The sequence below is a fragment of the Zophobas morio genome, unplaced genomic scaffold, assembly GCF_036711695.1.
Source record: "Zophobas morio isolate AGI-343-1 ecotype UQ-CSIRO unplaced genomic scaffold, CSIRO_AGI_Zmor_V1 ptg000398l, whole genome shotgun sequence".
NCBI lineage: Eukaryota > Metazoa > Arthropoda > Insecta > Coleoptera > Tenebrionidae > Zophobas > Zophobas morio.
Window position 1 is genome coordinate 37,718 of NW_026972502.1, and position 50,754 is coordinate 88,471.

Genomic DNA, 50,754 nt, shown 5'->3' on the forward strand with positions numbered 1-50,754 from the left:
AGTGTATTTCTGTTGTAGCAATATTTATTGCGCGCTTTGTTACGTGCAAAGTTACAGAAGCGGTCAAACTGCAGAATTTTGTTATTTTCAGCGCTTTAGTATTATCAAAAGTTTATATTCATTTAAGTGATAAGCGAGGCTAACGAATTTAAAAATAATTACTTTGTTGTTAGGAGGGTGGGAGCGGTTTAATTAGGGGAGCATTCGTAACTTTTTATTAAGATCTAACGTTTTTAATAAATCAAAACAGTAGCCGAAGAGTGCAATCCAATATTATTAGTAGCTTTCAAATTTAGTATGTATAAGTATGTAAAAAATCTATTTTCACCTTGAGAAAAAGAAAAAGATTTTTTAGTGGCTCAAACTCTTTCCCAAACCCTCATTTTTATGTCGCCATTAGGTAAAAATATCTTGGCGATAAATATTGGTTCCAGACTTAATTGGAAAGCTCATAATGAGTGCCGTGTTAAAGTAATTGAGAATTTAAATGACACCTTGTATACTTTTATATGCCAAAGAAGCCAATGGGAGCTGAAAAATAAACTTTATGATAAAAAACTAAAAGCAGGCCTATAATAAATTACGCAGTTGTAGCGTGACCCTCTCGTGCTGGGTTTTGCATATTAACAATTTACAGATTCTTTAAAAGAACCTTCTTAATATGTTTACTAGCGCACCTTGGTAGGTGTAAACTTGCAGGTATAATCTTATTAAAAGTAATCCTATAAAATTATTTCTATTCGGAGTAAAATTAATTTTTTTTGAATAGTGTTGTTCTGGAGTACCAACTTAACCCTATTTTATAATTGGTCCTACAGTAAACACTGTTAACCACTTCGGTATTAGCAGCTAATTCTTACCAAATTTACTGCATCGGTAGAGGTCACGTAGACTTTATGCCATAGAGAAGTTTTCACTTAACTTTTCTAGGGAGGTTAAGTAATTGCACTTATATTACGATGAGATATAGCGTTGAAAAAGTTTTATAAGTTAAACCTTTTTACGTTACGTTAAAATTTTTTAGAGTTTGCTCTTAAAGATTAACCCTTTATAGTAAACAGCAAGCCAGTTGACAACTTTTTCAATTCTAATTACCGTTGACTTGGCTACTTCTACCTTATAACCCATCTACGCCATAAATATACATTAAATCTTATTTTAAGCAGACATTGAACAGAAATTTATTATATACTTTTTGAATTAAAATAAAGAGTGTCAGATGACCCTCTTATTACATTTTCGGAGTTCTTTTCCTCTTGTGCAAATCGAATTTTAATAAACCGAAAAATTGCTAACCAAAAACAGTATCCAGCTACAAAACCTAATAATATAGCAAGGTAAACTGGTATGGATAACCTAATATTTTAAATATATCTGAGTTATTTATTGAAAAGAAGCTGAACGAAAGTAATTACCAAGTGTCGTTCACCAAAAATGGATAGACCCATATGTCCGATAGACTGTTGTAGATCCAAGAAACAAATGCTAAATAAAAAATAAATAAAACTAGTTTTCAGCATGGATGATTACAAATATAACGCTACTAAAATGTAATATTTTTAATTTTTAAAAGAAAATGGTCTCAGCTCGACTACCTGTAATTTATACTATGTACAAACTTTGTAGATTGTTTTGTAAATAAGTCTACTCTGAGTAACAATATTATTTAATTCTATTTAGTCAGCACATAATTTCTGCTTTAATGTCACAACATCTTGTATGTACCGTTTTTAAATGCATATTGCTAAAGAAGATTGGATCATGTTACTCTTTCAACTTAATGAACTGCATTGTAAAATATGTTAAGGTAATAAATAATTACTAAATAATCCCAGGTATAGGATAAGCCAGAGCATATGAGGAAAATGAAAGGCTAAGCGGTTTAAGTAAAATTCTGGTATAAGCAATAATATGTTGATAATGTGCTCAGCATAACTTGTGAAATTTAACAAAGCACTTTCCTGATTATTTTTTTTGGCATAGGGGTATAACTGTATATAAAAATACAATAACTTAAAAATTAATTATACGGTTTAGACAAAAAAGATATACAATTGCCCAAAGGACAATATCTAAAATAAGAGCAGCAGAAACAACTAATTGAAATGAAATCATCTGATATTTTTCTAATCTGGTAATGTCTGGGTATTTCTTTAGTTTTCCAGTCAATTTTTTATCCTTAAGACAATACCTATTTATCAAAATGATTTAGAAACGATATAACTAATATTTTTTTTTAAGAAACCTTAAAGTTACTATCATAGCGACGAAAAAATACAAAGTCAAGTAGAAAAAAGACCAGACTGTAAAATATGTCCACATCTTCCACGACATTTCCACTGCCTGATTAATGAGCACACCTAAGATTAACTTCTTTATCATTTTATGTTTCTCTAGTTACTAATATATACCTATTCCAAACATGAAGATAATCGTTCTGTAAGCCATTAATATTTTCCAACTTATTTTTCTGTGAAACTTATAATTAAAAGTATCCCAACCACTTACAGTTGTTAAGTGTTTAAAATAGGCGAACTTCCCAAATATTAGGAAAATAATAAGAGATAGCATCAATCCTAATTAAAATAATATTATAAGTAAGCTATCGTGAACATAATTTCCTCACCGCTCAGAAGAACGCCCAAAATAATGGTTGGAGCAGAAGCACCCATTTTTTCACACTTACTAATGGGATAGTAGTAGGGTTAAATTAAAAGTCATAATTATAAATAATAAATTGCTATGAAGGATAACTTTGGTAATTATTCCTTCAATTTTTTTTCAAATAGTTGATATAGAAAGGTGACCTGCTATATTTGTTCTGTTGAAAATTTTTTTTACTAAATTAGTAAATAGTTTACTGTTAAAATAAATTACGCAGTTTACATATTTGTAACTTTGTTTATTTTCTTATAAATTGCAATCTAACTAGTGTGTTTATCAAGGAGTTAATAATCTAGTAAGATTATTACGATGTACATGTATATAAACAATAATTTTACAATAAAGTCGTAATCTTTTGCTTTCCAGTTTTCCAGACCCTTATTCCTTGTCCTTATTAACACTGTTAGTAGGTTTATAGAGCCTGCATACTCTTAGTTGGTTAGGTCAAACTATTATTATTAACGTTTAGCTACTACAAGAAGTTTTAAAGGAGGTCTTTAAAGATCTAGTACTTAGTTAGTGATCTAGCATATACGCATCACTACCTTTTGACGCTATCAGAGTTTTAAGGCTAACGTGTTAAATTAATATTCTATAATACTTAAATGGAGTACTTTAGATATTAATAACTGATTTTTCTAGTAGTATCTACTTTATAAACTTTAACCCTACTTCGAAGTTAAAAAAGTTTGAAGACAAAAAAGTAGCAAAAATAATAAGAGTAGTGTTGATGTTTTAACCCAAAAAATAGATTATTATTTTTTTGTAAACTTGTAAATCAATAATTTCTATCATAAAAGACCAAGTAGTTAAAACTCTTAAGCGAACTTGAGAAGAACTTTTGCATTGAAATAATAAATTATGTTTTTATATCCATTTTAGCTATGCTGACCTGTACACGCGTATGCCAGCGCATATTATAAAGTAAATAAGATTTGTGCTTAAAAAAAAGGAAACGCATAATTATAGTTTTATTTTCAATTCAAGTATTATACACTTTGCCTTAACCAACTAGAGATATCTTTGTCTTAGGTATTTAAAGTTCTTATAAGTGAATAGCTAACGTGCTTACAGTATTCATATAGAGGCGATTAGTGTAGATAATATGTGTTAGGAAATTGTTCCTTCCTAAGTTAACCTCATATGTGTCTTTTTTTAATGCTTTCATATATATATAAAATATTTGAAGGTCATTCAAAGTTTATAACAAATATTAACCACCATGGTAGAACAAATTATAAAGAGTAAAATTATTTGGTTTCATTTAGGTTACACTTTTTCATCACCTATTTTTTAGCATAATTGTCTATTAACATATAAGGTAGGCCCAGGTTTGAGCGATAAGGGTTTTTAAACTTAATATTTTGTCTTTAACTTAAAGCCAATATAAAATGGAGCTTCCGTTAAATCGCTCTGAGTGCGTTATTCAGGTTATTTTAAGCCAAATTAGTTGTTTTTGATCATAAACTACAATAACATATAGACTGTAAGCGCTTACTGCGTGCTTAATAACTCCAAATTAACTGAACATTGGTTACTTAGCTTAGTTTATACCCAAGGAAAACCCAACGAAGTTGCTGTTTTTATTCATAAATACTCTAAACCTTTCCTACTCCAGTACATATTCCCGATTGATGCCAACTTTAACTTCGAAACAGGTGTTAACTGTCATATATATTAATACAACTATTTCTTTACGACTCTATTATTTATTACGAGTGTAAATTCTTTTTTTGTTTTGTTTTAATTACTCCATAAAAATTTTAAAGCAAATATTAACCCTTTAAGTTACAACCTACAATAATTTTATAATTAGCTTTAACTTCTACGAAAGCTTTGTTAACTTTACTTCTTTATTACCCACTATTGTTTTGTAAAGTTAGTTTACCCTTACATCTTACAAATTTTTAAACTCCTTCATTGCTCCTTTATATCATCTAAAAAAGTCATAAGATATTTTCTATTTTATTTAACTAATTTAGCTCCTATAATATTTAATTTTAAATTAAAACTTAGTAAACGTTGCCCAATTTTATTTTCTATAAATAATAATTCTATTTTTAAATAATATATATAAATTTTAAACTTAAATTTTGCTTTTAGTTAAGTTTGTGGTCTACCTAAAAAAAGGTGTTATCTTATAATTTTTTGGCGTATATATTATAAAAAAAATGTTTAGCTACTCTATTAAACTATTTAATTATATTTTTAATTTTTTTGTACCATATAGTAAGTCTAGGATAGACAGTAAACTTGTAATGGTCCACTGTTGGAACCTCTTCATTTGCGTAATATAAAGTTTACTTTTTTTATTCAGTTAAAAAAAAAATTATTAACGTACTCTAGCATGTTTTTATAAAAAATCTGCGGGTATTGAATTAGCTATGCTAGGCAATGTTATTAGAGAAAAGGGCTTTTTTATTAAAAGAATTGATTTTTAGAAAAGCTCTCTTTTTTTACGTTTTTTTATTTCAAATTTTAATTTTAATTGTTTTCATTTTTTCTCTATATTTAATCTTACTAACGCAAAGAGTTTTATAATTCAGAAGGCAATGTTCTTAAACTTACCTCCTCGAAAAGTGGATCAGTTCACTTAAAAATTGAAGTTTTTAATGATATTGGAAGTTTCATAGGCAGCCTTACTAAATATAAAAGGATTGCTGGTTTCATTTATATAAAAAAATAGTAAACGATTTTAGTTTTTTTACGTGTTAATTAAAATTTAGAGGACTTACTTTTGGAAAAAGGAAAATCCCATACATTTACCCTATCCTATACTTGTACTAAGGAGTTTGAAAGTTCTACTCTATATCCTTACCCTCAATCCTCACAGTTAAACTATGTTTTATATAACTAAATATTTATCTTAGTAAGTCATCTACAGTCAACTATAGTTTTTGGTTAAAAGAAATTATTTATTAATGCAGAGCGCTTGATAGACTGATGCGCCAGAGGCGAGACCAATACTCTAAAGTCGAAACTATGCGGTGGCAACTTTACCTATCTTTATATACTTAAATACACGCTTTCCTTATTTTTGGTGATTTATAAGTTTGGCGCCATTGCAGTTATAAAAATATATGTTTTACTAAAACGCACACCATTATTTCTTTTTTAAAATTTACACAGCCTAATATTTCGTTATTTAGTTTGCAATAACTTTTTTTTTCGTTTACAATACTTTTAAATATATTTTCTCAAAGTTATATTTTAAATTTTTTTTCTTTATAATATGTTATAACTTTATTTTTGTTATTTTTTATTTTAATTTGACATAGAAAAAATAATGTTTTTTGATTTACAAAGTATCATGTTTATCTATTAACACTTAATTTTTTTTCCAGAATTTACATAGGCACTTTTAATGCTCACAACCGCCCAAGTTCTGAGGCCGATTTGATTGGCTGGCTTGTAACTTCTCTCAGTGGATTGGATAGTCTGCCAGATATGTACGCTATTGGGTTGGTTATCAATAAATCTAATTTTTCCTTTAAAATTCGTTGAGACTCCTAACCCAATTGGTTATGACTTTATGAGGGATAAGTGTTTAAAAACTGTATATTTTTATATTTTTCATTTTTATTCGGTGTAACTAACTAAGTACAAATTGATTCCAACTTAAATATTGCTTTTTAAATTAAATACTCCATTTATTAGTTTTCTCTTTTTATTTTACTTTCTTTGCACGTAGCTTAGTTTATTTACCTCAAATGTATAACTTGACCTTTTTTTTCAAGTTTCTAGAAGTTTGTATATAAATTAATTCAAACCTTAAAATAATTAAATAAAAGTTTACAAGAAGTGGATCTGAGCGCTGCTGTGTTTCTCACGAATTATTCGGATAAAGTGGCCGCGTGGATCGTCGATATTCAAGAAGTTCTTCCTTCAGATTATCTTTTAGTACTTTTATTATTATAAATATATCTACAATATTAATATTATTTATTACTATAGCTAGAAAGTAAACAGATGGCCTCTATGCTCCTTTGTTTATTTTGCCGTGAGGAAGTTGCTAAACATATTACTCATGTAGATTCTTCTTTTTGTGGATGCGGTGTTATGAATATTGTGGTTACCTACTTATTTTAACTTCTATTCCATTTATAGAATTATAATAAACCTATTAAGGCATAACTTTGAAGCCAAAATAATATTTTTTATATAAGCACACAACTTTTAGACGAATAGCTTCAAGTTAATATTAAAATATAATATTTTGTTGGCCGTCGAATATTTAAATAAAACAGCGAATTTATGTTTATTGTTGTTTTGAATAAGGAAGGATTGACCCGTTCATAATTAATTGCTACGAAGGTTTAGTTAGTGAATAGTAGGAACAGTAACTCTAGAAGTATAACTTTTAACTAAGAAAAATAGAAGGCTAACTTTATTTTTTTTTTATATTTGTTATTAGGGGAACAAAGGGGCGGTCGGCATCAAAATGAAATATAAGGACACTCGCCTTTGTTTTGTTTCGTGCCATCTTGCTGCCGGTATATTACTTTTATCGTTATTATTCATTTTATTATAATTAATAAAAGAAATGAACCAACTTGAACGCCGCAATCTTGATTTCCACGAAATTGAAAGCAGATTGACATTTTCTACTTCTGATAAGTATCCACGCATATATTTAAAATTATAATATAATGTTATAATTATTTTAAAAAGGCCCTTACACTCTATTTTTCGTCCGGCACATGTACCGCAAAGCGGGTCTATATATGATCATGAGTAAATTTTTAACTAAGTTTGTTTTTATTATTCTTATATTTTTCTTAGCATACTTTTTTGGTTTGGAGACATGAATTATCGAATTCCATTGAACTGTGCTGAAGTATATTATATAGTTTATTACACTGGTAAGTATGAATACTGTTTTTTTAGGTTCAACATCTTTGTTCATCCGAAAAATACGAAATTCTACTGCAGTACGACCAGCTTAATATTGTAAGGTGCTTCAACTTTTTTTTATATTAAATATGCGAACATTTAGACGCCTGTTAGTATACAGTAGCGTTAGAAGAGCTTTAGGATACCTAATTAATAATGGCTGCTTAGGTTGAGTGATTGGCCGATCAATGTCTTTGTTAGATGTGCGCGAGTTTCAGTTTTCTTTTTTACATATTCAGGCAGCAGAGAAGGGCCTTTGAGAACTTTGAAGAGGGAGTTGTACACTTTCCGCCGACATTTAAGTATATCCCGGGCACCGATATTTTTTACGCGAAGTAAGCCCGAGAGTTATTTCTAGTGAGCACTAGTGACAACGATAAAGTTCTACCTTCACGTGTCCTGCCCTTTTTCCTTAAAGTGGATTAACTCACGTTGACAGCGACAACACGTTTCTGCTGCCAGGTCACGTGGGGTAGTACTACACTATTCCTCATTAAGCACGCGATATTTAGTGACCTCTCAAGCTTTATAATTTATCGTTCAGTAATATATCTTTACTGTAATTTTAGTGAAAAAAATCCACGTGTGCCCGCGTGGTGTGACAGAATTTTGTGGTATTCCGATCTCCATGATGTTGATCAGGCATTGTTATCATACGTTTCATATTTATTATTATTGTTTATATTCGCTCCTATTAGTTATTGTATAACTCTTATCCTCGAATGCTAATGAGCGACCATAAGCCTGTTTACGCTGTTTTTGACGTAAAGGTTATTCTTGTAATTTTTATCGATTGTTAGGATTTGTTTTTTATTATCCTTCAAGGCCTATCAAGAGGATTATGGACAATATAGAAGTATTTTTAAATCTCTTCTTGAAGAAAGCGATAAACTAGCCAACCTGATGAAGCCTGGTACGCTGTATCTATTCCCCTGTAGTGTGCTTAAGTTCATTTTAAATATCCCTAGAAGCAAAAGTTGACGCGAGCGTCTTCTTTGAAAAAGTTTATTTTTTAGGCTCTTTTACCAAAGATCTTTGGGTAGAAAACGTTGGCGTCGTATGTGTTTATTTTCTATATACCTCATTGTCTTGTAAATTTTATAGAGTTTATTAAAAAATTAATTGAAATTTTCATTCACATTTTTAACGATATTACTTATTATTTTAATATTTATGCTGATATATATTCTTTTTTTGACCTTTACTGCTTTATCTCGGTTGCCATTGGTTTACTAAATTACTAATGAAAGCAAAATATTATATTAGTTCCTTTTTATGACTCGCTTTCTTTATTTTTATATGCATAAAAAAAGTCTGAATTCAAGTTTGAATTTATTGAAACCGACAAACAGAAGTCTTCCTTATCAAAGTATTTACAAATAGACCCAAGAAAAGCCACTGTCGCGCCAGGCACATAATTTAATATTAATTATTATTACATTTACGTTACCATTACTTTATAGGAGAAAAATTTAAAGTTCTTGTGTGTTTGAAAGTTGGACCCAAAGTTTGTAACGTTATAAATATATTTAAATATTTATAATCAAAAAAAAGAAAGAAGATTGATATAATGAAAAAAATAAATTCATCTAACTCTAATAATTTTAGGCGGCTTTTCTCTTGAACAATATTATAAACTTTTCTGAGCTTTTTATTTTACATTTAATTGGTGGAAGGGATATTTTTATTGAAATTAACGGGAGTTTCATGGGTTGTGCTTATTTTTAATTTTTAAAATTCTACATTATTTATTATTTTTTTATATTTATTAAATATTGTCCCCAGTTACTCCGTACTCCCGAACTTTAGAAGGACTTTTAGCGAGAACTGCACCCGTAAGAAGTCCTTGCGGACACTTTGTATATTTTGTTAAAGACGGATGAAAAATATATTTTATAACAAAAATTTATTGGTGCAGGACGAAAATTATATACTTTTAAAGACACGTGGTCTTCTTTCATCGGGCAAAGCTTTAACCGTTCCTGCCGAGTTAAGGATTCTCGTGGACTATATTTATAAATATGGCTCCACAGAGGTATATCTTTGTTGTTATTTACTTATATATATGTTTACTATTACCACTAGCCTGGAGTCTTTTGCCAAGCAGGTTCTTCTTTAGAAGGTGGTATTATTGCTGAATGTTTAGGTATGCTTGCTTTATTTACTATTCTTTTACGGAGCATAGCAATGTTTATTATTGATCAGCTACTGGCGAATCGCTTGAGGGCCTCGAGTTTAACATCCACTCTGTCTGCTCAGCGTTGTGTCTCTTTTTGACTTCTCTTCCAGACAGTGTCATCCCCTCCCGCCTGTGCGAACATATTGTTTCCTCTACCAAACCCCATGATGTAATTTGTGCTACTTATACTATATATACATTACTTGATAAAAACTTAAAAAAGACATTAGAAAAACTTCCTGTGTCTCATAGAAATGTATATGTATTTATGATTCAACTGGCTAAAGAGTTACTCCAACGTTCTTCAGTTAATGGATTAAGTCGGGAAAAAATAAGTAAATATTTCTCTCTTTCTGCTGTGGGCGTTGCGTGGGTGTAGCCAAGTCACCAAGGATAAGCAAGGCCATAAATTCTGCGTAAAGAGGGTTAGGAATAATCTTAAATAAGACGGAACGTTAAGTAAATTAGCAATAATATGATTGGTAAGTATCTAAGCTGCCTTTTGTCTATTGGTCAGCATTTTCATAAAAAATTTAGAAAAGTCAAGGCAAACATATAGGTGTAATTTTTATTAATATAATTGTTATAACAGTTTCTTGCGTTAGTAATGGTATTGCACTTATAATGCAGGCCTTTTGTATGCAAAGATCCTGTATCCTCCCGTAAAGAAGAAAGCCAATTCTGCTCGTATATACGAGTCTTTATGGTATTCTTATTATGTTTACAATTAAAAAGTTCCTTTCTGATAGAGAAATATGAAAAAATTATGAAAAAAAGGTCCTGCTTTATTGCTATGTTCTTGTAACACTTAAAGGTACTTTCTAGTTACTGTAATCTTCAAGTTTTTTTATACAAACATATTTGAAGGAAAAAGAAAATTTAGTGCAAGGCAGGACTCTTCAACTCACAGTAGTTATAGAAATAATTGTTTTAAACTTTTATAATATAATAAACCATATTCAAGGACAAAATTAGTAGCACTGATTGCCTTTTTACACCACATTCCTATAAAAAGCGTAAACAAGCAGGTTAGTATGACGCAGGTTAGCATCACGCCATTACATATCTTACCGTATTGCAACTATTGAGCAACTCTCCGCGTGAACTGGTTTGATATAATTCCAGGAGCATCTACGTTGTAAAAGTTTCCAGAATTTTTTAAATATTTTAGTAAAGTTATCTGTTAATTTTTATAAATATTTTAAGTAGTTTGGATTAACTTTGTAACTGCCTAAGGATTCATAATCTTCAAAAGTTATAATATGCTGGTATTAGTTACTCTTTACGTAACGAGCGTCAACGGCAAAACCCGCCAGTTTACCAACTATTAAACTTAGGTTGATCCCATAACTCCTTTAGTGTTATCAATTCTTCACAAATAGAATAATAAATGGTAACTAAGCAATTTTTGTGCTTAATAACTTCACTATCAAAAACTCAACAGAAAAAAAATTATAAAAATCTAACAAAAAAGTTTGCAAGTAATACATATATTTTATATTTATTTTTCATTTGTTCCTTCACTCCCACTCTAATCTATAGCCACTGAGGCATCTCCAAAGCTCTTGTTTTATTATTACTTAGTCCTCAAAATACAATGCTTAAACTTATTTGGTTTTAATTTTAAAGTTTTATTTACTGTTGAATTCTTTAATATATTCATAGAAACTATTCTCAGGATCGTCACGTAGGCGATTTGTTCGGCTCTCGGTATTATTTATTTATAACTCTGACATGCTACAGCCGGGCCCTCTTTTGATAAGGCCTTAAATACTGCTTAGTCAAATTTCTTTTGCTGTGTAACATCGGGTGATAGGGTAGTCATGTTAATTAGGTGGACACTGGAACTTAAGACGCAATCAAGTTGATGTCGAGGTTTCCTGTATCTCTTGTATAAACACTCATCGTAATTCTTGAATAAATAGTGGATTAAAGTCGCCAAAACTTTTCATAATTCTCTTTGGCTGTACGTTGACAAATTGTGGTAGAGTTTCACTATTTAAATCGCGATGGAGGATAAAAGAATAACGCTTGGAAGAAACCATGGCGCATCAAAAATAATTCTCAGTATAGAGATTTATATAACCGGGAGTGGCTGAACAATGGTAGGAGACAATATGATTACGCCCCAGATGCGTAGGTTATCTTTGGTCTAATAGTGGTGAGATAAAGTTGAAGCTAGTTGCGTTTAAAGAGGCGACTTACAGTAGATAAGGGGGAATAGTAGTTTATCTCTAGTTTAGCCTTTCTCGTGACATGTACAATATGATGACGCCCAGATAGCTTATGTATGTGCGCCAGGGGGCTGGTGTACTGTTAATGATAATTGGCTAAAAAAAATTTAGTCTTAAAAAATATTGATTATGACTGCGCTCTTTAGAGATTTTATAGTAAGAAGCCACTGGGCGAACCAGAGCTCAATCTTTTCAATATATGCTTGCACACGTTTTATTGTAAGCGAACTGACTTTGATGTAGCAAAGATTGTGGCGTCATCAGCGAATTGGGGTAAAAGTGTTGAGATATTGGTCGGTCTTGGTATGTCTGCCATGTAAATCGAAAAGGGAATGGGTGAAAGTAAGGAACCTTGTGCTTACGTCTTCCCTGAGTTCCTTGAAACTTGAGCAGGCCTTTACAATTATAGTAAAAAATTTTTTACGGTGCAGAAATGATTCAATAAGGGAGAGAAGGTGGTATGGTATTCTTAGGCTGATCATTTTAGTTATGAGATCCGCATGCCAAACTCTGTCAAAAGTCTTCTCAATATCTAAGAGAACAGCACTTGTGGACACGTTGTGGTTAAATCCCTTTGCCACAGGCTCGGAGAACCTTAAAAGTTGAATGGCCCCTTCTAAACCCAAATTGATTTCAGAAATGATATGGTTTTGTTCTACATATTTCTGTAATCGCCTGAGTGTAACTACGTATGCTACTTTGCCAGCACAGGATAGCAGATTTACTGGACAATAGTTCGCTGGGTTTAAGGAAGGGTTTTTTAATTTTGGTTCGAAAAAAAATAATTACCATTTCCGGAAATAGTGAAAAACTAAAAGTGGCGTTTATTATAAGAGTGAGAGTTTTCATGGTCGACGCAGGTAAGTTTTTAACATGAGGTTTGTAATGCCATGAGGCCCTGTTGACTTATTAGTGGAGGTGTTAATAATTGATTGTACCTCTTCGATGTTTGTGTGATCCTTTAGCGGTGCTGTGCTTACTAGAAGGGGAAAAGAGTTGTGATGAGGGTAGTTGTCCTATATGAAGTTGTTGAGCGAGGGCAATGGGAAAGGAAGCAAAGACTTTCGCTTTCTCTTTGTCGCTGTAAACAGTCCCGGTTTTCGACTTTAATGGGAAGCAGAGCTGTTTATGGCAATTCTTTACCGATTTAATGAATTGCCAGAGGTACGAGGCTATTGTTATTTCCTAGATTAGAACGCTTTTCTCCCATTCTCGGCTGTGAAGCGCGAGGTGGTATTTTTGACCTTTTTGTAAAGGTTGTTTAGTGCTCGTTTATCTTCAGGGGGCCGAGTTAACCCTAACTTCCTCTTTTGCTGTTTTATGGATAAAAGAAATACTTAAACTACTATCGACAGAGGAGATTTTAAATATGGTTGTTTCATTGTGGTAGAGGCCTTTTGGTATGATTTAACGATCTTTGCTTTCAAAGTTTGCTATCTCTATTTATATCCATGATATGCTAATTAATGGAGGCACGTGGCTAACAATTTAGGTAATCTCGCCAAGAGTTAGTCAAGGATCAAAGGGATCTCCCTTTGTTACGGATAAGAATAAATAACATCAGGAGACAATGCCAATATACAACGCGTAAGCACTGAAGCACCAAAGTTAACGAGCTAAAATACTTCGAATGCTACGAAAGTCTGTCGATAGAGCAACAGGTGTTTAGCTAACGAACATAACGGCGCCAGTCCTACGTATGTTGATAGCGATAATCTGCGCCCTAAAACACAGGACTCTAACTCTTGCCAAAGGACCTAAGCAACCCACGCTTTTTTACCATTTTTAAGGGCGTATCTTCCGGTACGAACAGTTATGATCCTGTAGCTCTCCAAAGTAATGTCTCACTCTCAACCAGAACTTGTATCAGGAAGGTATCATAGTCACGATTCTTTGGCTTTTATAGTTATTTAGCCATTCATATCAAAAGTGTGCCCAAGTATCAAATCAGATACTAGCCATAACTTTTACAAGCCATAGTTTACTGGATTAACACCGCCGAGTAGTCAAGACCAGATACAAGAGTAGTTTGCTTCAAAACATTAATCCACCTCTGGATGGCACCCGCTTGTCAACTCTAGACCAGCCATCGTGAAGCCCCACGGAATAAGGTGGTGGAAGACGCGCATTTATATATAGGCACGATCCTTTCGTGCGCTTTACGTCCTAGGCCTGTGGGCATAAAGCAATCGTTACTTTCATGAAGAATGCACCTGGCTATCGCCAGATTCTCAAGATGTGAACCAGCACCACTGAGCTACATTGTACCCGCAGCACCTGCAACGGTTGACAAAAATGTTTCTATTTAGAATCGCCGTGCTCGCAGCAGTAGCCAAGGCTTCCTACGAGTCTCCGCACAAAGGCAACATAAAAAATTGAAAAGTGAAGCATGCAGGGGCGTGAGTAAGGACGAGAAAAGGTCGAAATTCCGTTGCTCTTATAAACCATTTTTAAAGAGCTTATTATTGTTAAATTAGTATCATTATTCAGATAAAGTAGGAGGCTACCAGAATTGTTACATAAAGTTGTAAAAGGTTCCTTATCACAATGTAACTTTACAGGTTGATCATGGTACCTTACGGAATTATATGTTATCGTGCCCTTAAGAGGCACATCCACGATAAACTAGAAGATACTAGCCATGCATGAGCTAGGACAGAGATGTAAATGATACCTCAAGGTCCTTTAAATAAATCAGTTACTTAGCACTAGGTTATTACAAGATGGTAGCAGAACATAGATTAGAATTAGGATTAGAAATTTTTTCTACTTAGGAAGTATCTTTGTTTCCTTTACACAAATAAGATGCCAAGATTGCTTCCTAGTTTAAAAGGTTGACAGATAGTTAAGACACCTGTACGTGTTGTTTAACATGTTAGAGAGCTAATATGAACGGGTCGAAAGAAGCATTGTACTGCGAAGCTTGTACACTACTAAAACACCCTAATTCAATAGCTAATTTCAAATTTACCCCGTATAGCTTTTGATTTCTGGGAGTTCATTCTTTATGCTCAGTAAAATAGATTACCTTACCGTTAAGTTAAGGCGCCTTCCCTTAAAGCTTATAAAGATTATGGTACCTTCCTGAGTGAAAGCTAAAAAGTAGATCAAGATTAGGGTACCTACGAGATCAAGCCCTGTATAGTCAATATCCAACTCGATTCTTTGGATTAGATCAAGCCTAAAACCTACCGAGAAGAGCTTAGTTAACCCTTCGTGTAAATATTTTCACTTCATTTCGAATGAGAACTAGTAAAGAATACTATTTTATTAGCACTGTTGCCCAGAACTATGATGGAGTGTATCCTAATTTAGTTAATACTAATATAACATACCAGTTTACATTAATTAGTATGTAAGCACCTGGAATCAATGCAAATAGTAAATTTGGTATCCCTCATTGGCTTAGGTGTGCATGAATCATTGCGTATTAGCCTAACTTAGTCTCCGACTAAAAAAAGTCAAAAGGGGCTGCTGGGTCAAAAGTACAACACTAAGATCGATTAGCAGCAATAACACTAATACCACAGCATCAATAGCAACGATTAGTCTCACAAAAGGACATACTAGGAGCAAGGAGCACCAAGACCTAATAAGGAGAAGAATTCTTAGAATGCTCTCTCCGTAAGGTTTTACCATTATTATAAGTAGTTCTTCCGAACCGCGCTTTAACACTTATCACTTTCCGTGTTCCTCTCATCCCTTTAGTTTTATTATTAAAGCGCTGCAACCATATTCAGAGTTCCAGGTTGGTGATCCTTCCAGTTTAAATTCTAGGAAGCAGTGAATTCCGGGAGGTTACTGAGCAGCACAAAGATTTTCATTCCGCCTGAAACAAGGAATCCCCCCATGGATGGTGGTCTAACGAGAGTTAGAGATTCCCTTAAGGAATAACTAACATGTTTCTACTTAACAAGGAAAGATCTGGAATAGGCACGAGATGGCATTATCGCCTCAACGAAGTTGAGTTCAAATGTCGCTGTCCAGATCTATTGACCGATCGTTAATGCTCGTAAAGAAGCACTAGAGTACTACAAAACCCTAAAGAGATTCTTCAAGAAGTAACAGAGTCCAGAGGTTAACGATGGTTAAAAATGAGAAACCAAAATTATTTCCTAGTGAAAGATTACTAGTTTAGGTTTTCTACAGGTTTGAACTCTGTTTTTTCACCTTGGAAGAGCATAAGATCCTTTTTTCATTGTACCTAGTGAACAAGGTTTTACTAGAGTTTTTAATAGTTAGTGCGTTACCTACACAATAGTACTCGAACTAGTTTCTCCAATGTCGACTAACCAACTACAGTAAAGACCCACTCTAGTAGAACAAAACTAATTAACCACCACTCTAGAAATGATAGCTAACTAGCTTGTCCTACTAAAGTAGAACGAAAAAGGAGATAACTTATGTTTCTCCATCATATTAATGACCTTTCTATATTAGCTGAGGACTTCACATTAACGTAGTCTTTCTAGATACCAAAGTGTAGCTAAAGTTAATAGTAATGAGTTATATAAGAGGACCCTGCGAGGCTCCTACTGTTAATAGATTTTTTATTTAATTTTAATTTTTTCTTTGGGATGAAGTACGCAATTCCCGCACGCATATTCATGATGCGGTTTTGAGGTAAGATTTGAGCAGGTTAAAAAAACAGTAGAAAGGGCTTGGCGCGCAATTAATTAAGCAAGCTCTTGTGCCCATCTCGGTCAAACGCCTCTCTAACATCAAGAAGGATGGTGATTGGAGTTGCCTTCTTAAAGGCAGGAGTCGTTCATTCTCAGGCGGAGGAGCTGTCGCGTAGTTAAATCCCTTGTCGAAATTAGAATTAGAATACTGGAAGGGTCTGTCTTGCGTCAACAAACTCTTTAAAGCGGTGCAGTATGGTAGCCTTAGCTACTTTGCCACCCGCTCATTAGAATTTGAGAGATACCTTTCGTCTTAGTAGAGTTTTAATAATCAAATTTGACACAAAACACTTTATGAGCGACTAAAGAAGCAGGGGACACACTCTGTGCAGAGAGATAACCAGCAAAAAGTCTGAGTCGGCTTCAAATACAGAGTCGCCATCTTCTAGAAAGGGTAGTGGTAAACGCCCAAAAGGCGATACCCGGCATGTCTTGTACAGTGGCCCTATGATGCGCGGTCCACGCCTTTCAATGCAAGTTTTGAGGGTTCTGCCCATTAGGTTCTCGACACGTTTGTGCTAAACCAGATGTTTGCAAACAAGGTTTCCACATACAACAGGTAGGTACAAGGTCTGAGGTTTTTTGTTGCTTGCTGGGGGGCTCATAAGCTGAGGCTACCGGCCCGGTCTTCTAACCTGCAAGCTTAAGGAAAATTCAACTGTCTCAGTGCTTTTTAAGGTTGGTAGAGAGATTAGTCTCGCTAATGACACACAGATTGATTCCCTCAGGCTGCATTAATCCCTGCAATTTATGTTTCCTGAGTAGAACATTGTTTGCATTCTAAAATAGTCTAATAAGGTGGGGGGAACCCGAGGTCTAAAAACCATTTAAACAGATTTCAGGCTTAAATTCTCAAGCTTTGTTGACAGGTTTGTAAAATATAACAAGCAGTTGCTGTTGTGTGGTTTGTTGCTTCTGGTATAGTTGTTGTTTTGTAAATTTTTGTGGAGTTGTAATTGCGGCAGGCGAGCGCCGTACAAGGCCCTTCGCGGACAAAGTTTGTAGACACCACTTGACGGTGTATGCTACACAGCAATTTTGCCAAATTGGCGGGCCTTTCTCGAGCTTTTTTGCACAGTTCAGTCCCAACTCCCTATTCAATTAATATAATTTATACCCATTAAGATAAATATTGGTACAAACTAGTTGCGTACTAATGGCGTGTTTACCGATATTCCTTTAACCACGTGCTGGGAGGGATCCTTTTTTTTGCCTACAGTTTTTGCCATGGCTTCATAAGATTTATGTAAAAAACTGGTGCAGTGTTCTCCGGGACTCATACACTATGTTAAACATCCAACGTCAAAGGCCTGATTAATGAGTTTTCACAATATACATAGTAGCATGGGGTGCATGTATCTAATACTTTATTTAGAATTACATTTTTGTACTTCCAATTACATGCTTTAGTTACTTTTTACGACATGTTAGATCTAAACTCTGTCATATTTTAAATTAAGATTGCAAGAGCGCGTTGCTAGGAAAAAGACGCTGAGCTGGGGCGAAGCTAAAAGGATGCACAACTATTTTGTCACCTTTAATTTCTTTAGTGAAAGTCGCTACAGTTAATCTAAGAGGACTACGCGTGGTGGGGTGAGTACCCACGGTAACAAAAATAATACATCAGCAAACATTTCACATGAACTGCCTCCAATTTTGGCAAATTATAACAATAATATATAATAATAGTTTTATAAATACTTATAGAACTCCATATTATAAAATTAATTCCTCTAAATAACTATACAATACGAGTCGAATTCAGTGATACTTACCAAAATTAATTATAAATGAATCAGTTATAGTGATTCGAGAGAAGTTTTTAGAAGCAACGAATAATTTTATCCAAACAAGAGTTATAATATGACACAGGAAGAGTAGTCCCTTCTTATAAGTTGCAGTTAATAAAAAGTATATATACGAGTGATTACAAAAATAGTATTATTTATACACAAAGGTATCTATGGTAACGGTTATTACGCTAACTTTGAACTGGTGAACAAAAGTTAGCTTGCCGGGTAATATTATATTAAATTGTATAAAATACTGTAGGCTTAATTGGTATAATTGTCCGATAAGATTATATGACGTCACTAAGGTATAAACCTCAGGCATCTAAACTATTACATTTCTAAAAATTTAAACTTAAAATAAAAGATCTTCTAAATTAAACCAAAGAATTACTATATTAAGATTAAGTCAAACAAATGGATACTATGGCTACTTGACTATATTATCATAATATCGACAAGATAGCCTCAGCAAATTGTAAATGATGTCAATCAAAAAGAAATATACATAATTTTTTCGTAGGCGTATTTTGTAACTAGGAAAAGATTTACAGTTTAAATTATGATCTAACTTAAGCATAGACTTCATAACAATTTGATGATATCGATATTCTATCCTGCCTATTACCGTCAAGCTTACTGATACTAAACACGTATAGAAATATACAATTATAAGTAATGTTTTTTTCTTTTTTACTGGTTATTTTATGACATATATGGTATGTGTGTAATACTTACAAAACGCTCAAACTATATAACTTTTGCAGCTATAATATTAACTCAAACCTAGCTTGCAATTTTTTAGTTAATACATAGTATTCATATTGCTGTAAATTTTAAACCCCCTTTAGCATTTTTGGCCGTTAAAAGACTATTTTAAAGCACGAAAAAATTATACCTAAAATTGTAGTCTTCGCAATTTAAAACTTAGGTGGTGTGGAAACAAAGGATAATATTTTACGTCACTTTAATCACCATCTCAGCCATTATTATATTAAAACTTGATCATAAAAATTTAATAAATTATAATGTCAAAACTATTGCAATTTTTAGTATAAAAACAGAAATGCACTTAAGCTAATATCGTAACTAGCATACTTAACTCATATTTTTTTTATATTGAATGTTTTTTATTGTTGTAAAAGTTTTTGCTGTGGCAGTACTTAGCGTTAACGCTTGGTTTGTTGACAGATGCGAAAACTTTGATATAACTTTTGACTTGTATACTTAATATATTTGTGTATACGTTTTTATACTTAAAAATTACATACACATCTTAAGTTTTTATAAGAGTTTTTAGCTTTAAATATTTTTAACAACTATTTTAATCGAATAAGTTTCGTTTCATAGTAATTATAAGTATTTATCTTACTTTTGTGATTGGTAATTTAAATTTTAATTACTTAAAGTGTTTAATTTAATATTTTTTTTTGATGCCCATTTCAGAAGCGTTAATACAATATATTAGGGCCCTTGAACATTGTTCCTTAACCTCCTTTCCGCCAGAAAGAGCAGAGATTTCTCCTGCACTAACCTCGCTGTAAGTTTCGGTGCATTATAGTAAGCGTAAAAATGTAGTGAACGTCCCATAACAGGAGAGCTGTTGTAATAAAAAACAATATCTATGAAGCTTTCTAATTTTATTATAAAGATGGCATCAACAGACAAACAATGTCTCATAACTTTTAAGTCAAGTGATTTTGTTTTAATTATGTTATTTCTTTAATTAGACTTCTTTAAGCTAATTGTGCTCATCATATTAAATATCTTGACAGTATATTATATTTAACTTATGTTTTTAATTTAAACATTGTGTAAGACATATAGCTTTAATTATTGTTTTTTATTGTTATAAAAAGAAAACTTGACTTTAATCAGCTTGAAGCCATTGGAGAATTTTCCTTCTCTACTCTCGCAGCGTTAACGCAACTGTAAGTGTTTCGCGCTTATTTTAGTACACCAGCATCTCTATACATTTTATCTGCTTATAAAAAAACATATTATAAGACATAAGGTTGTTTTTAGCTTTATTTGCGCAAAAAAGACCACTTTTGACGTAGCTCTTTAAAAATTTATATCTAAAAAAATTTGATTAACTTTCAATACACACTTAACACAACTTTTTAATAGGCGTATAACTCACAATAAACTTACTTCAGTTAACGAAAACTCTTTAAATAAACTAGTACATCTAGACAGCTTGTAAGTTATATAATTGTAAGCCGGGTCCTTGCGTGTATAATTTCTAACCTTCAATACAGAAGCTTAAGTTATAATTCCCTAACATCCCTTGGCGCAAACTTATTTCAAGGGCTTACTAATTTAGAAATATTGTACGCTAACCACGTTTAATGCACCTTTAATATTTTAAACTATATCGGCATACCATATTTATATTTTTTTTGTTTGTAAGACGAGTAGCTGGTAACCGCCTTACTTCCATTGACAGCAGAGCGTTTAGGAGTCTCTCTAAATTGGAAGTTTTGTAATTTCTTAATATAGTTTAATAAAAAAGTTGTTATATTCATTCTTTGTGGTTAATTTTAACCAAAGAGATTTAAGTGAAAACAAGCTATCTTTTCTAGAAGACAGCTTGTTTAAGAGTCTTGTGAACCTTGAGCATTTGTAAGTATACCAATGTTCTTTAGAAGTATATTGTGGTTTTATGTGCACTCTACCTTAAGAATATTGGGCGAAAATCTGCTAACTTCAATTAGCCCTTACTTGTTTCGAGGCCTTTCTAAGCTTCAGTACTTGTAAGTTTATTAAGGCTGTAGGATTAATTTTCATAACTTAAGCTTCTTTTTGCAACTGTTATATACTTTACTGGTTATATCTGTTTGTATCCAATTTAACTGTACTTAAGACAGCTTTTGAACTTTTAAAGAAGTTATTATTGTAAACTTATTAAATCTCTTAATTATAAGCGGTTATACGCTAAATATAATGTAATGTTATGTGCTCAAGTGTTTCTTTCTCTGCTTTGTGGGTTATAGCCACATAATACCTCTATTTTGCACGCCTCACAGGGTGTTATCCAAAAACCGATTTACCGGCATTGGCTGCAACTCCTTTAAGGATCTTTTAGCTGTGGAATATTTGTATACATAAATAAAACTTTAACATTTCATTGTTACCCAACTTTTTTGGCTTTAAATAACTTGGCAATTAGACTTCTTGATAATAATGATATTACTTACATTGAATCTGGTGCATTTAGAAAACTAACAGCATTGGTCGACTTGTAAGATATTATTTAAGTTATTTTATTATCATTACTAAAAAATTTAATTTATTAAGTTTCTTTGTGTCCACAAAACTTTCTCACGTAGCGTTTGATTAACTAATAACTTTAGAGACCTATATAACAACTCTATAACTGAAATTGGACCTGGTGCCTTCAGTGCCTCCTTCAACTATAAAAATTTGTAATTCCCCTTCCGTACTAGCACTTTTAAAATGTCTAACTTTACAACACTCTAGAGCCCTCAGCTTTAACCAGACCTTCCTCTGCTGGTCACGTGTTTTTTATAGAAATAGGCTTCATTTTAACCATGAAATGTGCACGCACAATGGGAAGCTTACATATTATCTTACTTTCACCAAAGGAAAGTGTCGCACTCCTTAGAAGTAGACTAGTCGTAGTAAACATGTAACTACTGCTTGGACACAACTTTATTAACGATTAAATTCTCATAACCGTTTAGTTTATCGACATTTTAACTTAAGATAATTTTCCCTACTTTTGGACTATAATTTGTGAACTTTACTTCTATTCTTTTTAGAATAATACCAGTTACCATAATGTAAGCAGTTCTTATACTTGAAACATAATTATTTAAATTACAACAAACTTGGAGGAAAGTTTATGTACACATAGTAGTCGCTTATATATTCTTTTAAAACGTTAAAACTAACCAATAATTTATATACATTACTGATGCAGTCCCTATTAATTACTCTTACGCAAATATACAACATACTAAACGCGTTCTTTAGCTGATGTTGGCAGTTTGTATACACCTATAACAGGTTGACTGCACCCAACTTGAGGCGCTCTCATTTTAATAGGGTACTAAAGAGGGAACCGTAGTTCAGTGACCAAAGTGCCGGCCTGAGGTTGAGGAGGAGTGATGAGTTTGTGTGCCTTATAACGTATTAATAGCACCCAACTAGGGGCGTTCTTTTGGGGTTGCGTTTACTCTGATCCCCTCCCCATTTTTATTTTTACGCAAACACCCCATTATCGGCAAATATTTCAAATATTGTTTGACTTTCTTTAAGGTTAAGGGAGGACTGCAATATTAGATGTGTGGTGCTTCTATTGAGCATTAAAGCAAACCTTTTGGTTAAATCTTAAATTTTTGATAAAATTGTAATGTGTTCTAACTTGAATTTGACACAACTAATCCTAATTAAAGAATTATTATCTTTGCGGAAGCTCATTAAATTTTAAAAGAATAAACCTTATTACGTGATAGATGCACACAGGTACATAAAAAAAATTTGCAAACATTTTATTTCTACAGTTCTTTCCGTTCGTTTTTTCGTCAATTTTAGTATAAACTTCCCCAAATAGTAAGCACATGGCAATGTGAGTAACAAAGAAAGAATAGCAGTTTTAATTCTAGTTATCGACGTAGGAGTGATGAATTGGGCTATATACAAAAGCTGAAACCCAATTATGTTTGAGGCAATATAACAATTGCGTACGAAACGGGGTTAAAAACTGCCGCCCTAGCTAAGAGCTTAGAAGAATGCGAACTCAGAGCCGCGGCACCCATTCCCACTTTGATGGTTACGTATTTAACCTCGTCCCTACAAATTCTGATGTCAACACACGTGCAGTTGTGGTATATCTTTAGTTTATTAGCTATATCGTGTGAAATAGCTTTTTAACTAACTTTCTTCAACTTTTTAACTTTTATTTAATAGCTTAGAACCAAATATGTGAACTCCACTTTGCAGAAATTTAGGTGTAAGATTTCCTTAGAAATTGTTTAAAATATAAAAGCATGAAATAATTTATTGGTAACCACTTCCCCTGCACTCAATAAAGATGAGTTTTTAATATAATATTAAACCGATTAAGGTTAATGTAAGTACAGTAATAGAGAACAATCAATTTACAAATAAAGAAAAAGGCTAAAGTCTTTTATTTTAGCATGTTTCGTCTTATAAATTATTAAGCGCTTGAGAGGTTAAGTTCAAATGCCCACCAGTTTGAAGGGCTTGAAACAACTAAGAAATTTCATGCCCGCTCTCGCCGCCGTTTTCCTAGTGTGGTGAAAAATCACTAAGAAAAGTCATTACCGGAAGAAGCTGGCAAAGATATAAGGTCTAGTAGAGATCAATCAGTATTGCTGCAATCCAGGCCTTTCAAATTACGCCATGCAGCCCTGCCTTCTTTTATTTAATAATTAATATTAAAGAAATTGTGCTCAAAGCACATCGCAAGAGCTGTCAAAACGTACGCCTATCCGATGCTTTTTGAAAAGTTCCTTACTAAATTTTAAAGTTAATAAAGGTATGTTATTGCGCACAAAGTACTGTGCACTAATTAGAAGTCGCAACAATTTTTTTGCTGTTGGTTCATCATCAAATACTTTAGCAAATAAGGCGTACGCCCCTACGGGTAGTATACCCATTCCCGCAGCAGCGCAGTTTGTTCGCTGGTAAAACTAATGCGTCGTAGGGTTGATAATAATCCTCTAAGTATTTTGCCTGAGGATGCAGAGAGAGCTAAAACAGTGCAGTGAAGTTGTCGGGAGTGAGCGCTTTGCTTTTGATTGGGATAATTACCACACTTCTATGTCGACATCAACAAGCGATTGTTTCCAGCTTCCGCTGCAGATACTGATCTTCTGTCTCGTCGACATCATCATTAAAATAGTCCAGTTGTTATGTTTGTGCACTAACACTGACTAATTTAGTGACTAAGGTATTGTTATTATTTAGTACAAAAACTACTTTATTAATTTTACTAGCCTAACGACGCTACGAAGCGGGAGAAGGCACAACACCACTCAATCACGTGATAAAGAAAAAAGCTTCGCCTCTAACCAGCTTATATACATAAATTTATAATTTAGTCCTCTGTAAATCTTACAGGGCATACAACTTTAAGAAGTGTTATATACAAACAATAGTGATACAGTATACAACGTATTTCAAATAAATTTAATATAGAGTGAGTTAAACCCTGGAAAGACTTTTAAAGTTTATTTGATAGTTTTTGAACAGTCTGAAGAGCACGAGATCTGTCCTACACCGAACACTAAGGATAGCAGAGCGATATTACAGAGGGAGGTAAGTGGAAGAGACGGATCAGATGCAGTGACTTTAAACGTGTATACCTTGAATGAGGAGCTACAAGGAAAAAGTAATTTTAGGTGTTAAATTACATAATTAAGAGACAGAACTGGCCCTGTTAAAGTTTAAACCTACAATAAACACACGTTTGAAAAATTATAAAATCAACTGGAGATTTTTAAAAGCGACTTTATAAGAAGGGATTACAAACAAAATTTAGCTAAGTACCAACTTGTTCAGTGTTACTTAATACCAAAGATAATTTACTTTTCTTCAAATGCTAGAATAGTAAAATTATTGGAATTGGCTACACTAAAGAAGAAAGTTGCTAATAGATATTAGAAAAATGATCATCTCTTCAGTGCTGACGTCTTGTTTTTAATCTTTGGGAACAAGCTTTATTATGAAGTCGTTGTTAATTGCCTGGATTTTTTTAACCTATAATGGACCATATAAATAAATTTACAGACTTTGGGTCAGCAGGGAAAAAGACACTGCGGAAAAAGTTAAAAAATTTAAAAATAGTAATATGCAGTGGGATATCTAGGATATTGTAACTTTTGCACTGCAGTTTGCTGTATAACTTAAGATCGTATTAATGTTAATAGTAAAAGCCAAAATGTTTTGAGGTTGCAAGTCAAATAAATTCAGTTGATTTAAAGAATATAAAATCCTTTTTTTTAAATCCTCTGAAGGATACCAAAAAGAGCTGCTAGATATTACATGGAAGTGACTAGGTAAATTAAAATAGTTCAATAACATATGTAGATAAATTAGTTAAACTAATAGAAGTAGCAAACTCATAATGAAAACTAGAGCAGCAGAATTATAACCCCGCAGAACTTAGAGGAAATAAGAGAAGAATAACTGTCCAGGACTAAGTAAAAATTATCATTAGCAGAGTAGAGTTGGGGAGATAGGAATGGAAATTCCTCGCAAGCTAGTCAGCTCGTAATGCATTAATTAGTGCGTTTATAACGCTATAATATATATTTATTTAATGAGTAAAGCTTGAGAAACTGACGCTCTGAGTAAAATTTAGCGAAGCAATAAAAGCTTTGTTAAAAAGAACATTCAGCGCTTTTAGAATAGGAATCCAAGAATTAAAAAAAAGTTGGTTACGTGATGCAGTAATATACGGTTTTATTTAGCTTAAAAAAAAACCAATTTTTATCCGCTTAAGGTATAATTTTTATTATTTTATATTTTTACGACATTATATAGAGGTGAAAACCAAAGCACCCCATAAGATATTGACTGTTTAACACTTTCAAGTAAAACTGGTTTATTAAAGAAAAAAATTACATGGAGAAGGTATCCAATTAACTAAAGCTTGTGCAATACTTATTTAACGCTTAACATTTATAGGAAAAATATAAGTTTTATTATTTGTCAGAAAAAGCACGTTTCTGGCTTAAGCAATTTGGTTTTTTAAGTGATGAGAAAATTTAGAAAGTACAAAACGAGCCCCTTTATAACTGCGCAGGGACTCAAGATAGGGGCTCAGCGTCCCAACGATCAAGTTCTTTAACCCCGCATCTGCACAGTCAATCATTGTCTGTTATCAATAAGCAAAATTTTTTTGCAAAGGAAAAGTAGTTGTGGTTTGTAAACCTGAACCACGTAATTTCCGTACTCGTGTTTCATCATGTTGAAAAGCGATTCGTTAAAGTCACCTCTACTACTTTCATGGTGAAAAAGCTATTAAATTTTAGCAACACAGATGCGCACCCCTGGGACATGCCTAGCACCTCAAAAATCACAGTTCTCCTTTGCTGTACATTGCCGTGCAATAAGCAACTTTCCACTACGTTGCTTGCAAACTTATGTTGGCTTAACTCAGAGAACTTGCCTTCTAACTTGCAAATGATCGCGTCGCGATACGTTTCATCCCTCGTGCAGGCTAGCAGGTGCTGAAGAACGTAGTTGCCATAGGAATCCTACCGGAAAAGCATATGCTCTAATCTGACTAGGGGAGTTATAAAAAGATACAAACTTGCACAAGAGCCACTGTCTCTGAGACGAGCTCGTCGGCAACAGAACGCCATAGCTCCACTGGGAAGCAGTCTAGAGCATGCTGGACGAACCGACAGCCAAACAGTTGCTTGGCCAATGCCGAAAACTTCCCCTTTAAATTTTCAAATATGCTCACTTGGCATGCTACTGGTCATCAAGGCATTCGTGAAGGCAAAGCGCCATGATATATCGAAGAACCAACCGTGGCCACTTTCCAGAATTCTTCGAATTACGCGAGAACCGTAACGGTTTTGGGCAATGCGAAAAAGATTACCTGGTATTTACTGTGTTAATAAACACCTGAGAGTCTTCCTATTATTTATATAACCATGAAGTTCTGCTAGAATAGATAGTTGTTGCTCGGTGGAGGAATAGTCGACAGCCGTCTGTACTATCCTCCATCCTAACAGCTTGGGTTTATCACGTGCCTTCTTTATATATGGATACTTTAACCGTAAACATTCACAGCCATCGTCTCCATATTTCCAGAGAAAGTCTTCAAAAAGCTCTGAAAGGCTAAAGGGCCGCACACCTGCAAAGCCCTTTTATATAGGCCACTTTTAGTTACTGTTCACTAATATTTCAGTAGAATAGTACTTTTGAATCGCATAATTTCCGCACACGTGCATAGCCAATCGGGTAGAGTCAGACAATAGTTCTAAACGTGCAATCGCAAACTTTTCTCTAATGAAGTTAGGGGAATGTAAAACCGTTTATGATCATATTTCTATTATTATCTTCACCAGCTGCTAAAAGAGTTTGAACAACTCTTTAATTTAATTATAAAAACATATGATATGTCATTATTTAAATAATAAAAAGACCTTGATCCAACGTAATTTTTAGAATACTCCACCACTTCACCGGCGCAGGGGCCTATAAGGCCAGAAGCAGGAAGGTTTAGGTTAAAGTTCCACTTCAAAGTGTTTTCACTTGCACAGAATTCTGAGTATAAAAATTTGTAAAACATTGGAAGTGGTGCTTTCGATAAATTTAGACCTACCAGTAGTGTCACTCTTCTCCTTGGGCATCTAAAAATAATTTAACTATTAGCATAGAATAAAAGTGTATTGCTTAAAAGAACAAGTGTGTAAGGGCTAGCAAACCCAACGGGGTTTATAATAAAATTAGTTATTAACATTGACGTAACATGTCCCTTTTTTTTATTAACTTAAAACTTTATACGTATCCAGTAAAAGTGAGCTATATTTAAAAGACTTATAATATATTTAAAAATTATCATTACCTGACAAGCATTAAGCATATTTAATTTCAATTTTTATTAATTTATAAATGTAATTAACCTATTCATATTAATAGATTTAGGATATTAATTTTATATAACTATAAATTATATACTTTTATTTATTAACTTCTATGATAAATATTAATACTTTAAAAAAAGAAAATCTCTCGCGCAGGAATGACTTTTAAAAATACTGATGTGAAAATTGCTGTTTCTATTTATCTTGGTCAACATTATCAGTTCCTTGTTTTTTTTGAAGTAGGCACGGGACCTTAAGAGCCTCCCACACTAATCTAACTTAAACTTAACATTATCATAGAAATTCCAATATCAGTTGATAAACTTTAGATAGGGCATTGCTATTTGTAGGGTTGTGGTTCTTAAAATTTTGAAGTAACTTTATAATTTGATTTCTATAACCAAATAAGTATTACTTAATATTTTAATTGTTTTATAATATTATTCGATGAAAACATGCGCAAAATTAATTTCCGTACTAACTTTATATATTCGATTTTAAGCATAGTAAAAAGTAAAAATTTGTTTATCTCATGTGTACATTACAATTCAACAGGAAGAAAGCGGGAAATGTATAAATTAAACTTTTGATAGTTAAGGCTTTGAGTGCAAGTTTCTGAACCAAGTCACTGGCAACTTTTAAGGGTTTAAAGAGACTACATTCATTCGATTAATTAAGTTACACTTATTTACTAAAAATTAAAGCAAAGCTTATATAAATAAATTCACTATTTATTTGCACAACAAGGTTGTTTATGATTTAGTATGTAAAAATTGTCAGATAAATATTTAAACAATCTAAGTTCTTAATGATGCTTTACTAGAGTGAACCCTGTGCACAAGTAAAACTAATAGTTTTAATTACAAGAAGAGTAGAAGAATTTTGAAGAAGAAACTTAGAGCTGAGCGGTAAACAGAATAAAAAACCTAGCAATACAATATTTTTCCCTTCTCTTTAAACAAATTAGGGTGTTAAATCTTAAATTTATAACTTTTATAAGTATAAATTTTAATAAAAGCAACCAAACTGCTACCATTGTTGTGGTATAACGCATACTGTTTATCATTATAAAAGTATGTTGGCTCTTTACGTAGAATTGAAGCAACTTCACGTCATTCTAAATTAATCCATGCCTTGCAAACACTAAAATTATACAACTTGCAAGGGCTTATAACTAAGATCAAATATAAAAGACACTTGATAAATGTGTCCAGATAAAATGAAGTTAGTAATAATTTTTTAGTAAATATAAGGTAGCTCAATTTATATAGTTTTTAAAATTAAAAATATACTTAAAAAGAACACTGAAGGGGAAATAAGTTATTTAAGTTATATATAACAGAAATGTAGTAATTATATAATTGTTAACAGCCATTTTTGTTTTTTGTTTTAAAACGCTACTTCTTCGTCAATAGCATATTTTCCCTGGACTAGGCATACCCAGAAGATTTATAGAAGCTAAGTTTTAAATATGATGTAATCGACATGACTGCTAAAAAAATGTGAAGTCAAATATACAGCTATAACCTCATTGATCTAACCGTTAGATCCCTATGATGAATTGTATTCTTAATTTTAAAAACAATAAAACTGAATAAGAATTTTGGAATAAGAAAAAGAAAGCTCGGTAGTAAAAGGTCGCGAGGTTTACGCGTGTACTAGAAAGTAGCACTCTTTTAAAAGGTGTAGTTACTACTTAGATCTGCTTAATTTAACTCATGTTTTTTTTAATATTACAATTATAATAAATCACAAGTTCCCACCAATAGATTGAAGTCAACTGTCCAACCAAAGTTAAGCTAACCCCAACCCCCCTCTCCTTAACCTATCGATGGGCAACATAGTTGTGCATGACTCCAATAGACCTCAGTTAACTGTAACAGGCAATACCTAAAACCATACCGGGATCGAGAGTTGCGTGGGTGGGGATCGAACCACGAACTTGAGTATGTCCGCCAAAGCTCCCAACCGCTGAGCTACGACGCCAACTCTCGACCATGGTATGATTGTTTTACATATTTAACCTGTTAAACTAGCTTTCTTTCTGTTACAGGTACATTAAAGTTGAATTCACGCTTTTTCTTAGTTTTTCTTTTTGCCATTTGGGAACTTAAATTAATAAAATGTGTTAAGTAGATCCTATCTTTATTGTTTTATATTTTCAATCGTTTTCCATTTAAGTGATTTTTTTAAAAACTTTTAAATTGAGTTAAATAACTAATTAAAGAGCTAATTTGTTTTAAAGTGAAACTAATTGTACTTTACGATGTAATGCATTTAGTTAATAACATATACGCCTGCATATATCCCCTTGCCTAGAACTGTTTATGATTGCAGTTTCTAATCATTATATTTATAGCTATAGGTGCTCTTACCTTGTGCGCCTATCTTTGGCATTGTACAACGTGCTTTCTTTAATTTTTTAAAGTACAGCTTTATTTAGTAGATATTATCAATAGTCGCACGTTTAGAGAAATATTTAAACAATGAACTTTAATAGAATGAAACAAAGAAACAAATAGGGTTTAACTTTATTTTAGGTTTGTATCGCTTTTATACATAAATTTATGAGGTTTTCAGGGATATTCCCAATTAAATATTATTTTGGAATTTTGGTGGCTTTTAGTCTATTAAACTCAGAAGTTTTTATATAATTCTGAAATCTACCAATAATCTGGCGTAAGTGATCAAACATGCTTACTCTTAGCTCAAGAAAGTCAAGTTTAGTAGCTAAAGAATAAGCCCCAACTCTAAGTCAACTAAACAAGAACGCACCAGGGATCGGGAAGAGGAAAAAAATGTGCTGCTTATTAAAACAAATAAACTTTATATACGTACTAAAGTAAACAATACTAGACCAATAGTAATGAAAAGCGTGAAATAGTTTAGATCTCTTAGTTTATTGGTCATAGAATTAATCAATAACGTTCACGCTGAGGGCTCCCTCCTCTGCGTCTGGAAGTGTAAAAGCGATTTATTAAATTTTTGTTAGCGAGAATGACAAACTGTTTGCCACTAAATCTTTTCTCAGTACATAATATATTGTTTTGTTCTAGCTGTAAGAATAACAATTCAAATTCTGGTTTTACCTTTTTATAAATATACCAGCAACGAAAAGATCTACAACAAAAGTTTGGCATATAATGTAAAGGAAAAATGAGGCACAGGGCATGACAAGACATATTTTATTAATCAGATAAACCAACTGTATTTATTTTCTTAACTAAAGTAATTTTTTTGTTTACTTTTCGTTTATTGCTTCAAATCTTTAAAGATTATTCCACTTATTGTTGTTTGTAGATGCGTTATTTATTGTAATAAGTATAACTTAGTAGCGGAGGATTTATTGTTTTATTGGAAATGAGACTTTAATTTTTTTTGTATCAATTTTGTAGCGGTTCTAATTAGAATTTTTTGCTTTCTTCAATTAGGATTATTTGACTTAAATATTGGTCTTCTCTGGTTTTGTTTTTAAGTGTGAAGATGTATAAAAGAAAAAAAGAAATCATAGTGACATTTGATATCTTTGCTTTTATCCCCTCAATTTTTTTTTTTAGCTAGAGTTTGATATACGCACCTAAACTGAAGCTTTTATCATTAAATTTACTAATTTGTTTAATTTCACTTTTTGCAATTAATGGAGAAACTTTAATATATGTACATTTCATATTCGTAGCAAACTCACCAATATAAAAACTAAATTTAATTTTTATATCATAAAACAAGTTAAAAAAGACGTATACTACCTTAAATCATTATTTAATTATTTTTACTTCGCTAAATAATGTTAGCTCTAAGCTATTGTGTAATATCTCGCTGACCAAAAATTATTATATGTAATATATTGGTTGTTATTATCATTTTGAGAATTTTTTAAACTGTTACTTATAATATAAAACTTATATTTATAGGCAACTAGTTTTGACAATAGGAGGAAGACGTTTAGAGAAATTAGCAAAGGAATTAACTTTAATTAAACTGCTTTTATTTCCATTTTAGAGTGGAAGAGAAAAAAATAGAGACAACAGAAATATTGAAGCAACAAAAAGTGAGTAAGGGTTAAATATGTTTTTAACAATTAACAAACGTTATTTACCATGTTTGACTAGTACTAGTCACACTAATAAAACTTTATAAGTATTGTAGTTGGCTACTGGTTGTTACTAACGATTGACCCCTCTGTTTTTCAGTTGCATTCGTAAATGCCAGTACTTTTTCGTTAACCAAAAATTATACTCTGAGAGGTCAGGTATATGACTGTTGATTTCCAGAAACTTTATTAATTATAAATATATTTATTTATTAATTTACATTATATTATCTTTACACAACTGATTACAACTACTAATGTTTCATAGCCTAAATAAAAGAGCAGGGTCATGTTGTACTAGGTACACCATCTAAAATTTATTGCGCTAGAATAATTATTTTATTATGAAAATAGTATCGTGTATTAGAATTAGAGTTATTTTTTAGGAGTAAGTGTCATGCCTACTTCACAAATAACTCACAAAGCGATATACTGGGTATTTGTAATAACTTTAGAACCTTCTGTCTTCCTAATAGCTTTGTAACCCAAAGCCTGCCATTTACTTTAGAATTAAGATCTTTTTGTGCCTTTAAGATTACGTATAATACCTATAATATAAGGTTAAGTATCATCTCTATAATAATAAATACTATTTCTCGATTAAAATTACTTCCGTAGCTCTAATGCGGACATCCCTCTTTACCGTGTAAGTTTCATCTAACATTGATGTCAATAAATGAAGTCCGCTATTTTGAACAAATTCTTTAAGGCGACAAGGCGAGCAATCAACAAGAAGAGCGGTCAACAATCGTAAACCTTATGGTAAGTGTATAGCATTTATAATATTATTTTCATTAAAAAAAAAGTTACTAGCGACTTGCAAACTTCTTGAGTTGTTGTTAACAGGATCAAGAACTGTTAGTACAAATTTAAAACTGATCAAATCACGACAGTTACTATTTGTTAGGCATATTCCCTCGAGCAGGTTCAAAGCCTGAAAGGAAGTAAAAGCGTTGCTACTCTATTCGTATAACATAGAATAGACAATGGTATACTACTAGGGAGTACTAAACAATATTAAATCTTTTATTATTAATTTCACTACAATAATAGTAATAGTATAAAAGTTAACATTTGTAGAATAGTAACTGAGTTGTTATGAGCTCTCTACTTAGTTAAAATTAATTGTTTTCACAGGTTAATGAAAATTTACTTATTAGTTACTATACAATTTTTAAGTTAAACTCTAATAAATTTAAAGGTTTGTTTAACTGTTAATTTTTCCTTATCGTTAGGGTACTCCAAGGGATTTAGTAAATTATTTTCCGCGTTTTCAAAAGTATTTTCTTTAATTAATAGAGCAATACTATTACCATACTTTTCCTGTAAAATTTTATGATATATTCAAAAAAAGAGTTTATTATGTTAAAGAAAAAAACCATTAATAATTTTTAAATATATCAACTTTAAATTAGATTTTAGTAGAAGCTGTTTTAGGGTTAATTTAAGTAATAAGAAGCTCATTGCATTTAATTTCGAGAAAGTTACTTCTTTTTGTCTTAGCTCAATTTTATAGTTTAGGTAGATTTGCCCTATGTGTTTTTCATCATACTTTTATAGTAGTAGTAAGCGTCTTTTATAATAGTGCTATAAAAAACTTATAAATATTATACTTTACTTTATAGCTTCCCCTGTCACCATAATTTAAATCTAAGATACGAAGGCTTTCTCAATAAACGCCTAATCTACCTGAATAGACAGATGATACTCGTTTACGCACAAAAATAAATTTTATGTTGCTTGTAATTATGATTCGGAATTAAGAGTACTACAAGTTTTATACAGGCAGCTGGCGCGGGTTTTTTCCTCTCACCGTGCGAGAAAGAAAAGTATACAAAGTCTTTTTTTTTTAACCATACTAATCTGTCAATAGTTTTATTATAAAATTGTTAGTATATAAAAATTTTAACCTTTAAATCTAGTAAACTAAGATCTGGTTTAATAAATATAGTCTTCCATAATTTAAGCAGCTCTTGCAAGCCAGTTAACCTTAATTCATTATATGTAAGGTTAACGCTTTTTAAATTAACATTTTGATATTATACCTCATATAGGAAAATCTTCCACTTAATTTTTTTATGCTAATATTAATATTATACTCTATTTTACTTGTTACTAAAGAATAAATTTCTATCATCACAGATTATGAATTAGTTTTTAAAAAACCAATAGCTGCATTATATGTTGAATTACTTTTATAAAAATTTATCGTTAATTATTGCCATAAAAATAGTAGACCAATACTATTCAAAATAAATTCTTTATGAGTCCTCATATTTTAAGCTTTGTACCTACTTTCGAAACCACTTTTATAATGTACTTAATTTTAATATCCAATTGAGCAGTAGATAAGAACTGCAATATATTAATTTAAATAGATGAATCATTTCATTTTAATATTATAATGGTTGAGATATTACCGTAGTCTGCGATGAAACCAGTATGTAACGCATTGAGCTGTACTCAGTAGTAAATTCTTAAGCTTCACCTGGGTTAGAAAATTTGCAAGCGCAGGGTATAAAAAGTATAAAGGATAACAAAAGCTTAATGCTGATAAGTGTTAATGCTTTTAATAACTAAATCAAGACGACAATTCTCAGTTTCCGAAAGGTGGGTTTACATATTTAACCTGTTGCCGGGCCTTGCCTTGATCTAGGCGCCCGGTACTTTTACTCTCTTTACGAATTAAATGGATCATTTATGTAAAGAGTGAAGAGCTCAATAGAGGTTAAGTGTAACAGTTTAAAATATGTAAAACCATCATACCGGGATCGAGAGTTGTCGTCTTAGCTCAGTGGTTAAGAGCATTGAAGCGCAAACTCAAGGTCGTGTGTTCGATTCCCAATACGACTACTCACGATTCCGGTATGATGGTTTTATGTATCTAACTTTTTATTAGTACGCGAGAATTAGACACAGAAAAAGAGAGAGGCGTCGGCGGGAATTGAACCCACGACCTTGAGTTTGCGCTTCAATGCTCTTAACCACTGAGCTAAGATGACAACTCTCGATCCCAGTATGATGGTTTTACTTATTTAACTAGTTAGAGTGTCCCTTTTTGGTTGCATTGGAATAGTTAGCGAAGGGTTCCTTGTGTTCTACCCTTGCAGTAATATAAGCTACACACTATAGTTTTTACTAAAAATCGCCCTTCTCGGCACAAAGGAGACCATTGGCTTCCTCAATGATGTGGAGTCTCCAGCCTATTATTGTAGCCAGGATTTTTTAACCAAGGTGAGTTACCGATTCAAGTGATCACCTCTTAAAAAAGTGATACACGAACACCCCTCCATTATTTACGGTTTTCTCTGTCCCTTTGCCTAGCCTCCCCTATCTGCCGATGCTCGCTGGAACTTCAGCCTTTCCCCGCCACATTGTAGTTTACGTCTTCTAAGCTGCCTCTATAAATTCCCCTCACGCAGGCGGTTTATTGCAACTTTTAAACCTCCTTTTTCTTTCGGTTTGTTCTACATGTTGTTAGACCCTTGAAAATTGAAACATCCATTTGTAGTAACTTTTTGTTTAGTGATCTGAAGCACTCCCTCATCACCCTCAAAGGAATCGTTGTTGCTTCTCTTAGATTTTCACACTCCTACTTGATCCATTGCTAATAATTATTGTTAAAGTAAACTCTTCTGCCTTAATATCACGTTCTAGTCGCCCGTAATAGTATTCGCCTTAAAAGTTAAGCTTTCTTCCTCAACCAAGGCTTATTGGAGTGAACACTCAACTAGGTCCCGCTTACTCTAGGTAAGCCATCTCGTTATTTTTATTTGCTTGGACAAGTCTCAGCTCCCTCAGCAGGTTTCATTAAAATAACGGTCTGTCCCTCCATGTCCTAGGGCCCCAGCTGCCTAGAAAAAGTCTTCATTTCGGCCAGTGCAACTCATGATCTATATATCGCCCCACTGTCACTCCAAAAGACGTCTCGAAAGAAGTTTTATCTAAATGGCTCTAAGTATCTAACGCCCGACCCCCAAACGCACTTATTTGAATGGGGCCTCCTAGTTAAGCTCTCGCCAGACTCCTACCAGCGCCTGCACCAGGTAAGTACGCTGCGTTTGTAATGCACCTGAACTTCTATTCTACCGTCTTACTGCTTATGCATTTTGCCATGAGGTTATCAAAATTGCAATAATCTAAAACTACAAAGGCTACGCACTGTTTTAGAACGAAAATCATATAGTAGTCCCCAGAGTGCGTCAGAGGCAATATCGCAGTGTCTCCTGTAAGCTAACAGTGTGTGGTTTCTCTCCCTATAGAAAAAAGACTAAGGTTTCCATTTTCCCACTCAACCCATTAATATTTAAATGGAAGGCCTTTACCGCGCTTACTTCCGCCTCCAATCTTTTCACTATTTTCTGAATTGAACTTTCAGTAATTCCTTGGGTACCTTAAAAAAAAGTCCAATGTACTAGGGCGTAAATACCTTTTTTTAGAAACAGCATTAAGGTTTCGCGCTGAATCGGTGCTTGGCTAGTCCATGCTAAACACCATGTACCTACACTTTTCTTTGACTCCCGCCCCATCCAGGCCCCTTAAAGTGGAGTTAATGCCTCTAATCTTTCAAGGCGCACCCAAAACTCGGGCGGTAGCGAGACCCACGAAAATATTAAAAATCAGGCTGCCAGCAAGTATAGAGGTCCCGCGCCCTTCTAAGGCTTCAACCCATACTTCTTTTCAGGGCGTAAAGCTAACAAAATATTAAGCCTTTTTTGGGACATTGTAAGCATACCTCATTATAAAAAGCAAAACAGTGGACCTCCTCTCGACAAAGGGGCCTTCATAAAGTTCGCCTAGGAGTACTTTTACAACAGCTTAGGATGCTAACCGTCTACGACTAAGCAAGCAATGGAGGAGAATCACCGCTTACCTTTAAAATCATCTCCCTCCTACTCTGTGAATGTATTTAAATATTTTAAAGTTGGGTTCCTTTTGCTTAAACCGCTCTATTAAAAATTAACTCGAATAAACTCCGGTGTCCAAAAAAAGTTGTTTAAACTTTTCTCCAACTATATTTTGAAACTATCCAAGGCGGGTGCCTTGACCTCTATACCATCTTAATCTTCTTTTAATCCCGCATGAAATAACCTGGAGGAATGCTGGGCAGGTGAGACGCTTTTTTTGTTGTAAAACCTTTGACTACAATTGGGCACCATAAGGAGATAAGCATGGCTTACCAGACAAAAATATAAATTAATAAAGCGTTTTCTAGTTTTCACTCTCTTGCTCTGTCTCTGAATCCTCATTTTGTGCCACTCCCGGTTATGCTTTTTTGGATTCCTAAGCAGATAAGCTACTAAACCTAGTGTAGGTGTAATAAAAGGTTATAATTTATTTGACTGCTATTACTTTTACATAAATTATGTTTGCATCCAACTATGGAAATATAATTCCGAAAACTTTAGAAGCTTTGCTTACCACAATAGGCAGTGCTAAATTTAATATTTGAAATACTCTTTTATAGGGGAACAGTATAGCATAAATGCTCACCTCAATTGAAGGCGTTCTTCATCAATGCTACACCCCCTTTAATAGCTTGCTAACAGTTTTTCTTTGAAAGGCTTTCCGGAAATACTTTATAATTTTTGCCAGCTTTTGTGGTTTTCTTGCTTATAGCTCTATACGCAAATTCACAAGAAGTCTTACGTGTTTTGCTTAAGTCCATGCAGTTGTATAAAGCCATACTGGTCCCATAGTTTCATTAGGCCCATTTCGTAGGTATATACAAGTTTAACAGTAAAATAACATGCAATAACTTTTAGAAGAATATATATACAGACTCTGTTACCAGCCTTAAATTTTGCTGATACATGCATAGATATCTTCTGGTCTCTTAAAAAACGTTCATACTTAGGTTGGTGGATGTTTTAAAACCGTAGAATCTGCTGCTTCGGCTTTAAAAACCGCGCCAGAGCCAAAACAGAAATGGCATTAACTAAACTAAGGTATGAGTTTATAAGGCAGCAGCAGTGCTATAGACTATTATTTGCTACTTAAACTCCTGTTTCTACGAAGGGTCTGGTTTTGGGGGTTAAAAATTTGCGAGGACGTTATAATCCAAGCACACAACTAAACTACTGAACCGCATTACCTTTATTCTTAGCCAGTTGCTCGATTTTAAAAATCAATTAGGTAATTAATTTAACATCCACTGTACAGCCGTCTCATTTTCATAATCTCTTCTTAGTAACAAAATGGCAGTTCTTTGCCTTAAATTCTTAGCTCTGTATTTCTCTTAGTTTATTAATCTTGCTATTCCTTGAGATTTAACTTATGTCTACCATTTGCTCCATTGTTCTCTTTATAACGGTTTCTCTGTTCTATTTATTCTAGCTATTCTAAGTTTTTATCAGAGTAACTAGATCCTTTCTAGTTTTATTTGTTTTCGCCTACCGACTTAAGTTACTGGCACTCTTCTTTTGTTGAATACAGCACAATCAGTATGGATACGGGCCCCTACGAGGCATTAGTAATAAGGGCAACGTATCGTTATTGCGCTCAACGTAGTTTACAGTCATTGTAAACGTCGTTTTATAATTACAAAAAAGACTCCGCGTTTTTTGCCCAGTATATAAACTCAGAAATCTTTTTTAAAAGTTAGACGCCTATTTAATTAATTCCATCCTCGAAAAGTTTTCTAGTAAAAACAGAAAAATAACCTTTTTTTGTGGTTTGCCAAGATTGAAAAGGCGAAAAATAACATTCTAATAAACCTAGTTACCGAAAAGTTTTGTTAATTAAACTACTGACGGAAACTAATATCTTAGTATCATTCTTTAATATAATAAAATTTATCAAAGACTAATACACACAATAGTACTTACTGCCACCTATGTCTTCGTAAAGAATGCGGACTCTTACTATTTCATAGCTAAAAATAAAAAAATTTGCGCCTAAATTTTTTGCAATAAGGCACATGCTAGCAATAACTCTGGCATTAATTTTAAAACATCTATATCTTTATTTATATTATTTTTAACTAAAACTACCAAAAAGCTAAATTAAAGGTAAAAAATACTTTATTTTTAATATTCTAAATACAGACTAAATTTTAAAAGAAAACCCTTCCAACCAAAAATCAAAAATCAATTTTAGAGGTATTTAATTTAGTTACTGACACATATTTAAAAAAGTAACAACAGGTTTAAAGGTAATGCATTCTACTTGACTATGGACACCATGCAAGCCCCTCCTTCACTAGATAATACACCACTTACAGCCTCGCTTGCTTTCACAAATGTAATCGCTGTTCTCGCTTTCTGCAAAATAATCAAAAGTACTATCTCTGCTATAACTTTTACTTCAAGATCCCCTGAAATTATCAATTGCAAATACGGAAAATACCTCTCCTTCGTCAGCTAGTTCGCTATACCTTTTCAAGTCAGCAATTAAATAAAAGGTTTGACACATAGACTGATAACCTTAGCCTTCAACTATCGGTTAAGGGCCTTAACTATAACTTCTATAATATTTGCTCTTGGAGGGAGAGGGGCATGGAGTCAACAAGATTAATTTTTTTCAGCACAAGTCAAGCTCACTTTCGTTCATAAGATGCGAATAGAAAGCAGGCAAGACTTGGCTTTCATATTATGTCATTACTAAGTAGTAAAAAAGTAATTTCTGGCAAATATTAACACCCAGTAATATTTTTTCCTTTATTCTTAGGGTTTCTCTTAAACCGTACTTCCGTAGGATCAAAGCCTTGTTGTAAAGAACCGTACAAGCACCACGGTGGTGTGGGTGCGCAGTACTCCAAAGCGTTAAAGGTGGCTCCTTAGTAATAAAAATATAACTAATATTTCACATGCATCTATTATAAAAAGGACCGGTGGCCTTCCATTGCTTCCAAAGAGTAGAGAACTTTTCATAGTCAATCCACGTGTGCCATTTGCCGTCAACTTTGAAAGTGGATCTGGCAATAAGTAGACAGTTGGAGTGCTCGTGCTCGCAAGCAATCTCATAGCCTTTTATAGGTAAGCATAGGCATAAGAACATATAAATGATATATGCATAACCTTTAAGGAGGTTGACTAGATTTCTGACAAACGCGCATACTTCCTCATGCCACGGAACGTTTTTCATTGTTAACTTGCTGTCCTTTGCGACTCCACTATAGGTAACCCCTAATCGTAGAATATATCAGAATAACAAAAGTGGCATATTGACCATGAACCAATGAAAATCACCTTTACTTCAATAAAGTCAGGGAGACCTCTACCGATAAGCTCAGCGTAGTTTTCGATCTCCTCATTATTCCACTCGTTTACTAAAGTTAGTCTATACACCGTTCTTTGTCCCTATAAAGGCATAATTTATTATAAAATAAACTTCATCTAAAGAAAGTAGATAATTAAAAAAATACTTTTTTGCTTAAAGCTTCCAAACTTTCCAAGAAGCGCGGCCAGAAGTCTCTAAATAAAGGCCGGTCTATTTCTTTGAGTGTTTTTTCGGTAGCTGCATCCACAGACACATATAACTGTGTAACGGGAGCAAGACTAGCAATCGCCTGCGATACAACAAAAAGGAATTAACGTTTCACTTAAGAATTAAATATATCAAGTACCTCTGGAAACTGTGCGTTAGTTACAAGAAAGGTAGACATATCTCTTTCATGAAGCAAATTAACAAACTTGTTGATCTCCGGGTACATAATGGGCTCCCCCACCAGAGAAAGAGCCACGTGTCTTGGGTTCATTCCCTCAATAAAGCGTGCTTCTAGAACGCCGGGGATCCCTGCATTAAAGTTGAGCAGTTAAATCATTACAAGAAATCAGCCCGGCAATAATTGCGCGCCTTTGGCTGCGTTTATCATCTTTCTATGTTTCTTTATAGCCTCGGTGACAATGAACTCGGGATCCTCCATTTTCCAGTTCCACGCGGTCCCCACGGGGTTAGAGTGATGTCTTCCAATGCTATGAGATAGTTACACCAGAAGGTATTCTTATGAAAAACCTCCAGCAGAAGATGCACTTGTTAGCACAAGCCAAGTTGGGGGTCATCTCCATGCAGAGATGCGATGCAATGCCGTAAAAAGTGTGCTTATAACACCCACCGCGGCCCTTTGTACTATCAGAAACTAGAGGAAATTTAAAACTCACAATGTGTGATTAACTCGTAACATAGCCTTGGTCCAACGGCAGAGCTTGACGCCAGAATGCGAGCCAATGAGCTCATAGCCTTGTCTGCCCAGGAGTCATAATAATATTACTAATTTTTGGATGCCCATCAAATATAACACGCTAGAACTGCACAATAAATTATCTATAGAAGTCAAAATACTTAGTCAAAGCTTTTCGCAGCAACGGGGTGAGCATTTCCTTCAAACCATCGCTGTCTTTGCGCTCAGTCAAATCATCATATGCTTATTTATGAATTTGATATTCATTACCAAGAAAACTAAATTCAACAAAAATTAAAGAGATATAAAGTCTATTTTTGGCAAAATTTACGCAGGCCACACTGGACTTACATATTTTGACGTTCTCTTTATCTTCTTCAAGAGATAAAACAACCTTCTTACTTTTCTTATTAGATATTCTTTCATATTTTTTTTCCTTTTTTAAAGTTTCCAGTTCATTCGCAATTACTGCAAAAATATAGCTAATCAGGCAAATATATAACATACCGCTTGAACCACGAAAAAATAAGAATTTAAATGAACAGATATATCCGCTGAAAAGATATAAAAGCGAATTTTTTGTACCGCGCTCAGTTCTATAATACTGTAAAATGCTTACCTCAAACATATAATAACTTTGATATTTAAACAATACAAACCCCGATGCATGAGCGCTTTTTGCAAATAAAATAAAACCTTCGAGGTCCTCGACATCAATATTGTCCAAACTATCACATTCGTCCTCACTACTTTCCAAGACAGCGCCTCTCGTATAGGAATTGTGGTGTTTACTAGTAAAAAACTCCTTAATAGAAAGTTCAAGGCGTTCACTGAACGCTTGAAAGTCCTTTTCAATATCTTAAAGGAAAAAAGCTTTAAAAATTACATAAAAACCAAAATTGACAGAATATTTATAATTCAAAAAGCTGAATACTCCCGTGAGCGCTTTTAGCCATGTTGTGATCTCCTAAGAAGAGGGGAAGTTGAGGTAAAGCTGATAAAGACTCGAGTATCTTAAAAAGTTCAATAGCGGCCTTATAAAAAAAATAAAAAAGAGAAAGAAGATACGTTCAGCTATAATATAACCTTATTATAATATTCTTCGCCATATTCAGAGTTTCCTAATCCAAACATCGCAAAATTAAAATTGCTTAAAATGGAACGTGGAACCCGAAAATCATAGCGCAAATCTTTAATCCATTTAAAAAATGCAGCCTCCTCAAAAGACCCTCCAATATTATTATACAAATAATATTGAACTATTGAAGATAATATAAAAACCTTCACTATATGTGGGAATTATTAAAATGGTTAAATCTGTAAACAAATTTTTTTTGTAATATTTCTTCGGGTTCAAAATCTGGGAGATATATCATCTTCACAGAAAATAATTGACTACCACTAAAAAATAATAAAAGTTTAAACACCAATGTAAGTTAACGGAAAGGCTTACAGTCTTTTATAAAGATCTTCAGCAAACTTTTTAGCGGTTCCAAACACGCTCGAATACAATATAGTAACTTGTAAATTACTTCTGTGTGACCCTAAGTACAAATAAGTATCGATAGCTGGACAAGGCATAATTCAAAATTAGTATAGAAATTCACCCCTAGTAAAAGTCTTATAAAGTTCTACTTTACCCTCTTAAATATTTTTTAATATATAATGTAAAAACCATTTTGTCCAGGAATCTAACTAAAATCAATGTTTTTTTAAAAAAACCTTTTTTTAAAGATAACCATTCCTTTAGCTTCTTAAATAAATTAGAGCAAACTGTAACCGTATATTAATAAATTAAAAAAAAATTAATAGTAATATATAGTTACCTTTAGAGTAAAATGTTAATGAGAACGATGATGATAATATAGTAAGCAAGATAGATGAATACAATAAAAGAAGTAACATAACGAATGTAAAAGGCTACGCTTATAAGTAAATGAACACCGCAACTTGCTCCAGCACTTCCAAACGGTCACGTGCTGCTCCCCCTCATCCCAATCATTATTATTGGCTTTTCTAGAAAATAACTTTGAACGCAAACTTCGTTAGCTGGTCTGTCCAATCAGTTTATCTTTTTGGAGATTCAAGAGTCTCGCTTAAAGGCCTGGAGACGAAAGAGCGTTGAAGGTACTGTAGGTTTCAGTATTTTATAGTGGAATATTGTTTTTACTTGAGAAAGCGCGACGAATTTAATTTGTTGAACTTTAACTTTTAAACCTTAATAAATAGTAAATCTCTAAATCGATACTGTTCATTTTCAATCTGTATATTATATTTTTTTGAAGCGGTGTGTTTCTATAAATGGTTTATAAAAAAAGCAGCCGATCTTGAAAGTTCCTAAAGTTTATTATGCCTACTACCCTTATTTGGCAGTCACGAGAATTTAGGGGACTGGACGGATTAATAGCTGGCCCCCAACTGGTGGTAGTATTTTAGGTTTTGTTATACCCCTCATTGTAAAGTATCTCCTTTTGTTTTTTAGTGTTCTTCTTTAACTCTCAGTTGTTCTGTACATGTTCTTATAATTCAGTGTTACCCATAATTATTTTTTTTCCGTTTTTTTTGATTTATAGTTTTAAATCGCTCTTTTTATTACTATTTATTTTCAAACGCCCCTCGGTAACCAATCTTGGAGATTAAAAACGCTATAAATTGCTATGATGCGCTCTTTAGATTAAAAGACTGTGAACGGTAATATTAATTAATGCTTTTGATCTGTAAAATTTATGATTAACACTAGCGAACTATATATATATACACACAGACGCAATAAGACATTCAAGATTCGGCAAGGGCTCCCCCTTCTGGGTGAGGAGCTCATAATCGGGGTGGCCTGGCCGGTGTGTCGCCAGACGGTGGTTTATAGCTGTTTTCCGCCGCCCTAGGCCGAATGACGGGAGTCCAGGCCGATAGTTTTCGCTTTTTCAGTCCTTCGGTGCGGTCATTATAACTCTATAAAGAGCGCGCACTGATTTTAAAGTCATTAGTGCTATCGTTGCCGTTAAAAGAACTTATGGCTATTGATTGCTCCGTAGGTAGTGTATATTTAAAAAGAAGATTAACCAAAATTTTTGTTTTTCTTTTTGAACTATTAACAAGTCTACCTGAACGCTTGACGGTTATGTGTCGCACCTAACACAATTTTCAATTCAAGTTTTAATAGAAGTGTAAGGGCAAATTTGCTTCCGTTTGGCGCCCGCACCCCTCGTCGACGCTTTTTTTTGAAGAGTCGTAAATACATATTAACTTGCAAAAAATTCTTCAATAATGACTTGGTGTTACGATTTTGGAGATCGTAAGGCTCTCAGACGACGATGATAAGCGCCCAAAGGTGAACTTATGTGTTAAAATATATAATAACAAAAAAACAGTAAACTAATTAACCTTAAACAATAATAGTTAACAGAGCTAAATCTTAGACCAAGGGTGGAGCTAATGCACAGGCGGAAGTAGAACTTAAGAAAAGACTTTAGAAAGAAACAGAACTTAGAAACTGGTTGTAGAAGCGAAAGTAACCTAAAAGAGAAAATTACGATAGGCACTTCATATAAAGAAAGTAACTAAGTCAGCTCCTTCCCCCTTAGGTTGGAAGCCATAAATATCTGTTTATGCGCTAAAAACGCCAATTATAAAATTTTCATGCATTGACGCATATAATATAGTAATTTCCAATGAAAATGATGATAGGGGCGCATGCTAGATTCATAGCACTTTTCTCCACCCACTTTAATAAGTCGTCGATCATCTTTGTTCTGTGCTTATTGGCTTAATGAAGAACTTAAAACGCTAATCGCGTTAGTATTGATTGTAACTTTAGTAGAGCTTAGGCATTGTTAGAATATAATATATTAATAAATGGTTTTTCGCCCTATTAGGTGGGGTTCACCTCCTAGCGTGGTGGGAAAAGTGGGTGTTTAGTTGAAGCCAAGTAAAACCTGGAGGTTTAACACTAGTTGGTTCAAGTCATGTCCCAAATTTGGTTACAAGTGCGGTAGTAAATGTGTTAACATTAATAGAAAAGTTAATGGAAAAAAGAGGTGTATTGATAATATTAATTGTCCTCAAAATACTCGCGGTAGTGATAGAGGTGGTTATAATAGTCTTAGAACTAGTATTAGTAGTAATAATTTAAATAGCCTTTAGGATAAAAATGTTTAGTAATAAATTTGATGGTAGATTTAATAAGAAAAAAGGTAAATTGTCATAATTTAGGTAGTCATTCTAATTAAAGTAATAAAGCTGGTATATATTTTGGTATGAAAAGTAGTAGCTGCGAAAACCATTTAGGGAGTGTTATTGATAATATTAAGTGCAGCTTGAAAAGTAGCATAATTAATGAGGTATCGATGAAGAGATTAAGCGGAATGATCGAGGGTTTCAAAGTGTCTGGAGGAGCGCTGCAAGGTAGTACATATACGCACAGTTGACCCTATGGAAAACGAGATATGCTTGGTAACGGTGGTAACTTTTCAAGATTTTGTGTTCATTTGGTAGTAAAAATAATTAAAAGAGAGGACGATGGCGTTGTAGTAGCCCAATTTTAATAAACATTAAATAATTAAGTGGTTAATGCCTTCGATGATGTGAAGAGGATTGCAGGTTCGGTAAAATTCAGAAGTTATTGAAGATCAGCTTATGTCCTTAGCTTGCGATATATTGGCGTGAACGTAACTAAATGTTTAAACCACAGGATTCTAATATAATACGAATTCAAAAATAAGAAATGTTATATTATGGAATTTTTAAAATTAAGAAGGAAGATAATGACTCTGGCTTGGAGTTAGTACGAACTTAAAAATAGAGTTAAGATTTCTTTTATTTAGAGGGAAACAGAATATAGCTGTGTCGTCCGTATATTGGCCTAATGGTACGGTGGTTGATATGGGGGCCTCTGCCATTATAAATCTCGAATAAAATAGGCGATAAAAGTGATCCTTAAGGAACTACAGCTTTTAAAATTCCCCAGATTCAAATTAACCATATTTATACGGACTAAAAATTTTCTGTAATGAAATTTTTTGTTTTCATCTGAGCTAAGAGCCCAGGTAAGTTAAACTTGGCCATCTTATGGACAGTCCTCTGTGCCAAACGTTATCGAAGGCTTTCTCAACGTCTAAAAATACCATTGCGTTATATTTTCGATTGTTAAATCCTCTAGTAACACATTAAAGTTTTAGATTCTGTTGAGATGTGGAGTAATTTTTTAAATGAAACCAAATTTTACACTCTGGAATAATGTTCTTTTCTTACGCAAAGTTTTTAATCTTGTGGGTATTACAGTATCCGCTAGTTAATTAATGCGAAATAGTAAACTTATGGGCCAATAGTCTTTAATAAAGTTTCCTGATTTTTTTAATTTGGAAATAAAAACAGCTTCTGCCAATTTCCAACGATTTGTAAAGATATAGTTAACATCGAATGAAAAGCTCGTTTACTTAGGCAATAGCCTTAGTAGTGAAATGTTTGAGCATTAGGTTGGTTATACCGTCTGCTCCCACAACTTTTTTGGTCTTTAATGTGTTGATTATATTAATAATTTCTTCGCAACTAGTAAAATAAAGATTGTCTAAATCATGATCAGAGGTCGCCTCATAGCAAGGTGCCTCTTAAGTAGTGAAACTTTCGGAAAACGAGACGAGAATTGTGCAAAAACGCATGATATATGGGTGGTATGCTTAATAAATTGTGGCAAGGGTTGAGAAACCTTAATTTCCATAACGATGTCCCTAAAAAAGCCTGTCTTTATATATCTACTTAAGGCATCGTCTCCTTTTAATCATCTGCATAATAGCAGGAGGCGTATATAAGTTGAAGGATCTAGAAGGATTAGAAGTGGAGACAGAAATGTAAGCACTTCGGATTGTTAATTCTAGATGATTGACCACATCATCGATAACTGGCTCGGATGACAGAAAAGTATTAAAATTTTCGTCCAGTAATGCTTGAAAAGTGGCCAGCGAGTTATTTTGATAGTATATGCGCCTTCATGAAAAACAGTGTGTCTCCCAGCTCGATAAGAACTATGGTCGGGGAGGACAACTCGTAAATAGAATTTATACTTGCAGTGACATATATATTTTTTAAAAACTGCTGTCCAATACATCAGTGCTTCCCCATGGAGTACTGTGAGCTGGGTTATCTGGCCCCAGAATAAGGAAATCGGATATATTAGCCCAATTAGCTAAGAGTTTCTCTTTCTATTCGAACAGCGCTGTTCCAATGGGTGTGCTTGCATTTGGGATCTCCAGCCAACAAAACTGGGCTCGATAAGCCAAAAATATTCCAAGTTCTCAAAAAATAACCTTTTGCTCGGGGACTTGTAAGCTGATACCACTGGTCCGTCGCCATTTTTTTGTAATTTGATGCGTATCCCAAATGCTTCTAATCTCTGAAGATTCCTTATTTATAACTCCGTGTGTTGGATACCTTTCTTAACTAAAATTGCTACCCCTCCTTTTTACGAGACCCTGCAACCGCACCTATAACTGGTATAATTAGGTATTTGATACTTATTACCTTCTTTCAGGTGGCCAGATGAGAATAATATCAATTGGTAATGAGTAACAAGTTCAAGTAATTCAAACTGTTTGGCTCTTAGGCTGTCCGCGTTCCAAGATAAAATCCTATTATTTTTTAAGCGGTATTCACTATTCATTTCCGATGGTTAAGATTCTAGAAGAAATCGCCTATTGATTTTGAAATTTGATTTCTAAATTAGTAAAGTTTGAAGGTTTTCTATCACAACTCGGCACTACAGTTTGCAAATCTTGACTTTTCAACTTTTTCTTTAGGATATAACTTCGTGGTAGGATCTTCACCGCATTTAACACATTTGTAGCCAAAGGAACAGAATTTTTCGCTATGTCCGAATTATTGGCATCTAAAGCTTTGACCAATCCTACTACTATTCTTTATAGGTTCCGCAGAGATTCTAACGTAGCCTATATCTCTTACGTTATATATACTTTTTCAGATCGAGGTAATTTAGCAGGGTCCAAAGGCAATGGAGTTCGAAGCTTGTGATAGCGCCGCATTATGATGACTGCAGGAGGATGGAAACCCTAAATTTCCAGCTCTTGTTTAATATCCTCGGCGGCCAGCCCTGTAAAGACGCCACGCAAGACCACCTTCATCTCTTTTGCAAAAGGTAACTAATAAGTATAAAATTCATGGTCATTGGCGCCAAGTAGGGCCGTATGTTTTCTAAAGTCATTTGCGAAAGGTGCCATAATTTTGATGCCATGTATCGCATCTTTAGCGGAGTAAATAGATATGTTGTTAGCTTTAAATTGTAAGGATAAAATTTTCCAAACTTTTATTACAAAAAATTATGAGGAAATTTGGTTTTTTTTATCATTATCACTATTAACACTGGTATTAGTATTACTTTTATTATAACTATATTACTATATTTATTACTATTATCGTCATTATAATTGTTATATTAGTATTACTACTATTATTATTACTACTGTACCATTACTATTACTGTTATTATTATTAACGTTGTTAGTACTTTTATTACTACATGTAGTACTAATTGAATTATTAGACTTGTTTTCTTACTTTGAGTTGTATTTATGAGTAAACTTTTAAGATATCCCTCTGTACGGTTTAAGCTCACGGTGTGTTCGTTATTAACAGTACTTTGGTCAGTATCCATTAGAAAAAGAAAAATATATCCTGTTGGAAGTTCTAAGGCTGATTACTTCCCCTTTCGTTTTTTTAAGAGCCTTCAGCATGCGAAAGATTCTCTTTATTTCTCAGTTACGCAGTAAGTTTGTTTGCAGAATCTAATTAGGTTTCCAGATCTTTGATGATAGCTACCAAATGCTGGGAGCAGTCTCTCGCCATAACCCTCATGCGATTAAACTATAGCATCTTAACGTTTAAAATAAAATAAAACAACTAAAAATAAGCTGGAATTGACAATCTTCTCATAAATCTTTTATTAGGTGTAATATGTATATATATATATATATATGGTCCGCAAGTGCAATAATCTTACATTTTTTAGATCCAATGACCTTAATTAATTACCGTTCACAGTATTTTAATCTAAAAAAATTGCACCATTGCAATTTACTGGAGTTTTGGGCCTCCAAGGCTGGTTACCGAGGAATCTTTAAAACAAAACCATATTAAAATTATAGTAAAAGTACCATGTGTGAAAGAGGTGACGCTGAAGAAAAGTAGTAGGAGTTCAGAAAAGTTTATAAAGATCGGGGACGCTCTGCAAAGCCTAAAGAACGAAAAATTTACTTCGTAGTACGGTATAATAACTCTTTACTTTTTATACCGTGCAAAAGGGTTTTATCAAAGAATGAGAAAGTACTTTGCATTCACATTTTTTTAATGTAAGAAGAGTACAGTATAATGTTCTCCCTTTCAATTATGTAAATATGGCTTGAAGAGCTAGAAGAGTAGGAACTTAGCCTCATTGGTTTGCATGGTATTTCTTTGAGAGCAGCTCGAAAGAAAACCCTTATAAAAGTCGCTGCAAAGTGGCGAGATATAAAATAGTTGACAGATATGGAGGTATGTGAGGTATGCAAAAGTTTAAAAATGAGAGTATAAACCTGTATGAGGAACTCTACTTAGATACACTAAAAAAAGCCATTAAACACTTAGCGGTGGACATTATGAAGTTAATTTTAGGACCGTGGCTTAGTAGTAACTGCGCACACTTTCAACGAACAAGACCGACATAAGGTAAAGGAACCTTTGGTAAAGAAGTGTGGAATCTAATGGAGAAGGGCACTGGTGAATTGTTATAAAGAACTAAACATTGTGAAATATTTCTTAACCACTAAGCATCATCAAACCAATACATTAGCCGAAAGAAATTTAAATATTAGACAAAAGGCTTTATAAATGTTGGAGTTTGACAAATCTCGTACTCTGTGTGGTACATATGCCATGAGTTATTATGCCACATATCTAGGTGACAGGTGTCTACCCACGTGTTTCTGTTTGTCCCATATTTTGTACATTTTGTATTTCTCCCTGAAGGTATAAATACCCTTCTTCTACGGGACAATGAATTGTTCCCTCCTCGGCTTTACCGTCATTAAAAGAGTAGTTTTATAAGATATGAGAGTGGACTAGATATTTGATGTACGTATATAATTTAATATAGTGGGTGTCAGTCCAGTATTTAAGTTTGCTTTAAGAAGTTAAATATAACGATGATCACCATATAATATAATACCTTTGTAAAGGGCACAAATAAGGAGTCTGACGACTTGGACTTGAATTTTATAAGCGACTACTAGGGGAACTAAAATAAAACAGAGAAGAAAGCGGGGAGCAAAAGCACTAAAAAGCACTATGACAAAACCATTTTGCCAAAGGTGGTGTCCTTTTGGCGGGAGATAGAGTGTGTATAGAGAAAATCCTGAAAGAATTGGAAGGGTCCCCTATAGTGTAATCAGTGCGCCTAAATTTAGCTAATAAACAGGTAGGGCATAAAAACCGACTTAAAAATACGCCACCACTGTACTTAGTT

The 50,754-nt window shown here is 33.3% G+C and overlaps 3 protein-coding genes and 2 long non-coding RNA genes across 7 annotated transcripts; 3 read left to right on the forward strand and 2 right to left on the reverse strand.

Moving 5' to 3' along the window:
- The first annotated feature begins 8,546 nt into the window (after positions 1-8,546).
- Positions 8,547-10,676, forward strand: LOC135120606 (type II inositol 1,4,5-trisphosphate 5-phosphatase-like). Its single transcript, XM_064044941.1, has 12 exons — positions 8,547-8,614; positions 8,871-8,967; positions 9,021-9,064; positions 9,166-9,268; positions 9,343-9,416; positions 9,476-9,592; positions 9,643-9,703; positions 9,763-9,905; positions 9,960-10,071; positions 10,367-10,423; positions 10,486-10,550; positions 10,604-10,676. The coding sequence occupies exons 4-11, from the start codon at positions 9,265-9,267 to the stop codon at positions 10,539-10,541; spliced, it is 624 nt and encodes a 207-aa protein (XP_063901011.1). The 5' UTR covers positions 8,547-8,614; positions 8,871-8,967; positions 9,021-9,064; positions 9,166-9,264; the 3' UTR covers positions 10,542-10,550; positions 10,604-10,676.
- A 15,629-nt stretch (positions 10,677-26,305) lies between these two features.
- LOC135120563 (pumilio homolog 2-like) lies at positions 26,306-30,432 on the reverse strand. Its single transcript, XM_064044887.1, has 10 exons — positions 30,411-30,432; positions 29,938-30,011; positions 29,789-29,860; positions 27,774-27,801; positions 27,339-27,428; positions 27,056-27,278; positions 26,973-26,992; positions 26,751-26,914; positions 26,536-26,694; positions 26,306-26,455 (listed from the first exon to the last, which is right to left on the reverse strand). The coding sequence occupies exons 1-10, from the start codon at positions 30,430-30,432 to the stop codon at positions 26,306-26,308; spliced, it is 1,002 nt and encodes a 333-aa protein (XP_063900957.1).
- A 736-nt stretch (positions 30,433-31,168) lies between these two features.
- LOC135120599 (uncharacterized) lies at positions 31,169-33,205 on the forward strand. Of its 3 annotated transcripts, XR_010278659.1 has the most exons (6): positions 31,169-31,242; positions 31,947-32,083; positions 32,174-32,284; positions 32,744-32,771; positions 32,835-32,887; positions 32,939-33,205. It is a non-coding gene; the product is annotated as an uncharacterized LOC135120599 (long non-coding RNA). The 3 variants fall into 3 exon arrangements; XR_010278660.1 differs by having other exon boundaries at positions 31,947-32,087; positions 32,744-32,887; XR_010278658.1 differs by having other exon boundaries at positions 32,744-32,887.
- A 6,021-nt stretch (positions 33,206-39,226) lies between these two features.
- On the reverse strand, positions 39,227-42,612 carry LOC135120584 (S-adenosyl-L-methionine-dependent tRNA 4-demethylwyosine synthase TYW1-like). Its single transcript, XM_064044917.1, has 17 exons — positions 42,528-42,612; positions 42,333-42,475; positions 42,181-42,280; positions 41,943-42,104; positions 41,598-41,714; positions 41,408-41,489; positions 41,241-41,310; positions 41,081-41,187; positions 40,922-41,031; positions 40,692-40,861; positions 40,491-40,634; positions 40,314-40,425; positions 40,144-40,251; positions 39,955-40,092; positions 39,766-39,901; positions 39,550-39,707; positions 39,227-39,494 (listed from the first exon to the last, which is right to left on the reverse strand). Exons 2-16 carry the CDS (start codon positions 42,378-42,380, stop codon positions 39,647-39,649), a joined length of 1,665 nt encoding a protein of 554 aa, XP_063900987.1. The 5' UTR covers positions 42,381-42,475; positions 42,528-42,612; the 3' UTR covers positions 39,227-39,494; positions 39,550-39,646.
- A 1,429-nt stretch (positions 42,613-44,041) lies between these two features.
- On the forward strand, positions 44,042-44,903 carry LOC135120585 (uncharacterized). The gene is made up of 3 exons (XR_010278656.1): positions 44,042-44,281; positions 44,401-44,577; positions 44,646-44,903. It is a non-coding gene; the product is annotated as an uncharacterized LOC135120585 (long non-coding RNA).
- Positions 44,904-50,754: the final 5,851 nt, after the last annotated feature.

Coding starts and splice junctions, on each gene's coding strand:
- LOC135120606 (XM_064044941.1), top strand. Junction 9,593..9,642: donor ATAAATATGGCTCCACAGAG/GTATATCTTTGT, acceptor TATTACCACTAG/CCTGGAGTCTTTTGCCAAGC. Junction 9,704..9,762: donor TATTATTGCTGAATGTTTAG/GTATGCTTGCTT, acceptor ATTATTGATCAG/CTACTGGCGAATCGCTTGAG.
- LOC135120563 (XM_064044887.1), bottom strand. CDS start 30,432: ATGCCAAAGATAGGCGCACAAG. Junction 29,861..29,937: donor CCACGCAACTCTCGATCCCG/GTATGGTTTTAG, acceptor GCCCATCGATAG/GTTAAGGAGAGGGGGGTTGG. Junction 26,993..27,055: donor CTCAGGTGTTTATTAACACA/GTAAATACCAGG, acceptor CGTAATTCGAAG/AATTCTGGAAAGTGGCCACG.
- LOC135120584 (XM_064044917.1), bottom strand. CDS start 42,380: ATGTTTGGATTAGGAAACTCTGAATATGGCGAAGAATATTATAATAAG. Junction 42,281..42,332: donor GCGAAGAATATTATAATAAG/GTTATATTATAG, acceptor TTTTTTTATAAG/GCCGCTATTGAACTTTTTAA. Junction 41,188..41,240: donor GGACCAAGGCTATGTTACGA/GTTAATCACACA, acceptor GATAGTACAAAG/GGCCGCGGTGGGTGTTATAA.